The 72,089-nt window shown below is 42.4% G+C and overlaps 1 protein-coding gene and 1 pseudogene across 1 annotated transcript; one reads left to right on the top strand and one right to left on the bottom strand.

The window, feature by feature from the left end:
* Positions 1–19,825: 19,825 nt before the first annotated feature.
* Positions 19,826–63,775, top strand: CACUL1 (CDK2 associated cullin domain 1). The gene is made up of 9 exons (XM_090279569.1): positions 19,826–20,411; positions 35,757–35,883; positions 36,698–36,800; positions 47,440–47,535; positions 49,731–49,833; positions 52,620–52,709; positions 55,915–56,053; positions 62,962–63,005; positions 63,431–63,775. The coding sequence occupies exons 1-9, from the start codon at positions 20,039–20,041 to the stop codon at positions 63,469–63,471; spliced, it is 1,116 nt and encodes a 371-aa protein (XP_090135695.1). The 5' UTR covers positions 19,826–20,038; the 3' UTR covers positions 63,472–63,775.
* LOC150010702 (nascent polypeptide-associated complex subunit alpha pseudogene) lies at positions 38,138–40,180 on the bottom strand (annotated as a pseudogene).
* Positions 63,776–72,089: the final 8,314 nt, after the last annotated feature.

Genomic DNA, 72,089 nt, shown 5'->3' with positions numbered 1-72,089 from the left:
GTGAGGATGGGCTCATCACACAGGCTTTTTGGAAGGAAAGAAGGAAGAGAGGTCAAGTCATAGGTTGGGTGGACAGACAAAATGCAGGATACTCAGTTAAATTTGAATTTCAGATAAACAATGAATAATTAAAAAATATATAAGTATGTTCCAATTGCTGCACTGCATTTTAAGTAGATTTAAAAATCTTGCATGGGACGTACGTATACTAAAACACTTCTCGTGTATCTGAAATACAAATTCACCTGGGTAGCCTGCATTCTTATTGGCTAAATACAGCAATCCAGATCAGAGGACAAACACACGGTTAAACTTGAAAGAGGTTTGACTCAGGCCAAGAAGAAATCTCCGGCATCCACTCCTCCCTTCCCTGTTAGGCAAGAACTCTGCCCCGGGGGCTGGCCCAGCTTTGCTGCTATTGCACCCACTGATAAAAGTCGCAGAAGGCTGGCTCCTTCCCCTGAGATCAGAAACCTAAAGAATGCTTTGAAGAGTCCTGGAGAAGAAATGCATGGGAATGATAGTGGAAAACAGGAGAAAAGAGCCTTCATGGTCCTCAAAGGGCACGAAGTTGCTTTTCTAAGTTGCAGGCATCTCCTTCACACGGGAAACCATGAGTTAACTGTGGAAGACACCGAGGAAGCGCTTCTTTGCCGGGAGAAGCCTTCGGTAATGAAGCATGGTGTTCAGAGAACCTGGTCCACGCTGCACCCCGACTCTCCTTCTGGGCCCCACCTCATCCATTAAAATTGTGGGGGAGGGGTGAGTGGTGGGTACAATGCTGACCCTCAATACCTGCACATGTGAAGTAATTTGGAAATGGGGTCTTTGCAGGTGTGATTAAGTTATGGGTTTTGAGATGAGAACATCATCCTGAGTTACCTGGGTGGGTCCTAAGTCCAATGACAAACATCCAGGTAAAGGACACAGAGGAGAAGACAGGGACACGGAGGAAGAGGCGATGTGAAGACATTGCAGAGTGACACAAGCCAAGGGACACTGACGGCACCAGAAGTTTGTCAAGGAAGGAGCCTCCCCGAGAGACTCCAGGAGGCATGTGGTCCTGCTGACATCTTGACATTGGACTTGTAGCCCCCAGACCCGTGAGCAATTAAATTTCTCTTGTTTGAGGCCACCAGGTTGGTGGTGATTTGCTGCAGGAAACTAGTGCAACATAGGAATTGAGTCCAGAAGCCCAGTGCACGGTCTGGGGGCAGGAACACTTGAGAATGTCTTCCTCGAGGGCCACACATTAATGTAAATAGGAAGCCTTTCACAGTTGCCTATGAGCAGATGGCTCACAATCCCACAGACTTCCAATATTATGTATATTTTATATTAGCTCTTCGGTTCTTACTAACACTGGGCATAAGGCATTGTTTTGCATGTTAACATCATGTGTTAATATCATGTGCAAAACCTCCTATTTGTCCCTGACAAAGCGAATCAATAGTCCCCGAGCGGGGTGCCTAACCCAGTCTTCTGGGTTGTGAGAAAAATAGTGGTGCTTGGGGGGGTCCCCAAATAAGAAAGCAATTATACTTTCCTAGTCTTTTAAGATTCAGATCAGCACTAGTAGTTTCCTGCCATGGCAGAGGGTCCCAGGCCACCCATGGCCCAGGTGGGTCCTCCAGAGCTCCACAAAGTCAGGGTCGACAGTGTTAACCTCACCTGTGCATCAACGCTCTGGGGAATTGGAGTGTTACGTGTGCTTGGTTAAGTGGATTTACAAATTACATGATATAGTTTTAGCTAAACCCTTACAAAATGGAAAAATGGTTTTAATAGACTATTGTGGAGAGACTGAGGATTAAAGACAATACTAAGAGTACAAGTTCTGGTACACACACACACACACACACACACACACACTGGTACACACACACACACACACACACACACACACACACACACACACACTGGTACACACACACACACACACACACACACACACACACTGGTACACACACACACACACACACACACACACACACACACACACACACACACACACACCCCCGGCCAGGTACATCAGTTGGTTGGAGCATTATCCATACACCAAAAGGCTGTGGATTCAGTCCCTGGTCAGGGCACATATTAAGGTTGCAGTTTCGATCCCTGGTCGTGGTGCATACAGGGGACAACCAATCGATGTTCCTTACATTGATGTTTTGTCTTTCTCTCCTTTCCTCCTTCTTTAAACTCAATAAAAACATATGCTTGGGTGAGGATTAAAAAGATACCACCAGAATGAGCAGAGCTGATGCGGCTAGTATGAACTCGATATTAGCACATTACAAGGTAAAAATGAAATCTGACAAGAAACCAGTCCCCTTGCTCCTCAAATTAAACTTATTACAAAGGTCTCTTCAATGATGGATTCACATTCACTGTCATTAACAACAAAATTCACTCTATGTATATATTGTGCCTTGGAATATTAGTTATTAATAGTAAAGAGTCATTAGAATTAACATGTAAGATATTACTTTTCACCTTAACTCATCTACTTAAAATTTCTATTTAATGGAACATGTATATAATGTATACATGTATATGCATATGTTAGAGGTGCAAAATTTAAAAAAATCAGGAATTCTATGGGCTGAATTGTGCCTCCTGCCCCCAGCCAAATTCATATGTTGAAGCCTCAAACATCAATATGATTATATTTATATTTAGGGCTTTTAGGAGGTAATTGAGGTTAAGTGGGGTCCTAATCCAGTAGGATTGGTGGCCTTCTAAGAAGAGCTCCTTCCTGTGCACTAAGAAAGGTCATGTGAGCCCACATGGAGAAGGTGACCATCTGCAAGGCAGGAAGAGGGCGCTCGCTAGAACCCAATCATGCTGGTCGCAAGACCGTGATCATGCTGGACCCCAGACTGCGGACTTCCAGCCTCTGTGAGGAACAAACGTCTGTTGTTTAAGCTCCCCAGTCCGTGGTATTCTGTGATGGCAGCCCGAGCTGACTCATGCAGAGATATGTGATTAAAAGCGTTTGGGGATCACTGAAGGGCATGCTATGTGCTTCCCATATATTCCTTCTCTGATTCTTTATTATTACATTATTTATCCTCTGGAAAGCAGAAATGGTTCAGCATGGTTGACTGTGGCAGCGATGGTCCCCCTTTGCTCTTGTATCCCTTGTTCCATGCCCTTGGGAAGTCCATTCCCATACAGATTCTGGCCTTGGCCTTGTGACTTGCTTCAGCCAATGGAGTGATAGCTTATGGTCACGGACAGAGGCTTGGAAAGTGCTTGTGAGTTGGAGCTTGTTTTCTTTTACTGTGGGACCACCCGGTGCCTCATGAACCAGCCCACCCTAGCTCCTGGGTCTGAGACCCATGGGAGAGTAGCTGCAGGCATCCCAGCTGAGGCCTGGCTCCCGGGCATGGGGCTGTCCTGGCCCACCCAGCTCTGGCCTGGCTGTCCCAGACCAGAAGAACTGCCCAGATAACCCACAGAGTCATGAGAAAGTAGAAACATTTTATTGCTGGAAGTCCCTAAGTTGGGGGGTGGTTTGTTACATGGCCGAAGCTAAGTGCTACAACAGAGTAGGGAGATCATGCTGCCGTCTACAAATTGGGTGCTCACCACGGGAGATGACTTTTGACAGGCCTCCTAGCTTTGTGTATGTCTTTGCACTTCTAGAGTCTAGAATATGTCCTCCCACATGCGAGATGTTCATTGACTTTTGCTGAGTGAAGAAGATGGGTCATAGCAAACATGCATTGAACATTTCCTAAATCTCTTTACGTGGATTCTTTTACTTACTTTTTCTCCAACACCTGAGGTAGATACTATGATTACTATGTCCATTAAAGGTCTGGGTAACCAAGACATAGGGAGGTTAAGTAGCTTGCCCAAGACCAGGCAATTGGAAACAGCCAAGGGAGCTAGCTCCCGTACATCGGCTTCCATGGTACCCACTTAGGGACTGCGCAGTACCGATCAATTCTAGACCGTGTCTTTTTCTACAGTGAGTGAAATTCTAAGGATGGAAGCTAGAAACAGGGTTTTCAGAGTCCCTCTGTCGCTTGCCTTGTCTGCAGTGCGCACATCTGGCCCCTCCAGGCACACAGTGGTGGAACCCGGTTTCTCACTGTGGGCCCGCGGGATTGGGAAGTGATCACCAGTGCAGGTCATTAGGAGTAAAAGCTACACAGCTCCCGATGCTACTACCTGGGAGGGGAGCCAGGGTGCCGCTCCAGCTTGGGCTCAGTGAGAACCAATTGACGACAATTGCCTTCTCTGGGACCCAGGTGGTGCCCATTATGTTAAGGGACAATGCCAGCTTAGGGGAGGGTCCGTGCCAGGCAGGGTCTGCAGCCCATCGCTTTCCCTGCTGGCAGTCTGTGTGAGGCTTTCTGTCCGTCCAGCCTCCCTCCCTCCAACCTCAGATGGACAGAAAAGGCACAGATGGGTCACCCTGGTAGGCGCTGTACCCAATCTGCATGGGGTGAGGGGTGTGGGGAGGCGGGCACTTGGGCTTTGTTAATGGCAGGCTCCCCCCTGATGAAGCAGGTCTGGCAGCTTCTCTGGGAGAGGCGTGTGCTCAGAGGTTTACATGAGGTATTCTTTTCGTGTTCGGAGGGGATGATCTTCCGGTTCCCAGACCCCATTACAGAAACCTGTTTACTGTGATTACTTGGTTTGCTTGTTTACTTGCTTTTCTTATTACCGCTCCACCACTGGACTTCAAGCCCTTGAAGGTCAAGGCCTCTCTGTTTTTTCCTTCTCCATGTCTCTAGCAAAATGTCATGTGGGTAGCAGACGCACAATAAAAATCTGCCAAGGGGCAACTCCTCAAGACAGACGTTATTACTGTACTCTTATTTAACCAAACAGAAGAATAAAGTTCAGAAATGCTGGGTAACTTGCTCAAGGATACAAGCTTGTGACTCTTAGAAACCAGATCCTTAGCCAGGTTCCCCTGACTTTGAAATCTCTGAGTTCTTGCTAAAGCATGAGGCAGACACCACCTCTGCAGGAGAGACCATTTTAGGATCGCACTAACACGGCTGAAGAATATCAAGTCACAAAGAAAAGTCATTTCCTTTCCAGACATCTTTCTATCCTGAGTATCTCAAGAAAATAATTTTTCCAAAGAAAAGCGGGCCCTCAAGCTGACAAAGTGAGGTGCATTTCTCATGGAATGAACCAGAGGCCAATACCCCAGGGCTGGAGAGGAGGTTCTGTGATGGTCAGGAGCCCAGAGTCCTTCTAGTTTGTTGCTCTGGCACCTACATCGTGGAGAGTCTACTCTATAGCCCATGATGGTTGCTGCAGCTTCAGTGGTCAAGTCCATTGTGTCTGCCTTAGCCATCAGGAGGGAAGATCCTGCCCCTTTCTTTAAGGGCCACTTCCTGGAAGTCGGTTTATATTCTTCCAGCCCCTGGAGAAGTAAAAGAAGGAAGGTGGGGATGGAGGAACTGATGCTTTTATTTTTGTTGCTCTGTTGGGAGCCAGGGCTCATTGGCCTTGGCAGAGCCTGCAGGCCTGGAAGCTTTGATCAGATCGCAAAGGGCTTGGTTATTGGACTGGCTGTGAAGCGGGACTTGCCCCCTGGCCCGAGGCTGATGAGGATGAGGGGTCCCTCTGTACTGTGTGCAGGGGCTGTGAGGGGCGATTTCTCTTCTTTCCCAGGGTGTATACGTCAGAGAGAGGGGCTGTTTCTTCGTGCCACTAAGCTTAGTTACCAGGAAAGAATGCCCAAAACGCCGCTGTAGGGAGGGATTGGGTGCCTGCAGGAGGGGAGCCGGGGACCCTGGCACCCCATCCTGATCAGGTAGCGCTCACCCCTGGACTGCTGATCTCCAGATGAGCCCCAGCAAGCAGGGAGTGGGGGTCTGGAGAGAAAAGGCAGGGTTAGGGCAGGCACCTGTGTATTCACATGTGCCCTGAACACCCATGTGTGTGACTTTCTCAGGCCTTCAAGGGGACATGGGTGGAGGTGGCTGCCTCCTGGCAAAAGGACCTCTGAGGTAACTGCCAATGGGGGCACCTTAGGTGTGTGGTGGTGTGGAATCAGGCTGTGGCTCTGTGGACCCAGGGAACTCATGTCTGCACCCACAAGGCACGAGCCTCTAGAAGCCTCCCTCAGGAAGGATCAGCCAGGCAGGTCGCACCTACCAACTAGAGAGGACTGCCATGCACCAGCCGCCCCAGGAGACCTCTGCCCCCCCCCCCACTGTCCCCCAGAATTGCTGACTCCCTGCCCCCAACCCCTGACAAGCTGAAGAAGGGGAGGAGGTTCTCAAAGGCAGACCGAGCGCCTCTTCACTCACAGGCGCAGGTTGGGGCAGGGAGGTGGAAAGCAGACTGACTGCCTGTCCCCACTCAAGCCCCCAGAGCCACAGGCCCAACTGGGAAGGGGCAGCAGTGACCTTGGAATCAGAGAAGAGATTAGAGTTCCACATCAGACTGGGCCGAGTTTTTACAAGGAAAGGGATCCGAGAGCTCTGGAATCTGCCCACGATCTTGTTAAGGGATGGGAAAGGGAGACCGAACAGAGGCTGCCTCATCCTTTTATTCTCCCCTGTACTTACCACCTACTCCGCGCAAGGCACTGCCAGGGCATCGAGGAGCGGGCGAGACGGATGATGAAAGATGCACACACTCCAGAGGCGGGTCGTGAGAAGCATTATGAGGGACCAGGAAGCAGATGGAGGGAGACAGCTGCCAGTCCGTGGAGGGGATCTTGAGCAAGGGCTTAAATGAGAAGGAGCAGGACTCTTGTGACTCTTGTGATCGGCATTTTCTCCCTATTTCCTGCTGGACGTGGCCTAGCTAGGCTGGGGGGTTTCCCTGAGGGTGTCAAATCCAGCCTGAGATTCTGACCCAGTTGCATAGGGGGAGGGGCCAGGGACCTTTCCCAAAGCTCCTCATCTCAGCCTGATCCTCTGAGCGCTTGAGGACCGGACTTACCGACCGCAACGGCTACTCCTCAGGCACCTGGTGGGCCAAGGAGGGAGTTAGATTCAGAAGAATGAGAGCTCTCACTGTGTAGCAGGCTCCCTACTACGCACTTTGCTTGCATTATTTATATATTTGTGTGTATGTGTGTGTGTGTGTGTGTGTGTGTGTGTGTGTGTGTGTGTGTGTATATATATACAGTGTCGCTGGTTCAATCTTCCAGTCAGGGCACATCAGAGAAGGAAAACTCTGATTCCAAAAAACCTCCGCTGCCTTGCGGCATACCTCTTCAGGGGAAAGGCTAAGGGAGTAAACCCCGACAGAAAATCTGGAGCTGGAGTCCCTAAGGCGGTTTGACGTTGCAGTCAACACCGGCAACTCCTGCGGCGCACCTGAAGCCAAGCTGTATTGACTCCGTCTTTCCCTTGGATCCTTCAGCTGCGAAGAGAGGGGGGGTCTGCTGCATGGGCAACAGCAGACCCTCCATATCACCCTGCCCAGGCTCTGTAGCTTCAGCTTCACTGGAGAGGACACTCCAGCATCATCGTAAGATGTCGATTCAACACGGGAGGGGACAGATACCGTGTCACTCCCGAGTCGGACTGCGCAGCCATTCTCGGCGGTGCAGATAGACTCTTAAGAAGCTACACCATCGTCTCTCGAGACGGACGGCTGCCGACGATATATATGATATTTGTGAGAACATAGAGGTAGATACTATCATTCTACCGATTTTGTAGATGAGGAAATCGAGGCTCAGAGATATTAAATCACTTGCTTGATATCACAAAATGATACGTTGGGGAGCCAGGTACTGTCCTGGCTGTGACACTCTGGCCCTGCCTTCTCCCTGCAGAGATGGGGTCAACACTTCCTAAAAAGGGAACTAGCCACACAAGGCAATCATTCCAGGTAGCATATAGGGGTGGAGCATGGGCAACCGTGGATTTCAGAGGCAGCAAAGAAGCCAGTGAGGTCTGGATATTCAGGAAGAAGGCTGGGCCGTCTCCAGGGGGTACCCACGCCCGAGAGAGGAGAAGCAAGCAGGAGACAGCCATCTGCAGTGCAGAGCGTGGCACAGTTGTCCACAGAAGGGCAGAGACCGAGACCACAGGGGCCTGGATGGGAGTGGTGATAATACTTGCCGTGGCTCCTTGTGGTGATCTGGACCTTCATCCCAGCACAGAGGGGCATCAGTGGAGCCTGGAGGCTGGAGTTTGACTAGAAACAAATATCAAACACAGCAAGACTAGAGGTTTTGTGTTCACCATTCCTAAAAATAGTGACTCAGTGCAAAACTGAAAAAGAAAAAATCCTCTCCATGCACCTTTCTTATGTCCCCACTGACTGGGTCTCAGAGGTTCCTAAGCCTCTCCTCATTTTCTTCAATTCTTGTTTCTTCATTCTGAACTGTTTGACTGTTTATTTGTTCCTTATATTCCAGATCATTGATTTGAACCCTGGCTCCCTTCCCTTCACTATTGGTTTTGTGTGGATTTTTCTTTATTTCACTTAGAGTAGCCTTCACTTCTTCCCTTTTGCATTTGCTGTACTCAATCATTTCTGTGAGCATTGTTATCACCAGTGTTTTGAACTCTGTGTCTGTTAGGTTGGTTATCTCCTCCTCACTTAGTTCTCCCTCTGGAGCCTTGCTCTGCTCCCTATTTTGGGCCATACTTCTCTGTCTCTTCAAGTTGACCACCTCCCATGTTTGCCTTTGTGTATTAGGTAGAGCTGTTGCACCTGTTACGTTGTAAGGGGTGGAGCCTTAGGTATTAGTACAGGGTGACCCATTTCACCACCTTGTGGCACTGTATGTGAGGGAGGGGTTAAAGAGGGAACAATGCCACTTGTTTGGCATTTGCCCCTTTTTGAGTCACTTCACCCACTTCACATATGGGACTGGCGCCCCTTTAGCTGTTGCCCTGGTGATGGTTCCAGAGTGGGTGGGTTTGCGTATGTACTAGGACTGTGGGGGCCCTCTAAACAGACTTTCCTGAGAGACTGGCAGTTTCTTCTGCTGCCCCAACCCCCACTGGTTTTCACAGCCAGAAGCAATGAGGCTTTATTTTCCCTGGCTCTGGAACCACCTGGCCTGGGACTGGGATTGCTCCCCAGGTGTCCTTCCCAGCTTTTATTATGTGTGACTGCTCCTTCTGCCAGCCAGCCACAGCCACTGCCTTGCTGCTGCTGCCACCACACCATGTCCTCTCCATATCAGCTGCCATCTTTGCCCCTCCTGCCCATCTGGATGAGTATTACTTCTTTATATCTTTGTTTGTTGGCCTTCCATGCAGTTCGATTTTCTGATGGTTCTGGCTGTTTTTTGTTGTGAGGTAGTTGTAATCCTTCTTATGGTTGTGCAAGGAGGTGAAGCTTGTCTACCAATGCCTTCATCTTGGTTGGAAGTTGGGTTTCCTAGTTTGAGTGGTTTCTTATCCCTGCAGCCAGCATATCTCTGTCTAGAATAGAATTGATGAATCTAGTTTCTGATACAGGTCAGTTGAGATGTGGGGATGCATTATACAGGCTGAACTCTACTAGGAAGCTGGAAATTTGAGATGGAGCTTGGTTGATGTTTTCATTAAGATAATGACAGCCATTGTGACAGACAAACCCTGAAATCCTAGTGGCTTAACACAACAGAAGTTTATTTCTTATTTACACCATGGTATATGGGTGTTTCTGGTCAGGCAGCTTTCAATCAGGGACCCAGATCCTTCCATCTTGTGGCTCTTCCCTCCCATACAATCCTGGGGTCCCTTGTGCTCAGCTACAAGTGGGCTGGGACTGTGGGAAAAGCACTCCTGCCCAGACGTGACAAAGGTTTCTTCCACTCACTTGCTATTGGTGAGAACAAGTTTCAGTCACCAAAATGCAAGGGGGCTGATTGTTCTTTATGGACATATGGAAAACAATATGGTGGTTCCTCAATAAATTAGACACAGAAGTAGCATATGACTCAGCAATTCCACTCTCAGGTGTATACCCAAAAGAACTGAAAACAAGTATTCAAATAAATACTTGTACAAAAATGTTCATAGCAGCGTTATTTCAAATAGCCAGAAAATGGAAATAGCCCAAACCTCCATCAACAGATGAATGGATAAACAAATTGTGGTATATCCATACCATGAATATTATATAGCTATAAAAAGGAATGAAGTGATACTGACATATGTTACAACATGAGTGAACTTGGGAAACATTATATTAAGTGAAAGAAGCCAAACACAAAAGGCCACATATGGAACTATGCCTTTTATAAAAAAATATCCAGAATTGGTAAATTTCTAGAGGCAGGAAGCAGATTGGTGGTTGCCAGAGACTAGGGAGAATGAGGAATAAGTAGTAATTGCTTAATAGGTACAGAATTTTCTTTTGAGTAATAAAAGTGTTTTGGAACTTGATATAGGGAAGGTTGTACAACATTATGAATGTACTAAATGCCACTGAAAGGTACGCTTTAAAATGTCACTTTTATGTTATGTGAGTTTCACCTCAATTAAAAAAATGCAAGTGGCCTGGGAAATGTGGTCCCAGCTGCTACTCCCTAGTGACATCTGCACACCCCAGGAGGGGGTCATAAGTCCTTGGTGACAAGCTAAATATCTGTGTGTACCTTTCCTCCCTTCTTACAGAACACACTCATCTCCACAAGGGAGATGGTCCAAAGGCCTCTCAGGTCATTGTACCCAGCTCAGGGCTGAGGACATGCAGTCTTCTCCCAAGTTTGGATATGGCTTCTCTTGCTTTGGTGACATATAACTAAAAGGACATGTTTTCTAAATACCCCCACCTCCAAACTCAACACACAGAGGTGAAGCAGAACAGTCTGAGTACAATACGTATTTATACTCAGAAAGGGGAAGAAGGACAGACAGAACTGTCTCTGGCCAATTGTCAGCTCCTGCTAGGTGGACACTGAGGAAGTGGGACTTCATTAGGCCCCATCCTAACTTCTGGAAGAGGGTCCCTGACCCATTGTGCTTTATGGTCCTGACTGCACCCTCTGGGAGAATTCTCCTTGACCGTGATCTCCTGGGCTTCACCTCCAGTGAATGTTGGGAAGTTTGCACTACTTGCAGGCTGTACATCTTGCACAAGCCAACTTCCTGCCTCTGCAATCTTGGGGCCGCAAGCGTTGTTTAATGCTTGAACAGTGAAAATCTTTGCTAGTTATGGCTCATCATTTCTTTGGCAATAAAATGCCCTAAAATTGTAGTAGGCACACAAAAAATGCGCTGTGTATGATTTTAGCTATATATGACACTTCGTGCTTGATTGGATTGCTACAGATGAGAAGAGAGAGACTCAGAGGGGCTGAGTGACTTGCCTGAAGTCACACGGCCAGTTTGAGAAGAGGCAGGACAAAAACCCAGGTTTCCAAACTTAGGGCCCAGGGAGATGCCTTTCATCCTTGGCTCTCATAGGTTGTGAACAGACACAGCAGTTTCCAAACGCAGCTTTTTTCTTTCGGTGCTTTTGATGAGCATATATGAAATATGCTGCCAATCTAATTTAATTATGATTAGGTAACCAGAAGGCTGATTATGCTGTAAATTTAGATTAAAGAGCTGTTCTTTTCAATTAGGTTTGATTGTAGAGTGCTTTGACACTTTTTCCAGCCTCAAGGAAAGTTCATTACAAAACTTTTCCACTTATTCACTTGTACTTTGCTCACAGGTCTGGGGTGTTAGTGGCTAAAGTTCTTAGGGCACCCCCAGTCTGGTGCAGGTGGGGATATCATCATATGCATCCCATTGGTGGCAAGGGCCACCAGATGCTGCTGGGATGATGTAGCAGGGCGCTTTCAGCGGCATGTAATAGAGGGTACAACTGAAAAAGACTGGGACTTCAAAGGGACTTCAAGTCCTACACAATAAGAAATATGGAGATAAGGCAGTTTCAGGGTTGGGTAACTTAACTTTCAAAACATCCTTCAGGACCCTGGCTCACTTCATGTCCCTGCTCTACCAATCTGAGCATGTTGGCTTCTGACCTCACACTTCTGGCTAGGTGGATGTGGGATGGTTGCTGCAGCCCCAAGTTTTCCTATGTCCCCAGAAGAGGACATTCTGTCCCTGCACCCATGGGGCCACCAGTGGACTTCTTAGGACTCCTTAGCCCACCTTGCAGCACAGACCATTCCTAAGTCAACCAGTGTTCCTAAGGAATCTCCATTGCCTTGGAAAAGCATGATTCCCCCCATAGAACCTTTTCTAGAGCCCATGGTTGCCCGATGCCTGCCAGCAAATGAGTAGAGGCAGTGGGGACACAGAGTAGCTCTTGGTTAGTCTTCCAAGGGCCCAGGCCTGGAGCCCGCATGGACATGCCCCAGGCAGATCAGGCTGAACCCGGTCCCGTGTGCAGTGTCCTGACCAAAGGAACCCAGCTGCAAATGTTTGCTTTTAGACTCTCCATCAGATATCTGCTATCTCTGCATTCCTAAAGGCTAAGCTTTCGCAATGCTTGTAGGAATGCTGGCAGTGTAAGGCCCTGGTGAGCCGGGGAAAAGAATGGAGACATTGGAACATGATGAGGAGGCCGAGCTGCCTGGAAGATGAGCGAGAAGTGCACATGGCTCCAGGGGTGGCCGAGCTGCCCTGGTTGTGGGACAATATTGAGACACCTGCCTTGGAAAGGAAGAGGGAAGGGGATGGGCCCTCAGCATCTCAGGACTGCTTCTAACAGTCCCCTGAAATGGGTGTTATAGGACCCAAACTCTACTGCTCTGCTGTACCAGGCTGCCTCCCGAAGTGACCTCCTTCTCCCCACTGCTGCCACGTGTGACTCATTTCTAGACAATGGGCTGTGGTGCCCATGTGGACCACATTTCAATGCTTCTCATCCCTGACCTTGGCAATTTCTTTAAGCTCTTCCACCTCAGCTTCCTCATCTGTAAAACTAACTCATAGGGTTCTCGGGAGGATTAAAGGAGATAATCCATAGAAAATGCTTAGCACAGTGTCTAACACATAGTTACCAGGCAATGAATATTTGCTATTTTTTCACTATTACTAGTAACCTTATTATTAATATTATTATTACTTATGAGATTCTTGGCTGCATGGGAAAGCTGGCGAAGGCTGTGGCTGTCACAAGCCCTAGACTCCTTCTCATGATGGGTTTGAAGGGTCTTTCTGAGCCCAGAGGAAAGGCAGCACATGCTAAATGAGAAAAGCTCTTGGGATGAGCCGAGCTCATAGTAAATGCATGGCCGCTGATAGTTGCCTCCCCTGCCCTAGAATTATCAACCAGCTCAGTGGCCTTCCCATTTTCTCTCCTGTCACCTTGGGGACCTTGTGCTCCAGGAGAGAGGGTTCCATTTTGAATCTCTGCACAGGTGGCCTCTGCTTCCTTACAAAACACGCTCCTCAAAACGTTGGGACAACTGAATGCGTGGAAGTTGAACAATGGAGCCATGTAGTTATAAAAGGCTGTTCCCATCTCAGAAAGCTAAAAATATTATAAAGTCCTTGATCACAATTGTTCTTTTTGACAGTCCTTGATAGTAGTATTTTGAACTTAATTTTGTACTGTTATTTTGCAATTAAATACAGGAAACTGATGAAAGTCCAGTGAACGTCTGATGGAGATGAGAGTCTTTGTTTTAATGGATTCCATCTGTGTCTAAGTGGGATTAACTTGACAGCTTTTTAAAATCACTGGTATCAGTTCATCAGTTTTCCATTTTCTATTCATCTTTACAAAACAATAAGGCAAAAACATGCAATTTTCATAAACATACACTATTGTCCAGGTAATGAAAGAGACCTGCCAAAATTGACCTGTTGGCTGGCAAGAGGTATCTCTGTGCCAAAGCTGAAAATGTTTGTGTTTGGGGTATGAAAGGCAGTTTGGGGTATAATGTATGAATATGTCGATTGCGCATGAAACATGGAGTTCGCTTCTGCCCCTTCTTAAATATGACAAGATAGATACCAGTTCCTACCAGATGATCGGTGTGGCCTTTAAAAGGCTCTGGCCTCTGCCCAGGGCTAATCCATGGAGAGCGTTGGCCTCAAGTTCATGAAGCATCACGGTCCAACCACCTGGCATGCCAATAAGAACTTCCTGGATTGATTGGCCATGAAGAACCAGGTGTTTTGTGCTCACTGCTGCCAACCGTGGACATGCCCATAGCACCTGGCAGTGCTGGCTGATGGCAGGGGGCCTGAATTTAAATCTCAGGGTGGTCTTCACTTTCAGCTGTGTTCGGCCCAGCTGTTCCCCTCCCCTATAGCTCCATTGGGATTGGATGTACTGGATTGTTCAATGCTGTTTTATCACCCAAAATGCAAACCATTACTTTTAACAAACTGAATTCTCATCTCCAAAATTCTCTGTAATCTCCCCTGGCACAATCCTTGGCCCCTTAATACCTGTATAATCCCTTTCACAGTACCTCCTAGAATACTTGCTCTGTGGGCAGCACACTCTTATTTGTGTTGTTTCTTCAACTATGTATTCCCTCCAAGTCTCTGCCTTAACCCAGACTTAGCTGTCCCCCTGTGTGCAGCTTCCCTGCGACCTCTCAAGGAGACTCAGGTCTCAGACTCCGTCTTCCTACGATGGGGAGGTGGTCTTGCTATCCTCCTTGTTCCATTCTGTTCCTTCCTTTCTCCCATGTGACCTCTGTTGGGGCTCACTCCATTGGATTTTTCCAGTCCACCCACTCATAGTGACCATCTCCTGGTTGTTACTACCTTCTCGCTTTCACTTCTGGGTAGCCTTTCTCTTCACGTCAACTCTCGCCATTGCGCCCACGAGGAAAAGTTCAGCCTCCACATGGACGGACCTCAGTCCTCTGAACTTTCAGATTCCTGTCTCCTTACCCAATTCTCATATTTCTAGCAAGATGCAAAGGGAGGTTCATCTGTATGTCCAAATATTTAAATGCTATACACCCAGCTAAGAAACTATTAAATAATGCATATCCTCTTCTACTTTCTTGATAAATATACCTTTATATGATGAGAAAAACTATGTCAAGTTAGGATAACACATCAAAGATGACTGAATTTAACTGTGTGTGTGTGTGTCTGTGTGCTCTTTCCATGGGCATATTATTATGCTAGGTAATAAAATGAAGTTATACATAATTCATAAGTTATATGTATTCTAAAAAGTTAATTTAAAAAGATTTAAGTAAATTGTTAATTGTGTTGTTATAATCAAGAATTCACATAATTTGTGTCCTTTTGAGTAATGACTAATTAGAGAAACTTCTGGGGACATTGTAGTTCTTAGGGTGTTTTTCATTAATTTTAAAATGGAGAAACCATGTTTGGTTGAGGTTGAAGCAATTGAAATTGCCAATTAAATTCCTAAAACAATACTTAAATTGGAAGTGAACCATGAATTTAATATATCATGTTCATGTGATCATGATATATTATGAGTTTAATGTCATGTTTATTATATAACATTTTGATGGGGATACGTTGTATATGATCAATTATTGTCACAGACAGTTGCATAAAATATTTTTATTTCATTATATGAATTGCTATTCCAATATCATGAGTTTAACTGTCTCTTAAATGCAATATTAAGATCCATACTGTATTTTAAAGCATTTTCTTTTCAAATCCTTCAATGCTGGGATACAATAAGAAAATTGACAACAGCAACATGCTTTTAATTTGTTATATCTTCCTCCAGATTACATTTTTATCTATGCTGGCCAAAAATAGGCTCTAAAGAAATTAGTTTGGAGAGATTTTGTATGAGTCTTCTTCATAGTCATGCGAACATTTTTGTTTCCTTTAAAATTTTCTTTAAATATTAAAAAGTAATGCTTTATAAAGGGAAATAGAAGAACTTAACCCTACATGGTTTTATTTTGGAAGCAACAGTTCACACCAAATAGCTATGGATAGTGCAAATATAAAAGTAATTCCATTTTCCACTAATGACTACAATTCACTATATCTGAGGATCTCCTAATGTTTCACTTAACTCTTCAAGCGCATTTCATCTATTTTGCTTAAAATAAATCAGATTGCTTTAACAGAAAATAGCTCCAGGACCATGAATCAGAACATGCAAATGGACACTTGGTACAACTGGGAAATGAGACTTTGTTATGCAAGAATCTATTGCATTAATGCCAAGTGGAAAGGATTTCAGAAGTTAATTAATTTGTTTTCTCCTTCAGTTAAGTGCTTCTGTTGCCCAAATCCGCCCTGCACTTTGATATGCCACTGCCTTGTGTGTGGGTGGTGGATACCACCCTAAAACCTTGATGGCATCCAGAAGGGCTCCCTTGTGGTTTAAGGATGTGGGACGTAGAGAAGCGATCCCGATTGCTAGTTCAGACATTCTACCTTTTGGTGATGGCCTATCCTGCTGGTTTCTTTGCGTAGCTCTTCAACCCCATGGAGGCTTCTGACGCATGAACAACTCGACCTTTTCCTTAGCTATCTGCCCCATCTGTCTTTATTTTCTGATCCAGCTTAGAACTCAGGGCTGATTCACCTTTTCCATCCCTCATCCACCTCTCTTTCCATTGCACTATCTGATAAAACTCCGGCCTTGTAGGAACACCAGCATCTGTCCAGGTCTCTATCCGGGCAGGAGAGTCATCCTTTAAACCTCTCTTTCCCTCCCCTTCAGTGGTTAGTACATCAAGTCCTGTCCATTCTCACTCCCAAATAACTCGGCAGTCTGCTCCTTCTAGCCCCACTATCACCCCACGAGCCCACACCCTGGCGTCTCCAGACTGCAGTATCGCCATCACTCTCAAACTGGCCTCTCTTGTTACTCTTTTCTTTCTTCCAGGTCACTTTCCGTCGGGCAGTTAGTTGCCCTTGTAAATTTTAAGTCACATCTTCCCTAGCTCTTTTCCACTTAAACAGAAACACAAAATCCTCGACTGGACTTGCAAGGACATGCACAGCCCGGTTGTCCTACCTGGCTTCCCACAGGCCACATCCCGTTGCCTGTCCTTCGCCACATTCCAGTCTCATTACCTTCAGTGCCTAGATGACGTCAAATGCCTCCTTTCATGTTTCTCCTGCCTGGTTCTGACTTCTTGACTGACTAACTTACGTCTGAAAAGTTCTCTAACTTGTGGACTCGCTAACTTACACCCATCCTTTCATCTTAGCAGAAATATCCTTTTTCAGAAAGTTTCTCCTTGATCACCCAAAGTCAAATAATTTTCTCTGTTATCCCCTCTCAGGGCACCGAGGTATTTTCTTCACAGTGCTTGTCACGGTCTGGCTAATGTGGTTTACTGCTTAATTAATACGTGGCACCTCAGTGGAAGGTAAACTCTACTAGGGCCAGAAGACCTTTTTGTCAGTTTACCCTGTTAATCCCAGCACAGTGCCTTGAACACAGAGATATCTGTGAATGACTGAGTGAAATGGACAGGCCTGCTGCTAGGAAAAGCTTTTGTCTTACAGCCTCCTTCAACCTAAGGTCATTTCCTTCAGCTCCTAAATGCATCAGATTTATGGAGAAAATCTGCGTCATTATCTCTGTTCCCCAGCTAGGATGGACGTTGGGATTTGGATGCTAAGATGTAAAAGGAAGGAACAAAATCCAACATGGAAGGAAATCCCTAATAGCGAATACTCCCCGAGTGGCTTACACATCTTCACTGTAAACAGCAATCTCGGTGTTCAACTATTGAGACTTGAGCGATTGACATGTTTCTAATCCTCTTACCTTCTAATCGAGATCATTCCAATAGCATTGCATTTCAACTTTTCATGGCATTATGCATTCACAAGTCATTTATTTGTCAGATGCTGTATTGGCACCATTATAATCTCCTAGGGATTTAAAAAGTATTCATTCTTCTTCATTCTAATATAGTTCAGCTCTATCAAAGCTATGTTTTTCTGTTTCCCATGCTTAGGCCTTCACGAAATAGTAAATTTAAAATGAAATAGCAATTAAATTATCTGTATGTCTGAATGTTGTCTAACACAATCTTCTCTGGTTCAATTAATTCTTACTTGACCACTTAGAAGAGGCATGTACAGTTCTTGGATTTTTTCACAGCATTTTTCTTTTCCTCTTTCCTCTTCCTCCTCGCCTCTTAGCGATTTCAGCTAAGAATTATGCGAGATAGGAGAGCTGAAAAGATATAAAAATGGCAATAATAAACTGCTTTTTCTTAGGGTAAATGTAGCTCATAGTACAGGCTATGTTTTAAGAGTTGATGAAAGAAAAAAGGACTGCTGTAGAATAAGACTTAAGGTAGATTTAAGTTAGTCATGCATTTATTCATTTCAAAATACTGAACAATTCCAGCGAGGTATTCTTTGGGAAAGGTGACATTAAGGTATTTAAAGCCATACAAAGGCTAATTCTTAGTGACATAGTCTCTGTGACCCCACCCCTCACCCCAAGTTTGAACTATTTTTAGACAATTAACCACATATGTATTTTGTCGTTAAATCACCTGCTCCGATGGTGGATTTCTCTTTCATCTTGTACTTGGCAAGTTTTGCTTTATGTATTTGTGACAGTGTTATTAGAGACACATTTATGACTTTTACCTTCCTCATGTATTGAATCTTCTATTATGTGAAACCTATCTTTACCTCCAGTCTCACACACGCATCTACCTACCTAGAAAGGCTATTAATTGACAAACTCAGCTGTTTATCTGAAAAAGACTAATTCTTCCTTCTTCTATCCTCTTGTGTTGTTGTTGCTGGGCAGAGAATTGTACATTTCCGCCCTCAGCATTTCACTCACGTGTCTTTTTTTCCCCTTATTTTGTATTCCCAAAACAAAATGCTCTGAGAATTAAAAACATGTGCTGATTCAAAACTGTGTCTTTAATTAACATAAGGGAGCACTGTCTGAAATTAAATCACTCTAACTTATTGGTAAAAATGTTCCATTAGGCGTAATGTAGAATATATTGGGAAAATGTATGTCAAGAAGCTGAAACAAATGTGGATACTGAAGTACATCAATTTCCTCGTGGATGAAGTGATTCTTTACACTCATTGCATGTTTTTGGAAATATTCGTTATCTGCTAACTTAAATATGTACAGGTTTTTCTCGACATTCCTTAGCACCAGTAGTCAGAACAAGCTCCAGAATAGACAATTATAACATATATTCTGATATTACTGCTATTGCTATAGTTTGAGAAGGCAGAGGAATGAATATTATAATAGTTACATAATCTCTCTTCTTTGTCCCTCAAGACTCACACAATCTCAAACTTGTCAGATTTGTGAAACGGTGCACGGAGCTTGGTATTCTAAGTTAAAAATTTCTGGCCTCAGTGTATGGAGGAGTTAGGAACTTAAGAAGAAATCCGTGATCATCATCATTATTATGGTTATTAGCCACCCTGCTGAGTTTCCGTTTTTATTCTCGATTTTGAGCGTTGCGTGGTGTGGGGTTAAGGCCCGCGACGAGTCTCTCATAAAGAGCCGTCCAAGGCGGGTCCACACGTTTTCAAGGCGCTACTCGGGGGCTGCGGTGGCTCTCTAGCTCCTCTCCCAAGCCAAGGCCAGGCTGCGCGGACCCCGCGGCGCGAAGGCCCGGTAAACCGGGAGAACGCAAGAAAAACACCTCGGAAAGCGTGGCCGAGTTTGTGTTCCGAGTTAGGCGCCGGCCGGATTCCCGGTCGTCCGGGCAACCGGACTGCGAACGCGCATGCGCAGCCAGGCTCTCTGCGTGTGTGAGGCCAGGGCGCGGGCGGGGTCGGCAACGGAGGCTCACCCGACCCTTTGGCCCCTCGGGCTGGCCGAGGCGGGGCGAACCCGGGCCCTGTGGCATCGGGGTGGCTCCCAGCTCCCGCCCCTTTTCGCTTGGCTCTCTCGCAGCTCGTTCCTCGTACCACGTGCTTTCCAGGCCGCTCCCCCAGCTGCCCTTTCCAACTGCCTATTGGAAGCAGCTGTAAAATGTCGTGAGGGGCGTTGCCGCTTTACGGTCGCCTCTCCCACACTATAACCGGGAGCGCCCACCGCGGTCCGCTCTGTCTCCCGGAGTCAGCTCGACCCAGCGCAACGCTCACCTGCCTGCTGCGCTCTTTCGGCCCCGGCGATGTGATCGCGAGGCGGCTGCGGTGCCCCGTGGCCCGTGGTTGAGACGGGCGGCTGGTGCTTGCGATTCCGGCGGCTGCTGGGGGCCAGCAGGATGGAGGAAAGCATGGAAGAAGAGGGGGGCAGCTACGAGGCGATGATGGACGACCAGAACCACAACAACTGGGAGAACGCAGCGGACGGCTTCCGGCAGCCCCCGCCGCCTCCGTCGTCGATCCCAGCCCCGGTCCGAGAGCCTCCGCGGGGGCAGCTGCTGGCGGTGCCAGCCGTCTTGGTGGATAGGAAAGGCCCTAAGGAGGGGCTCCCGTTGGGGCCACCACCGCCGCCGCCGCCGCCGCCGCCGCCGGAGCCCAATGGGGTGATCATGATGTTGAAGAGCTGCGACGCGGCAGCCTCCGTGGCCAAGGCGGTCCCCGCCCCCACCCCCAGCTCCACCATCAACATCAACACGTCCACCTCCAAGTTCTGTGAGTCCAGCCTTTCCCCAGCAGCCTTGGCTTCCCTTCTCCCCGCCCGCACTCCTCATCCGCCCCTTTTGGAGCAACCCCGCTTCCTTTGTTCCAGGCCCGGGTCTCCCCTTCCCTCCCGTCCCCCCGCCCGCATTGGGTGTCAGCGGCCAGCGCGAGAGTGGCCCCGTCTTCTTGTATTACCTGGCCTGGAGACGCAGCCCGGTGCGCGCACAGCCCCAAGTTCCCCTACGGGCGCGATCCTTATCTCCGCTGGCTGTTACTCAACGTTAGGAAGCTCTTTTCTTCTCCCCCTTCAAGTTTCCCCCTCAAACGTGAGAGGGAAAGAAGGCGGCTTGAGTTTCCATAGAGAGAGGCCTTCAGTCCTTTCTTGCAACGAGAAAGAGAGAAATCAGGCAGCGTCCGTTTCTTGCGCTTTTAGCTAGTCTACGTTCAACACGCCAGGAATGAGAAAGTTGACCTGTATCTACACTCGTTCTTTCTCTTCTCCAGTGTCCACCTTCTGCATCCTGGTAGGAAATTATGTGAGTTGCTTCTTGAGTGAACCAGTGCATTGGGAGTTGTAGCATCCGTTTTGAAGATAGTAACCTAAAAATTATTTTCAAAGCCGCCTGCACCGGCGTGAATAAGCCGTTCAGCATGTGTCCAAATCCAAAATTCTGTTACCCGTTGAACTTTTATTCTAGTGATTTGCCTTAACGCTCAATTGCAAACAGAACAATGTAAGACCAAAATCTGTTTTGTATTCCGAAACTGCCCCCAGCCAGGATGTATGCTTCCATCGCTAGGAAGAGAAAATCTGCTTTTGTTTTGAGTGGGTTTTCTTGGGGTAGGGGTGGGGGTGAAAAGTGACTGTCGTCGCAGGCAGGTTTTTCTCTCCTATTAATAACTGCAAGTTTTGAGTGGCATCTGGCGAGGCAACTGGAGATTTCATTTCTAGTTACTAATTCTACCAACAGCACCAGCAATTGTCCAAGTAGCATTGCAGAAAAATGCCTTGATTCAGTCATATAATCACAGCCTTATCCATTTCTTTTTCTTTCTTTCTTTCTGTGAGAACAGCACACAACCTTACTTACTTGTCTTCAAGATACTGCTTTAATCAAAGACATTCATATGTAGGTAGGGTTGGTAAAATTTGTATTTGATTTTTTTCCTATGTTATGCATACATGGGAATGATATTTATATTGTATAGTTCGTGTGTCGAAGTCTATGAGGTGAAACCAGACCTTGGACAGAGTAGCAGGGTGTCTTACCTAAATGCTGAAGGAATCTTGCTGTAGTGCTTAAACAGTTCATTTTGACAAAAAACAAAACAAAACAAAAAACAAAACATAAAGCAGAAATCAGTGAAATTAAGGAACAAAAGATTTGCCAAACCAAAAGATTGCTCTTTGAAGATAAACAAGCTAGACAGACCTGTGTTTAATAAGATAGAAAAAAAGATGCAAATAAAATAAATAGAAAATTGGAAATAACCAGAAACATGAGATTTAAAAAATAATTCTATGAATTTCTGTAGGTTAATAAATTTGAAACCCTAGATGAAATGAATAAGTTCTTAGAAAACTCGTCGTCGTCGGCGGCAGCCGTCCGTCTCGAGAGACGATGGTGTAGCTTCTTAAGAGTCTATCTGCACCGCCGAGAATGGCTGTGCAGTCCGACTCGGGAGTGACATCGCATCTGTCTCCTCCCGTGTTAAATCGACATCCCGCGATGACGCTGAAGCTACAGAGCCTGGGCAGGGTGATATGGAGGGTCTGCTGTTGCCCATGCAGCAGACCCCCCCTCTCTTCGCAGCTGAAGGGTCCAAGGGAAAGACGGAGTCAATACAGCTTGGCTTCAGGTGCGCCGCAGGAGTTGCCGGTGTTGACTACAACGTCAAACCGCCTTAGGGACTCCGGCTCCGGATTTTCTGTCGGGGTTTACTCCCTTAGCCTTTCCCCTGAAGAGGTATGCCGCAAGGCAGCGGAGGTTTTTTTTGGAGTCAGTTTTAGAAAACTATAAACTGTGTAAGTTGGTAGTTGGGATAACAAGAAAAAGATAGTTTGAATGCCTAATAAATATTTAATAAATTGAAATGGTAAAGACCTTCCCATTAAAAAACTCTGGACCCAGGTAATCTTTAAGCAAGTTACATTGAACTTCTAATTTATTTTTTGTTTTTTTAAAGATTCTATTTATTAACTATTTTTAGAGAGAGAAAGGAGGCAGAAAGAGAGGGAGAGAAACATTGATGTGTGAGCGAAACATTGAGTGGTTGCCTCTCGCCCACTCCCCAACTGGGGGACCGGCCTGCAACCCAGGCATGTGCCCTGACCTGGAATCAGAGCCGGTGACCCTTCACTTTGCGGGATGATGCCCGGCCAACTGAGCCACACCAGTCAGGGCAGTTGCATTGAACTTTTTAGATAACACTTAATTTCTTTTTACAAGTTGTTCTGGGAAATAGGAAAAAAAGAGAGAGAGAGAGAGATGCCAAGGTCATTTTATGAAGTTTGTGAAATTATAGATGTTTCTCTTATTAGCAAAGATATGACAGTCTTAAACCAGTATGCTAGCTCATCAGATCCAGTGATGTGTTAAAAGAATTATGATTCATAGTGTTTGTTTTAGGAATGTAAGCATGGTTTAACATTTACTTAATAATGTAATTTACCTCATTAATAGGCTTAAGGAGAAAAATCATGATTATCTTGATACCATAAAATTATTTAATAAGATCCAGCTTAAAATACAAGATAACTAGATGAAGGTTATTACTGAAATCGACAGCAAATAATAATACTTAATGGAGAAATTTTAGATACATTCTCTTTCACATCAGTGATAAGATAAGGATGCCCCCGTCATTATTACTGTTTACCATGATAAGGTCCTGACTAACACTATAAAGGGAAAAAATAAGTATAAGGCTAGGAAGGGAAACAAACTCATTATTTGCAGATAATATCACTTACCTTAGAAGAACCATTAGAATCAAAAGAGAAACTATTAGGACTAGTAAGAGTTTAGCAGGGTTGCTGGATTAAAGATCAACCTACAAAAGTTAATAGCATTTACTACACTAACAATAATCAACAAAGGTAGATATTGTATAAAATAATAGCAAAACTAGTCTCTAAGAATTAACCCAAGAATACATAAAACTTAAAAACTTTAATCAGGAACTAGAAATGGACCTAAATAAATGGAAGGAAAGACTTTTCATGTCTTGGGATAAGATTATTATAAGAATGTCAGCCCTGGTTGGTGTGGCTCAGTGGATCAAGCGCCACCCTGCGAACCAAAGAGTTACCAGTTTGATTCCCACTCAGGGCACATGCCTGGGTTGTGGGCTTGGTTCCCAGTTGAGGGCGCGTGAGAGGCAACCACACAGTGATGCTTCTCTCCCTCCCTTTCTCCCTCCCTCCTCTCTAAAAATAATTTAAAAAAAAATTTTTTTTAAAGAATGCCAGTTTTCTCCACTTTAATCTATAAATTTAATTAAAGTGCCGTCAAAATTCCAGTTGGTTTGTCTGACAAACTCAGTCACCTAAATCTAAAATTTACAGTATTCCCTCACTTATTGCAGGTATTACGTTCTAGACCGCCCCGCAATAGGTGAAAATCCGTGAAGTAGGAATCTTACATTTATTTTAGTATTTATATATATTTTAAGGCTTTATAAACCCTTCCCACACACTTATAAACCATTCCCAGTCCCTTATTAACCTTTCCCATTCCCTTACTAACCTTTTCCACACTTTTAAAAACACTACTTATATTCTTAAACATATTCTACACTCTTAAACCTACATAACTTTAACAACATACGTATACGGTACCGCAAAGTCCTGCGATATAGCGAAAAATTCGCGATAAATAATTAAATATAATATTTTTAAAAATCCTGCAATACAATGAGGCCACGATAAGTGAACCGCGATATGGAGAGGGACTGCTGTATGTGGCAAGCAGGACAAAGCCTGTGAACAGCTAAATCAGCCTTAGGGGTTTGCTTTGACAGGGCTTGCCTTATCAGAAGTTAAATCAGGAGTTACAATGTTTCAGGGCTGTAGCAATAAAAACTAGTGTAAGTGCAAGAACAACAACAACAAAAATAGACCGGGAACAAATTAGAGAGCAGAGGCTACCTGTACACATTCAGAACTTAGAGGTGGCATCAGAAATCGCCGGAGAAAGGAGGCATGTTTTAGGGAGAGTGGGCCACTGTGTGGAGAACAAACCAACCTAACAGCATAAACAGGATGGACTCTGGGTAAAGATCGGAATGTGAAAGGAAAAACTAAATTTAAAGAAGATGGTGCTGGAGAAGGCCTTTACCTATGGACAAAGAAGGACTTCTTAGATCTTCACAAACTTACAAAAGTGAAAAAGTAATGACTTTGATTATATAAAAATTAAGAATTTTTGCCCTGGTGGGTGTGGCTCAGTGGATTGAGAACAGGCCTATGAACCCAAAGGTCGCTGGTTTGATTCCCTGTCAGGGTACATGCCTGGGTCGCAGGCCAGGCCCCCAGTTGGGGCGTGCAAAAGGGGGAGCAACATCGAGGATGCCTCTCGCACATCAGTGTTGCTCTCCCTTTCTCCCTCCCTTCCCCTCTCTAAAAATAAGTAAAAATAAAATTAAAAATCAAGGGTTTGCTTTAAGCAAAGGACAGATGAAAGAAGAAGAGAATCTATTAGCAGAGCCTAAAATTAACGAGGGAATCAATAAAAAGAGGGACTTGACCCCTGTGGAAAAAATAGGCAAAGGGTATTAATAAGCAGATTACAGAATAGGAAATCCTAACATGCATAGAGACGTTTGAGACTATTAAGTAATTAGGCATTCACATTAAAACAGTAGCGCAGTGTCTTTTCTCATCTATCAGGCTGGCAACAATGAGAAAGCTGCAGAGTGAGTGCCGATTGTAGGTGGGGGTGGGGTTAGAGGAGTGGCCATAGAACTGCCAGGGCAGGGGGCCTGGGCAGTGTTGGGATGGCCACTCGCTGTGGCCCAGATACTGAAGGGTTGCCGGAGTGTGGTGTGGCCGTGGGCCGTGACGGTGAGAGTGTATTTCTGGACTGTTAGAAAAAAGCAGCTTCTGGTGTTCTGTTTTGGAATAGATTGGGGGGGAATAAAAGGGGGAGGCGCTTGATGGATGCATTTTAGGTGCTAGATACTGTGTTGATTTGTCCCTGTGAAGAGACCATGTCTGCAACAGCAACTACAATTGTAGTCCCCACTTGATTTGATTTACTGTAAGTGACATTCTTCAAGACCTGTCTTCTCTACTGGCCAAAGAGGCTGGTGGAATCGGTGCCGTAACAGTCACCATCTCTCTGTCTTGCAGGTCTTTGTAAGACAGTGCCTCTGCAGCTGCCACAGGTGTGTGCTTTGGGTTATTATTTTGGTAGGAAGGGCCACACCCAGGGGGTTTACTTGGCACTTCCGACGCTGCTAGCCCTTACTCCAGAGTTCGGGGAGCCTTTCCGTGTGCATTCAGGAGTCAGAAATGACAGGATGGGCCCATGGCTCTACCGGGCCCACTAGGAGACGGACTGAGGCACCATTTATCCGTGTGACATTCACAGCTGATCATTCTGGTCCCTGAGGGTTACTGTTAGAGCCAGTGTGGAGTAGCTGCTGAAAAGCCAGAGTGAATCTGTTCCCCAGATGTGCTGTCTACTTGAATAGCTGCGTGTTCTGCTGGAAGAGGCTGGGCGGAAGACTACGTGTGCTCTTGGTGCGATCTGTAGGGTCTTTCCTTGGGGGAGCCCACCTTCTCCTGTACTCTGGGGCCTCTGGATGTGTAAACAGGCTCAGTCCAGGCATTGAGTGAGGGCCCGTAACGCTGCATTGTGGTCATTTGAGTCAGGCTTCTGTTAGAGATTCCTAGAGTGTTTTTCTTTTTTCTACCCACTGTACGCATCCAGTAATTCCTCAGTGTCCGCTGTCCATTTCTTAACTAAGGACGCCATGGCTTGCCACCACCAGCGATCTAAGCCATTCTGATAGGCAGCCTGGTCCTGCTGCCTGTTAACCATAATTATGCCCGTTTTATGTCTGAGGATTAAGTGTTTCTACTTATTCTTTATCACTCTGGGAGTCTCATTATCCCATTGAAATCAGGGATCCCCTTCAATGGCAGCATTGCCCATCTTTAACCCAGAACTGCGAGGGGCAGCCACACGGCATTTTCCAAGGATGTTGGTGTATCCTTCACCGGTACATTTTTTGGTTCTTCCTTAGAAGATTGAAGAGTGTGTGTGTGAGTGGGTTGGGTATGGTAACACGAATAGTCCTTCCTCCTGTCATAAGTCTGGGTTCATTCCTCTTCTAAGAACTTTCTGGTGTCCTGACTCTGCTGTCTTTCTTCCTCATCCACCTTCCCTTCCTCCTTCTCTTCCTCCTTGCCCATCTTCTTTCTCCTATACCTTTTCTCTTCTCCCTCCTCCATTTTTATCCAATAAAGTGTGCTTATTTTAGGCATGTAGTTTGATGAATTTTGACCTCTCGCCGTTTGATCTGGGATTTGGGCAAGCTACTAAAAGCTAGCCCCATTACTGTTTATTAGTGGGTGCTGGCGGAAGCTGGGGTACTTCTGGGTCAGAGGATGAAATATATTATCCATGGCTTATTAGCAAATAGCCCGAGAAACCAGCATATTTGCTGAGGTTCCTCTTCTTCTCAAGTCCACCAGGGGTAACAGTATGGCCTAGGTGGGTGCCCCCTCAATGGATGTGAGTTGCAGCTGAAGAACGTTGAACTTGGGGGTCCCTTGCTTTTATAGAAGGCAGTAAGCAAGCCTGTTCTTTGTCCAGAAGACATTACCTCAACTTTAAAGGTTACTGGCTGTAGAGGGGCCCAGGTTCAAGAGCATTTGGTCGGGGTCTTGCACTCTTGGCACACTCAAGAAGACATGTAGGAGGGTAAGAGGCCAGAGGAGGACTGTCTCACCAACAGGAATCACTGCAACAATCAAGAGATGGAACATTTCCATCGCTAAACTACTCCTAAGCTGCTTTGTAGTTACTACTCCTGTCCCTAGGCACAGGTATCCACAGATTTCTGTCGCTAGATTTTCATAAGATGGACTCATACAGTGTATTATTTCATGATGACTTCTGTCCTTCACTCTGATTTTGAGATTCGTTCTTGTTCTTGCATTTATCAGTTGTTACTTTTTAAGGATGATTACTATTTTGGGGGGAATATACCGCAAATTGTTTATGTACTCCTGTGTTGATAGTCATTTGGGTTGTCTCCACTTTGGGTGCAGGTTTTGTGTGGACACGGGTTTTCATACAAATACATACAAGTTAAATTGCTTGGTCATATTTTAACTATATGTTTAACTGTAGAGAAACTGCTAAGCTGTTTTCCAGAGTGGTCGAACCATTTACGTTCCCACGAACAATGTATGAGACTTCCAGTTGCTCTTCATCTTAATCAGTATTTGTATTGCCTAGGCTTCACACCTGGGTAGTGTCAGGCTTTTTAATTTTAGCCTTTCTAGAAGCTGAATAGTTTGTATCTCCCTGTTTTTGTTTTTTGTTTTGCATTTCCCTTTTACATGTGCTATTGGCTTTTTCAACCCCGTGCCTATAAGAATTAAGAGATTATGGCAGTCATGGATGCTTTTTGGTCATGAAGCTAATAATTTCCTCAAAGCAGTCATCTATTGTCAGAATCAGACAGCCCACTCCACAGTCCTTGTACTTCTCATTTCCATCATAACCTTCAAAGCAGTCCACCAGACTTTTCTTCAAGAACTTGATTCCAGCTGCCTACAGGTGATAATTTAAATTACTCTTTGCTGCTACATGCTGTGTACTATTAGTATTATGTTATCTAATGGTGGCAATATTATTATTTCCTTGAATTCCAGCATGATTAGATGACCAAAACCAGCTTCCTAGCTTTTTTTTTTTTAAAAAATCCTCACTGGAGGATATGTTTATTGATTGATTTTAGAGAGAAAGGAAGAGAGAGATCGATCTATTGGTTGCCTCCCATATGTATCCCGACCAGGGATTGAACCCTCACCTAGGTATGTATCTTGACCAGGAATTGAACCTGCAGCCTTATGGTGCGCAGGGTGGCACTCCAACCAACTGAACCATCCAGCCTGGGCAAACATTTTTGTAATATGTCTTGGCAGGCAAGCTGGCCTTTCATTTTTCTTCTTACTTTTTTGTACATTTGGCTCTTAACCTCTATAGATGGAGTTGCAGAGATCTTAATTTGCTGACTAGACATTCGAATGGCGTTTTATGCAGCAAATACTTATTCTGGTTGCCAGGGTAATAGTTTAGCCTCTGGTGATGTATGAGGTAGTTTAGTAGTGTGCAAAATGAGGGACAGATAATCAGGATTAAGTGGTCAAGTTATAAATGTACGTGGCAGCTTAGAGGAAACAGAACCTTTGAGAAGCAAACAGAAGTTTGTCAGGAGAATTGAGGACGACTCAGGGAGACTTCTTGCAGAGGTAGGCTGTGCTTAAGCCCAGAGTTGAAATTATTGTTGGAACATAGGGTGTGGGGCAGGCAGGGAGTCGCACATTTAAGCCTGGATAGATAGAAAGGTCTAGAGAGTGGACGGTACGCGCTTGCTCCATGTTAGAGGCAGGGTTTTCTTCTGCAGGAGCCACTGTTGGGTGTTACGGGAGTTGCCTTGGTGAGGTTTGTGTTACTGTGTTAGTTTGGATGAGAAAGGAGAGAGAATGGGGGCTTAAAGACCAGTTCCAGGGTTATAATTATTACAGTCTAGACGAGAGATGAAGGCTTGAGCCCAGCATGGTGTCGAAAGAGAGGTGGTTTAAGGTTTTGGAAATATTTGGGGACTAGATTCTACAAAATTCGGGGGTCAAGGAGGGAGGATGAAGACTCAAGATTGCTAGTTTGGGGGACTGGGAGCTGCCTCTGCCTTTGACCTAGATGTGGGGGGAGTATAGGTAGATGTGGTGTCTCTTTGAAAGGTGCCTTTTCAGGTAGCGAGGTCTAGGGGGCCATGCGTCAGTCGGAGCTTTCTCGTCCCTGTGCCTTAGAACATTGGACATACTGAAATGAAAGTTTAATTTCACGAGATTTTTCATTTCTGAGGATTTAGGATTCAGCAAACTCCTTGGCCTTAAAACGAAACCTTACTCTTATTAAAATACAGATTTGTAATTTAGAAATTCAAACTGAAAAGAACATATAATGAAAATCAGCGGTTCCCACCCCCGCCCCTTTCCATTCCTGGACTGTTACCCAGAGTCAATACTTTTAATGCCTTTCACCGTTTCTTTTGGTATTTATCCACGTATTTCAGTGTGTTAGTATTGTTACTGCTTAATTTATCACTTTTATGTAGCTACTGACTTCACATCGAGGTGAGAATTTAGTTGTCTTCTATCTCCACACCTCATCTCTTCAGGTCTCTTAATACCACAGTTTTTGGTTCAATCAATAAACCACATTTACGTTATGACTATGTGAATTCTCAAGAGCCAGGAGTATGCTCAGACAACATTTTCTTTCACATAGAAAGGACTTTGTCCTGTTTATACTTGCATAATTTTTGTTAAGCCTAAAAAGTTTGCAACAGCTTTATCAGGCTCCCTATATACCTGTCACTGGTGTTTTTACAATGCTCAGTTAATCAGTATTTTTTTCTCATCTGCTCGTGAAGCAGTGGGTCTTCCTGTTCCTACTTATTCCTTAGGGTCTCTGCACAGTTGCCATTCAGGGACTTCCCAAATAGTTACTTGATATCTTCCTTTTTCTTGGTGGGGGGAGGGGGGTATATATATAGAGAGAGTTTTGTTTAGAACATACCTAGGAGCCTCCTGAGGAAATGTGTGTGGATAATAGTTTGCATATATAAAAATGCTGATTTCACACTTGATTGACAGTTTGGGTATAGAATTCTTAACTGAAAATTTTTGTCCTTGGAATTTTTAAAGTGTTGCTTTATTGACTTTTAAGTATGTAGTATTAGAAAGGAGAATTCAGGTGCCAATTTAATTTTTGTTTTTTTGTATGTGACTTTTTTTTCCTTGAACATTTCTGGTTTTTTATTTTTAATGTCAATATTTTTCTCCTTTTACATTTTCTCTATTTTCCCTTTTCTCTGGAATTATTATTAGTCAAATGTTGAATTTTCTGTTTTGATTTTCTAAACCTGTTAACTCGTTTTTGCTCTCTTCTGGGAGAGTTTTTTTATGTATCCTTTTTTCTGTTGGATTTTTAACAGTGACTAGTTTTAATTTTAAGAGTATTTGGATTGCTTTTACGTGGCAGTGTTTTAATTGTTATCATACGTCTATGAGAGTAATTACAAGGTTTAAAAAAGTTTTCTTTTATTCTCTTAATTATCTTTGCTTTTATCTTATCAATTTTTGTTTGTTTTGATCTCTCACACTGAGACTCTGCAAATCTTGGTGCTTTTTAGCTCTCTTCATATTTAAAAGTGTAACAGGCTAACTGGTAGTGCTGTGCTTGCAAGGGGCCTTTACGTGTGTAAGCATGGGCTTCTCTTCAGGCTTCTTGGGTGTAGAACCGCTATTTGTGGAGGAAGTGCCATAAATTAGTGTGAATGTCTTTTCTCTGGGACTTTCAGTTTTACTAGGGAAGGACCCCCCAGTGGAAGGGAGGAGGGTGGGAGGGGGCAGGTGAGGCAGGGAGAAACGTACGTTTCTCCTGGCAGACGGCATTCTGGAATTAAAGAGAAGAGCGTGGTTAGATCGTTGAGCATTTCGGATATTGGCTGTTGACTTTACACACGCACACTCCCGAGCGCGCACACTCCTGCACCTACACCCACCCTGAGTCTGAGTCTTAGAGCCCTAAGCCTTTATCTTTCAGTCTTTGTTCTGAACAGCACTTCTCTTTCTTACTGCTCAGTCTTCTGGCCGGCCTTCACCTCCCGCCCCACGGAATCTTCGCCTCGGCCCGCACCCTCGTGTCCTGTCCCCTCGGGTCCCGTCCCCGAGTCCTGGACGGCTCCCAGAGGCCCACAGGGCACCCAGAGTAGCGCCCTGACTGGGGTTCCCACCCAGCACACACTGCCTTCGCTGCTGCGTCAGCCTTTCCTGGTCATAATGCCATGGAAAGATTAACTTGCGTTTAAATTTTGCAGGAAATCACGGAATTTTAAAACTATGGCAGACCTGCAGTTAGCGTGGCTTACACCTGCGCAATCTCAACTGAGCAGATACTTCCTGTTTGAATATTGGGAAATTTTGGATTGGTCAGAGTTGGAGCCATTTGGACGCCTTGATAGCTGTTGACCTTTTCCTATACGTATTGTCATGTTAGTCTTAGAAGCTATTCACAGGCTCAAGGGTGACATTGTAACGGTAATGGTTGTGCATTGACTGTTCTCAAGAGTGTAAGTTTCACTGTTGCCGGGAGGCTGCTGCAGCGAGATTTCCATTTTTGAAGATAGTGGTGATGAAGGAAGTTTCTGCTGTTCTGTGTGTGGATTTTTAAGCAGTAAAATAGACACCTGAAGTGTACACCTTTCCCAGAGGTTTCAGCTTCCTTTGAAGCAAACGGGCTTCATTAGGACTTAACACTGGCTACTCTCTTCTAACGGCAAATCAAAATATACCTGAGTAGGTGGTGCAGGTTGGTTTGTTTCTTTTGGTCTCCTTGGGAGGAAAAGGATAAGTAAAAGTATTTGGATAAATGTTTTATTTTTACTTTTTTTTTTTTTTTTTTAAACTGGGCACTTCTCTTAGGACAAGTATTACTGTCTCCTTTGCCAGTATCCAGTTATTTTAATTTTGAGAGAAATAATTAACTGGGACTTTCTTTTTTCTTTTTTTTTAAGTAAAAATTAAAATCCCACTTATTTATTTACACTACCTTGTTCTGATTCTGATCTTCCTCTTTCACTCTGACTACTCCTTGTCTTTATTCCAAAAGGCAGAGTTTTTAAAAATACCTTTCTGTGGGCTTTGTTTCTGGTCTTTGGCTTCTCTCTATCCATTACTGGGAAGATTTCAGTCACCCCCTTGTGTTTGAGGAAGCAGAACATTCTACCAGGCAGTAATGTTTTATACCACAGACACGCTGTTATTGATGGGTAGGCTTCCTGGCAGTACGACATCTTAGTTTTCCCTTGTATCACATTGGCAAGCCATAGGAAATGGAAAAGCCAGCGCTTTTTCCTCCTACTCCATTCTGTCAGATTCTCTGGCTGTTAATTATATTTACTCTAAAAAGTGACTATGTTGAAGACATGATTTAGCCTGCTAAATTTCACCTAATCATTTATTTTGTAATGCCACTATTGTATTCTTAAGGAGTCAATTCTGAATGAAGGTGGCTTTTTTGGTGGGGAGAAGGGATTTGGAAGAGAAGAACTTTAATAGTCTTAGACATACAAACCAGAGCCTTAAAAAAAGTGCCACATGAAAGACACCTGAGAGGCACTAGCAATCACTGTTCCTGTCATGGGGCATCGTGCTGTAGCTGCAGCTGCAGGATTTCACGTTTTAGGTTCTTTTTCCTCCTCCTTACCTTTGACTTGGTGATCTGCTAAAGTGGGAAGCTCCTGCTTGAGAAGCAGAAGTGGTCCCCACCTACATTCAGAGGTGTAGTTTGTGGAATTAAGCAGTTGAGGAGCCCATGGAATTGGTATGTTAGTTCTCGCCTTTTTTGGACTTGACGTTTTCTGAGCATGTCACTTTCTTTAAGCCTCAACTTTTGGTGTAGAGCAGGTATTAGGATGTGGTTTAGGTGGTACACTGATTATGGGCTTCAATAACCTAGAATTACATAGTGGGAAAGTAATTTGTTTTAGTTTTTTTTAATTTTTTAATTTTCTTTGAATCACTCTAAGAGCAGAAAGCTAGTATTTTGGAGCTACTGTGTAGTCCCTCTCAACATCTGCCAGTCTTCCTTTTTCACAGGGAAAGCAAGCTTCAGGCTCAGACCCTTTAACAGGCAGTAGCGTGTAGCTAGAAGTTAATAACATTGTATATTTATTTCTATATTGCCTTCTCTGTAATGGTAGATGACACTGCTTTTCCATTTGTGGTAGATTTTTTTTTTTTTAAGTACAAATAGTTTTAAGCACAAGGGGGTGATTCCAGCAAGCACCTGTCGGGGAGTGGAGACAGGAGAGGGACAGGGAAGGTAAAGAAGTCACCACAGTGAGCAGCCGAAGCCAATCCCAGTGCGGGGAACTCTGGGGGTCAGGGCAGCACAGACACCTCACCGAGAGTGAAGGAGATATTGGGGCGTTTGCACCACATTCTCATTCATTATCACTTGCAGGTGGCGCTTGGAGGGTTCATTCTTCAGGCAGAGCAGCTCTGGCGGCCACAGGGAACACTGAGGCAAACAATGGTAGATGTTGACAGTGGCCTTTGTGTCTGCAGTTTCCAAGGGGGACCCAGAAATAAAATGGAATTTATTTATAGAAAACTGTGTATTTATTCTCACATGTTTAAACTTCAGTCACCTCCAAAGTACTCTCCATTTGGTGCAGTACGCCTATCAAGACATTTTTTTCTACTGCTCAGAACAGTTTTTGAACTCGTTGATTTTGATGCCTTTTCATGCTTCTGCCATTTTTTGGTTCACCTCTTCCTCATGGGCAAAACATTTCCCTTTGAGGACTTTTTTTGGGGAGGAAACAAAAAAGTTGCTTGGGGTGAGATCAGGTGAATAGGGAAGGTGGAGCACAAGGGTCATGCTGTTTATGGTAAAAAAACTGCTGAACACTCAGTGTGGTGTGGGTAGGTGTGCTCATAAATCCCCCACCATGAAATGGGCAAATGCATTGAAAGAGTCTTAAAAAAAATCCACTGAAGTCGAACGCAGCCTCTCACAACAGCGCCAGCTGGTACGCCGAGCCAGATGGGTTCCTAGAACATAGCACTCACCTAGCAGGGGAAACTTGTAATACGGGGCCTGCCATCCAGAAGATAATCCCATTTGGGGGGGTCTCCCCTTGGCTGCTACACTCTCAGACATGCTAAGCTTCTCCTATATCCTCATCATGTTAATAAGCAGCAACTCTAACCTTGGGTGCTCAGGTCAGAAACATCGGAGCCATCATTGACCCTTCTCACATCCCACGTTCAAACCATCTGCAGATCTGGTTGGCTCTTCTCATCGCTCCCACTGCCACCATCTGGTCCAGCCCCCATCACCTCATAGCCTCCCGACTTCCTTTACTGCTGAAACCTTCCCTGGAACGATCCACAGCAAACCTAAGTCAGATCAGGTCCCTTCTCTCCTCAAAGCCCCTTTTATATGCACCCAGGAGTTAAAGCTCCTTTCTTCCCCCTGCCCTTCAGTCTGGGTATGTGATTTAGTAAATTTAGTTAAGCAAAAAAAACAGAGGTGGTACATAGAGATGGGAAACATCTCGAACCAGAATGACTAAGATTTGGAAATCATTAATGTGACAGAAAGATGCTAGGTAAAGGCTTTGTTTTACCTGGTACTTCCGCCAGTAATTAGCTGTGAACTCTTAGGGAAGTCAGCCCTCTGCTCCCCAGTGTCTGGTAAAATAAAATACTGCATCTGGTAGCTGTTGGCTCTGACCTCCTGAGGAAGTGGACGTTCAGAAGCCGTAAGGTGTCCTAGGTGCTTTGGGCAGTCCTTTTTAGCATTAGCTTCAGCTCATCGTTGTGAAGTAGCTGTCGCCCTTGGGTTTCCGAGTTGTTGGGAGCAGTTGTTATAAATGCTTTATTAAACCTGGGGTCAATGGGAACGAGGTTAGCCTTCAATGTAAGGCTGCGGTTCATTGATTTTTTTCTTTCCTGTTGGACTTACCCGAAGCGTAAGGTAGCAGGAGCCTCGTCAGAGCTGTAGTAACGACTTGGGGTCGCCGGTGGTGTGATGATAAATCTCGGTGGCTCTCTAGCAACCTCTCCTGCTGCTGTAGTCTTTGGACTTGAATTTTCATAGTCGTATACTTAGGTAGATTTTTCCCAGGGGAGTCCCAGAACCTCACTGTCGTTCCCAGTTAGGCCATCTTTTTGCACTGTTGACAATGTGTATTTGAAGGGCAGTGCATGTTTGAGCAGCTCCACTGATAGCAGAAGCTTACAGAAACCAGGAAGGGAAACCAATGATACTTGCTTGTTTTGTTTTTATTTTTAAAGATGGGCAGATTCATAGTCATTCCTTTTAAAATCATAATTAATGGCTCCTTAAAGTCCCTGACCAGGTTGCCTTTTTTTTTTTTCTCTCTCTCTTTATAGTTAGAAATGGGTTAGTAATTGACTTGTATTTAGGTGATAGAGCATCGATGTGCAATCAAAAAGGAATTTGAGGGTGCAAAATTGCTATGGTTTTTGTTTACTTTACATGTGACAATAGTAATATTTATTTTACTTTTTGTTTTTAGTAATGAATGTTATAACTGTTGAAGATTATAAGAGCACATACTGGCCAAAACTGGATGGTGCCATAGACCAGCTTTTGACCCAGAGTCCTGGTGACTATATCCCCATATCCTATGAGCAGATATACAGGTGAGTCACATTTCATTTGCCTGGGTTTGAGGGGGTGTATGGAGGTCCGTGGCAATTTGAATTATGACAGTATGTATGCATATCATACATGATACATAAGGTAAGGCTCTGTAAGTTATTTATATGGTACTCACTTATGGATTAGAAGTTTGGTTTATACTTTTTGCTTCAGAATTGGTTTTCAAATCAAGATGGGGTTAACCCCACTTGCCTAGACTTCTTCCACCTCTGTCATACATGATGCAGAAAGGTTGGAGGTGGGCAAAAACAGGTAGTTTTAGTCTCACAGGGAGACCCGAGCATAATCTCTTGATGTTTAGTGACACACAGGCCTAGCTCTCCGATTATTTTGTTACCCAGCTCTTGGCAAATGGAAATAGCAGATTGGTGAGGAACTGGGCTGGGCTGTGAGACCAGCCTGGTCACGAGAGGAGGAAGTGACAGCTGAGTTGTTCCCCACAGGAGATGCACAGAGAGGTTACGCGGCAGATGTTCTTGTGAGCTAGAAAGTTTCTGCCCGTTGTCGCTCTCTCTTCCTTATTCTGACTTGCATTACAATGAGAGAGAGGCTGGTTTTTAAGTGGTCGTCATGGCCAGCCTCTCAGATTATTTAGTGCCGAGGAAGTGGGTAACAGAGTACTCAAAAACTTGGTTTGTTACAGCATAACTTTTCATTTAAAAGTTGTGATTGGTCACTGCTTTTAGGCCTGAATTGATTATTTGGCCGGTGGCTGCATTTCCAGAGCATGCTTTACCTTGAGGCTGAAACAAGTGCTTCATCCTTAACGTGGTTTTTCTGTGTTTTCCCCCACAGTTGTGTGTATAAATGTGTATGCCAGCAGCACTCGGAACAGATGTATAGCGATCTGATTAAAAAGATAACTAATCACTTAGAGAGAGTCTCAAAGGAGCTGCAGGTAAAGAGCTGATTGTGTTGCTTTTTGCTTCCGTGGGGTTTTCTGACTGGTTGGAATTAGCCTGCGTAATATCTCTTTGGAAGCTTGTTAATTTGAGTATGATATAAATTTATAACTATTTTCTAGATGGACAGTGACCAAATCAGCTAACGTTTGTAATAGATTATTTAAAAAATTTGACATCAATTGTGGAAATTTTTAGATTGACTATATTTCACACTTTAACTGATTCGTTTATTACCATGTGAGTATTTCTTTTATTTAAAACCTTATTTTTTTTAAATGTTAACTTTAGTATTTGGTAGTATTTATAATATAAAGGTATATATTTTAGTTTTTTTCTGGGACTTTAAAACAATTATCTTTGAAGAGTAGTTCACCTACCAGTTTCTAAAAGTTGCTTATATGAACAAAGGAAGCCAGCATTTTGCTGAGAAACCCTCTATAGGTGACCATTATCCGGGCTGTAAAATCCAGGGCAAGTTAGAGAAAAGGTCCTGCTGAGGGAATCGCTGCCTCAGTCAGGTCCCCAGTGCTGGAAGGTCAGGCACTATTTTTACGCTGAGGCCAGATCACATTTTAGTTCTGGTGTATAAGTAACATGGGGAAGAGAAAAGCCACTCAGCATAGATTACAGGGCCCATCCCACAGCTGGGAAGCGCTCTGGCAATTCTGAAATTGCCACAAGTGCTCGGCAGTGTCGGGGCTTGGAGACTCTACCTCGCTTACCTCCGTGCTGAGGTGTCTTAGTCTTGCTTACTCCACACTGTTCTTGCACTAAGTAGCTTGTAAAAAAAAATTCTATCCAGACCATTGTTTATCATAGCCAAATATATACTTTTCCTGTTGTTAGTGTAAAATATTTTCATCTTTTTGCCACTAAATACAAAGTCTTTGTTCATTTAATTATATTTAGTGCCTAGGCATTGTACATAAATTGTAGATGAAACCCAAGATCTGTAAGTTATAGCTTTGAATGATTTACTTACTAAATTTTTTTTTTTATTTTTAAGTTACAGCTGACATACAATATTATGTTAGTTTCAGGTGTACATCCCGGTGATTAGACATGATATAACTTCCTGAGTGAGTGATCGCCCTGATAAATCTAGTGCGCATCTGACCCCATACATCGTTATTACAATACTGTTGACTATGTTCCCAGTGCTGTGTCCCACATCCCGGTGACTGTTCTGTAACTGCCAAGTTGTGCTACTTTTTTTCATCCTACAAGAAGCCATAACTTTATTAATGATTTGTAACAGTACAAATTTCAAACCCAGCTGCAGTAACTCTTGTAAAACCAACTACAAATAAAGGTTCTTCTTTTCAGATGGTTACACTGTTAACACCATACTAGCATTTACAGTACGATTACTGTTGTTCTTCAGGGTCGGACTGCCTCTGTTCGTGACACATTTGTTTCTGACATGACCAGCTCTCTGTCCTTACCTTCCACAGCGGTTTCATCAGCCTTTTCCTATTCGCTCTCCTCTGGTGCGGCTGGAGTCTGTATGTTTTCTTGAATGTTTGAGACAACTTCGCCTTGAACTTTGACTTTCTCAGTAGCTGCGAGAGAAATCCTCCATCTTAGCTCCCCCCAAAACTATGTAGGTATCTGAAGCTGGGCTCTTGTATACCTCTGGTTTTGTGATGACAAAGAGAATTTTCTTCGGTTTCTGGCTAGTGACCCTAGTAAACCCTGCGGCCTGCTGAAGGCCAGTTTGGACATGGCCTTTGGGGCCTCCTTTTCCCTCTGGCTCTGTTTTGCTGGTTCTTCATCGATAATAGCTGACGCCACCAGCTAGCTTATCGGGTGGCTGCCCGTATGGAATCTTGTCCCTCCAGCTCTGGGCCTGATCCATCCCTGTCAGCCTGGGGCAGTGGCAGCTTCTGTTCTGTAGCAGGGACGGTTTCTGTGGCCTCCCAGGGATTCTGTGCAGGGAACGTGGAACCGCGATGGTGGCAGAAAGAGAGCGTGACCCACCCCGTCTGCACTTCTTAATCCCCTCACTTTTTTCACCCACCCTCCCAACTTCCCTCCGTGGCTGGCCGTCGCCAGAATGTTCCCTGGATCTACGAGTCTCTGTCCTGCTTGTTCACTTATTGTTTTTTAGATCTATTTTGTCTGTAGGTATTGCTACCCTAGTTTTTTGGTTTATTTTCATTTTTATGAAATACTTTTTCCATTCTTTTACTTTCAGTCTGAATGTACCTTTTGACCTGAAGTGAGTCTCTGGTAGACAAAGCCCATTTAATTAAAAAGCAAAGCACTGTTACACTATCTTGCTCGGTTCAGAGTGTAAAAAGCCTTGAAATCCTTGTTACGAAGTGTGTATGGTCTCCTTTCCTGTCTCTGAACAAGTCCAGGAAGCACAGAGAGTCCTAAACAAGTAAAGTCAAAGAGGACCACACCAACGCACATCATATTTAAAATGCCAAAGGTTAAAGATAAAGAAAGAATCTTAAAAGCAGTAAGATAAAAGTAGTTATCTTCAAGGGAGCCCGCATACAACTGTCAGCTGATTTCTCAACAGAACCTTTGCAGGCAAGAAATATTCAAAGTGATAAAAAGCAAGGGCCTGCAACCAAAATTCCTCTACCCAGCAAAGCTATAATTTAGACTTGAAGGACAGATAAAGAGCTTCCCAGCCAAGAAGAAGGTAAAGGAGTTCATCATCACCAGAACAGTATTATAAGAAATGTTAAAGGGACTTCTTAAGAAGAAAAATAAATAAAAAATATGAATAATAAAATGGTAGTAAATACATACCTATGAACAATTACTTTAAATGCCAGTGGATTAAATGCTCCAATCAAAAGACATATGGAGGCTGAATGAATAACAGATCAAGACACTTCCATGCGTTGTCTTTTTTTTTTCCTGTATTTTCCCTTTGGGCTCCCTTTGCCGCTGCTTCTTTCCCTTCTTCCCTTTCCGTAGAGGGGCATGCGGCTGTCTGCTAGGGTTTGCCCGGCTTTTAACTTCATTATTTCTGCTGGGCTTAATTAATCACTTCATCTTTGCTTCTGTTTCACTGTATTTGTCTTGCTGCTGTGGTCCTTAGTGTAGCATTTGGCATACATTTAGTTACTACCAAGCAGGGTGCTGCAACACTCAGCTTCTTGAGGGCAACAGTGCTGGCTTACCATGCTGGTTTCCTTCGGTCTTTGTAGCCTTGAACCAGTAAGTGCTCATTTGGTAAGAGTGCGAGTCATGATGCTGTTGGTCATAGACTCCAATTCTCCTTTTCCAGTGTGCATGGTGGGAAGTTCTTCTCTATCCCATTGATGTTAGAATTGGCCAAGTGGCTTACTCTGTCTGTGAATTGTGACCCCCCAAATCTGAAGCCTTTGAGATCGGCTGTGCAATTCTCCATGTTTCCTTAACCTGCCTGCCAGCTGTTCCAGTTGGTGGAGGCTCCCTTAACTTGGGTCTCTGAGTAATTCCGATATGGAGCAGACCCTCATGATGGATAGATATGTAACATGAGTGAGAAAGAAAAAGCTTTGCTATAATTTCCCCTTGACTTAATTGACGTATAATTCACATGCCCCAATATCTACCTGTTTAAAGTGTATAATTCATGGTTTTTAATATAGTCACAAGGTTGTGAACCATCATTACTAATTTCAGAACATTTTAGTCACTCCCTGTTTTCCCTCCTCAGCTACTGACAGCCACAACTCTACTTTCTTTCTCTGTTGGATTTGCCTGTTCTGGGCATTTCATAGAAATGGAATCAGACAATACGTGGCCTTTGTGTCTGGCTTGATTAACTTAGCGTAATGTTTTCAAGGTTCATTTATGTTCATGACACGATTAATACTTGATTCCTTTTTATGGCTAAATAACAGTCTATTGTCTGGTTATACCACCTCTTGTTTATCCAAGCTTTGCTATTTTAAGTCACTGAGATTTGGGGGGTTGTTTTTGACTGATGCAATAAGTATTTGAATTGACAGTATTTAGATTATCTTGTTTTGCCCCACTGCCATTTGGATAATTGAATTTAATGAACATAAATAATATTAAAACTGTCTTAAGCGACACTTCCACATTTTGATTCTTTTTATATACTTCTGAATTTGGAATTCACTGGAGCAGTTGTGAGACCTTTTCTTCCTAAGTGATATTGATACATATATGTGTTAATTCATTTTATCAAATCGAGAGTATGTTTTTACTTTTACCAAATAGTTAGGAAACCAGTAGTAATACTTTCTTTGTCATTGGTTTGGAACTTTACACTCTATATGACCCCCAGTAAATAGTGTTCAGCCAGATTTGGTTCTCAGGCCAGGCGAGTAACGCTAAAGTGTTAGGAATTACACCCGTCATGCTACCCCGAGCTCAGGGTTCTGAGGAAGAGAGACCACAGAAACAGGTGGAAAAGGAAAGTGTTGCAATTTATATTCTCAAATAGGGCTGAATATAGAATAGGTTAAATGAGTATTTGTCAACCATTTTAATTAAAGGGAAGTTAACTAATTACATTTAAACCTTTCATTTCAATAAAATTAAGAATATTTTGTTATCTTTTAAGCTGAATACATCTTGATTGAGTTAAATGACTTGACTCTCAAACAGTTAATAATGGAAATTAAAAGAAAATAAACCACAATCAGTCAATATGACTTAAGTTTGAGTCACTCTTCAGAGGCTCTGCCAGATTGCCAGCAGACGGAGCCAGATTCCCTTGATGTTCAAAGTCAGAGCAAGGGTTGCTTTGCTGTTTGTGTTCTGTGCTGTGGGTGGCAGCATAACCCCACTTTTCTTGGTACGTGGTCGTTTGAAAGTTGTTATTTTTTTAAAGGCTGTTATATCTATACCTGTTGAACTACAGAGTTTTAAAGAAAGAAAACTTTCATTCTCCCAGATAAGGTATTTACTCCTTGTTAGAATGAGGGGGATTTTAGGTAATAAGGAAGTAGCCTATTACCCTTATTCCATAGATTTCAAGTAAAACAGATAATTGTTGTCAACTGGTAAGTAACTCTTCACATGTGTATTCTGAAATTTTTCCTAATAAGTTATTTGGAGATCTCTTTATTAGTCTACACTAGAACTTAAAGCAGTTGTTACAGCAGAGTCGTTCTTGTCTCGGAGAATTTGCCGGTGAGACAGACACCCTGTGAGTTCACTGTCGTCCGTTGAAGGCAGGGACGTTGTTTTCTCCTCAGAGGGCTTAGCATAGTGCCGGGTCCCCAAGAGAGGCTTGGCAGAAGTACTTCCCCGTTGACAAAGAGCGTTCGTTAGCTTTTTAGCTGAGATTACAGAACTGTCTCACTTGTTCAGGTCAGGCGACGTCCCGCGCTCAGAAAACAGAGCTTGCGATGCGCGGGAGAGGCAGATCACTTAAAGAAAGAGCAGTTATTGGCAGTTGTTTATTGCCACAGTGAACACAGTACAGTTGTAAGTTGTACTCTTTAAAAATAAACTTTTTGTTTTGAGACAGTTAAGTCCTTAAATTGGAAAAGGTAAGGAAAAAGTTTCCTTTAAAAAAAAAAAAGCAAGTGGGTTTAAGTGTTTAAGAGGTGAGGCATATGGGAAAGTGAGGAGTCACTTTTGTAGCTGCTCTCTGTCACCTGGCTAGTTAGTGGGAAACCCAGGATAAGTACCTAGGTTTGTCTCATTATTATGTGGGTAAGCTAAAGGAATCCAGGACCACAGAGGCTAGACTTTTCATTCAGGTTACTGTTTAAGCTGTTAGGAAACTGAAGAAAGTCTTATTTTAGGAATAAATCAAGAAGAAATATCCATATCATAGTTATAATTGTAGGAAGCAGTTCACTTTGAGAAGTTAATAGACCTAAGAGAGAAATGTCTTCTGGACTCTCTTTGACTTCTTTATTGTTACCTTTGATTAGAAACTCATTCTTACAATTTATAATAGGAGCATCTGATGTGTATACTACAGCTTAAGGCTCCTGTGGTTCATTTACCTTCTATATAACTTAGCATAGTCTACTATGGAAACACTGTCTTCACAGCAGCAGTGAGAATGAATGAGAATGGAATGTCAGGTGTGTTTGGGAGAGAATTCCACTTATATGTAACATCTTTGTCACCCTCAGATGTAACTGATGTTGCTTCTGGAGCCTCACATATCTGTCTGTTGGCAGTATGGTTATTGTTCTGGAAAGTCATGGAATAAGCTAGTTAGGCTAAAAGCATATTACACACTATTTGTTTTTGCTAAAGTTAGTTACGTAGAGGCAGATTTAAAAAAAGAAAGGAATTTCTAATCGGATTCAGAAAATAATACTGAGGATCCTTGAGAGAGCATCTAGGTCCATTTGTATGATATCCAAAATGCTAAAATCATACCTGGTAATACAGGAATAAATGTTAAAAGATAAATTAACATTGAGAATTTTTAGCATTTCCATCTGACTTTTAAAAAAGAAAACCTTCCATTTGTCTGCCGAAATTCTCCATCTTTTTATGCATGTTGCCCACCTTCTCTACATAGGCCATTACATATATTAATCATAGTTATTTTAAAGTCTGTATGACAGTTACACAATTTGTGGGCATCTTTGCATCTGGGGCTGTTGACTTTTTAAAAAGTATTTTATTTATTTATTTTTAGAGGGGAAGGGAGGGAGAAAGAGAGAGAGAGAGAAACAGCGATGCAAGAGAGAAACAGCGATTGGTGGCCTCTTGTACGTGCCCTGACTGAACCCGCATCATGTTGGCACGTGCCTGAGCGGAGGCCACCCAGCCACCTTCTGCTTTGTGGGCCAGCACCCAACCCGCTGAGCCACACCAGCCAGGGCAAGAGTAGAATTCTTCAGTTACGGCTCAAGGACTCCAAGGGTCCCTGAAGTTCCTTCAGGGGGTCTACAAACTCAGAACTGTTTTTCTGATGTTACTAGGATGCTGTTCGCCCTTTCCACTGGGTTGATACTTGCTCTGACGGCAGAGAAGCAACAGTGAGGGGAGCTGCCGGTGTCGCAGCCTGAGCCTTCGCAATGGAAGACAAAGGCAGAAAGAAGCCAGCATCACTGATGCGTGTCCTGGACGAGGCAGTGGAACTTTGCGTCCACTGTAAAACAATATGCGATCAAATGGGAAGCCGCATACCATAGGACAATGACTTGTTTTTGAGAAAAAGCCCTTGTGTGGTGATATAAGTTTTGGGCTAAGCTAGCTGCCCCGCCCCCTTCGCCCCCCCCCCCCCCCAATAAAACACTATTTTTATTTGAAAGAATGACTAACTGACAAACTATGGTTATGTAGACTTTGGTATTTGACAGACATTTTCTGAAAAATGTATTAAGTCTGCCTGTCACGTCGAGGAAAACTACTGGCGATATTTGTTGCCAATGATAACATTTGAGCTTTGAAGTGAGAATGAGAATTCTGAAAACCCTGTATCTACCACCATGACCTTGACTGATTCTCAGTACCTAACTAAAAGGACTCTTCTCATTAGATAGGTGATGATATTAACAAAAGCATTTTTTTTTTGATGTTGTATAGCGAAATGTGTCAACATTTGGAAGAGCTGCATAACTCAGCAAGTTAGTATTTCTGAATGACCAGTTTGGGGTGTTATAAAATGTATGTGTAAAAGATTCATTCAAAGTAGAGGATAGACCAGTGGGTTTTAATTGCTAGAGAACAAAGAATTCATTGATAGCTTCTGATTTTATATTGCAACTAATCTTTAAGAAACTACCACTTGTCAAGTTTCAAAGAGTGTTCACAATTACCTGAAAAGGCTATTAAAATATGCCTTCTTTTTCTGTCTGCATATCTTTGTGAGGGTAGATTTTCTTTTTACTTCAATCAAAACAACACGTCACAACTGGTTCAGTACAGAAGCTGATGTGAAGACTGAGCTGTCTTCCATGAAGCCAGGCTCTAAAGTGATTTGTAAAAATCTGAAAGCAATACAGTATTCCCTCACTTATCGCGGGTATTACGTTCTAGATCCCCCCGCGACAGGTGAAAATCCACGAAGTAGGAACCTTACATTTATTTTATTATTTATATATATTTTAAGGCTTTATAAACCCTTCCCACACACTTATAAACCGTTCCCAGTCCCTTATTAACCCTTCCCACGCCCTTATTAACCTTTCCACACTTTTATAAGCACTACTTATGTTCTTAAACATATTCTACACTCTTAAACCTATGGAACTTTAACAACATACGTATACAGTACTGCAAAATCCTGTGATATAGCGAAAAATCTGCGATAAATAATTAAATATAATATTTTTAAAAATCCCGCGATATAGCGAGGCCACGATAAGTGAACCATGATATAGAGAGGGACTACTGTACCACTCTTCTTCCTAATTTTTTTGAAGATATTTATTTACATTTAAAATATATAACTATTTAACATAAAATATGTTAAAGTGATAGTTTGATTATTTTAGAATGAATATATATTTTTAAAACCCAGTTTTAAATTTTAATATGGTAAATATTAACAGATATAACACAGATTTTGGAACCTTTGATTATTTTTAAGAGTTTAAAGGATTCCTGAGATCAAAATATGTGAGAACCACCAGAATAAATCAGTTCCTAAGCTATGTTTTTAGAACACTTGCAGATCAGTGTGCTTGTGTATTGATGTTTATGTGGAAAGGGGAATAAATGGGATACTTATTTTTTTGTATATATGTAAAATTATTTTGGAAGGTTATAAGTTAAGTATTGGTTCAGTGAGGAAGGAATGAAAGGTAAACTGTCAGCCATTTTAAACTCATTTAAATTTTAAACCAGATGAATACAATACTCATTAAAAAAAAGAAATTAAAACATCCCTCCTACCAGCCGTATGATAAATTTCAGGGTATCTAGGTCTGTTGTGAAAAGTTGGAGCAAGTTTGGAGTAACAGTTATTTTTCTGGCGGTTTCCTTTTCCTTGTTTGAGGAGAAAATGAAGCTTGCTTGTTTGAGGGGTAAAATATTTCACTTAATGTCCAAGCCAACTATATTCATGTTGAAATTATGTAAATCAAATAGATACCAGTGGGGCCCAAAGTATACTGAACTTAGGTTCTAAGGATGAGCAAGTTGATTAGTTTCTTTAAGTAGTTTTTTCTAGGTTCCAAGTAAGGAGATTGGGTTTATTTTAGAAGATTGTTATAATTTATAGTCCTGTCATTTAAGAGGTTTTGAGTAAGTGCTGCATGAAACGTGGGAATAAAAAGCTAGCAAGTATTCTGACATTTGATTCCGTACAAAAAGTACTTTTTATTACCCATAACCTTTGAGGTTTTGTGAATTCTTGAAAAGAATAACTAAGGAATTCAGTTTTATTTATTTGTCTGCTACTAAGTATGCCTTTTAATCTATGTTCATACTTTTAACTTTGAGATAGACTGTGTCCTTTTATGAAAAGAGACAGTTATTTTAATGCAGAACCTCTTCAGGTTTTTTTTTTCGTATAATACGTCTAAAATTTATTTCTCTGAATACTAAAGTACCACTTCTAGAATTCTTTGAAGCACTGGAGAGAAAGATATTACATGTGTTTCTGTTCATTAGTTATAGTTAAAAGTTTGCCCATAATGTAGAACCATTTCCGCCAATTTCTTTCATTAATAAGGAATGCTTTTAATAAAGTTAATGGGTTTTTATGAAGTATTAGACTAATGGGTAGTTAATTCAGAAAGTTTACTTACTAGTTGCATATGCATATATAATATTTGACATTTTCAAAGCACACACCATTTTCTTTGAATTTAAGTACATTTTAGAAATAGCACAATTAATATTTTTCTTGTTTTGTATGTTTGGAAATTGAAATTTAGAGGACTAAATGGATTGCATAATGTCATATAGCCTCATTAAATAGTAAAATCATTTAGCTTTAAAGAAGGCTAGGTTAGATTTAGATTTCAACACATTTAGATTTAAGTAAGACTCTGTCCTTGCAAGACATGCCTTTATGTGTACCTGCTATGTTCTAGGCTCTGTGGTCAGCACTAGAGATTTAAAGATCTTGCCCTTCAGGGACTTGAAGTTTAGTGACAGAGACCACCCAGTGGGAGAATTGAATAAGTGTGATGGTGGCTGATTGAAGGGTCACATATCCCAGATAGTTATGAGGAAATGACAGATCTTGAAGGATAAATAGAAGGTAGCCAGGTGCATCTGGTTAGGGGGTGGTGGTAAAGACACTGAGGTCAAGGAAGCTGGAAAAGGCACACTGGGACCATTTGGTGACTGCTCGCAGTTCCGTAAGTGTGCTGGGCTGGGCTGCACAGGAGAAGGAGCAGGCTACGAGTGCAGAGAGTTGAACAGTACGCCCTACATTGGAAATCGGAACTGTTTCTAAAGGGTTGAGGGGGCTAAAATAGGAATGTAAGTAGAAGGAAGGACTCAGACTGACCAAGGTTTATTAGCTGTGGAACCGTAGTCAAGTGACTTAAATATTTTAAGTCCTAATGGCTTCATATGTAAAATGGAAATAACATTCAGTTTGCAGGCACCTGGTGTGCACCAAACCTGTAAGTAGTCAAAAATGGAAGCTGAGTGAGTAGCCAGGAGAGTTCACTGTACACATTCTAGGCTTGTAAGTGGGGCTATTTGCATTTTAGATTGCGGCAGAAGGTCTTTAAATCTGTTTTCCCAGAATGATCCCATTTATGTTCTTTGTCATAGGCCAGCCCTCCGGACCTCTATATTGAAAGGTTTAATATAGCCCTTGGACAGTACATGGGAGCCTTGCAGAGCATCGTGCCTCTTTTCATATATATGGTAAGTTACAGCGCGGTTTATTGGTCTGAGCACAGAGTGCATGTTCTGTCTTTTATCTTTTAATACTATATATTATGGTAGAAATGGAGGTTAATCTATTTTAGGAATGTTTGATAGTGCTGACATAAAATTATTTACCCTTTTTCTGTTTTAAAATTAAATAATATTGCTGTGTAGACAATTAAGCATTAATATCAGTAATCACCCAATTAGGATTTATTTTACTTCTACCATATGGTAAATAAAGGTGTATAAGAAAGATGTTTTTGTCCTCAGAAGAAAAGAGAGTTAAGACATGTATCTAAAAACATGAAGTATGATAAATGCCAAGAAAGTCATTTCATAAAAAAAAAAAAAAAAAAGAACAATAAAATTTGCATTCATTCTGATGATTGCTTTCATTTGGAGAATTATGCCTTGAATATAATTTGTAGTCTGTTGACTTCGTTGATCAGTCCCTACCCCCTTTATATGTATAAAGTTGTAGAATCTCAGTGTTAGTGTTCCTGTTGAATGGAGAGGCTCATGATCCCAGTGGAGTGAAATCATTATCCCAGTTCCTCTTTATTAGATTAGGGAATGGGATGTTTAGCTTGACTCTATTCTAGCACAGAGATCGCTGTATGTTCCCTATCAGTCTTCAAAATGATTTCTTTCTTCTCCATAGATTACTGAGAAAACAAAACAACAACTAGAAAAAAAACTAACACTGGGAGAAATTTCTGTGATCAGCAGGGGACTATTATTTAAGTAATTTATGGAAGATACTTACAGTTGAAAATTATGCAGTTAAAAATAATGACACATCTATATTATTTTAGAGAAAAGTTTTCCCCAAGAGACATTAGGTGAAAAAGCAATATACGAGCAGTGTGAAATATTTCTCCATTAGCAGGTGTTTTCTTTTTTAAACGTTCTTTTTTGTGTGTTCTTCTTTATTAGGGAAAAAAGCATATTCATATATATGCAAGCTGTGTTTTAGAAAGAACATACAAAAATTTTCCCAGTGTAGAGTGGGACCTTTGGGAATGGGACAGAGGGTCGACTGTGGGACAGTTCTTTTATTGTATGTCTGTCTGCATGGTTTTAATTTTTAACCATGTGCGTGTTATATTTATAATTTTTTAAAGAGGAAAATAAAACTCGTGTTAAGAATTAAGAGAGAATCAGCGACTTGTTAACATTCCTCTTTGCATTTTCCATTCTTGTACATTGAGGTAACATTTAAATGTGAAAAAATTCAATTTTTTTGACCTGCCCGCTCTTCTAATCAGGATGCTTCTGGCTACCAGAAACAGAAAACCTGATTCAGGGTGATTTAAGTAATTAAGGGAAAGAATTAGCTCTTGTAATAGAACTTAGTCTGCAGGGTTTAACAGTGCCACTGAGGACTCAGGTCCTTTCTATTCTCTTGGCTGTATATAACACCTGTTTCATGTTGTTCTCCTCTTGGTGGTAAGATGACTGTGCACTCAAGCCTAGGCTTCTCTCGGTCCTATTGGGCTACCTCGAGTTACGGGTCTGCCTTTGCACCAGAGACCATCTCTAAGGAATGCATAAGCTGAATGACTTAGACGAAGCATTGAAACGGAATGTTATGTTGGGAGTCAACCAATGCGTGTTTACTCTCTGCTTTCAGCCTAGATTATTGATAGATGGGGGACCTTTCATTAGTAATTCCTCACGTTGCTTTTAGGTAATAAAGTGCCTGTCTGTCACACAGTGTGGTTCTGTGTGTTTGTACATCCCTGTCTAGGACATGTCAGGTATCTTCCCATGTTGTTTTGGAGGTGTGTGGTTCATACCATTTTACTTTTTTTTTTTTTAATTTAAATATGTTTTATTGATTATGCTTTTACAGTTGTCCCAATTTCTTTCCCCCCTGCTCCCTTCCACCCAGTGACCCTCTTCCCTCCAGTTGTCCCCCCCTTTTAGTCCATGTCCATTGACTGGTGCATATAGTTCTTCTCAGACTCTTCCTTTCCATAGCATTTTGCGTTTATATGCTTTTAACCCCATGCCAAAAAGATATATAAATAGGACATGGCTTTTTTGTTGTTTGATGTTGGTTTTTTATGTTTTAATTGATGCCTTTATGACTTGTTTTCTAAAATAATTTTTTTAGTGTTTCAGTTTATTAGGCTAATCGTTTCCCCTAATTAATGCATTGAAAAGTAATTTATTTTCTTTTTCAGAATAAGTTTTACATCGAAACCAAGCTTAACAGAGACTTAAAAGATGACCTTATAAAGCTGTTTACGGAACATGTTGCAGAAAAGCACATTTACAGCCTAATGCGTAAGTAATTCAGCTTGCTGGGGTGAGATGCCACTAGTAACGATAGACATATTCTTCCTGTCAGAGACACTGGCACGTGAATCCCAGTGTTGACATCTTCGGAATCATACAGCAGAAGGTGCTGAGGCCCAGTTCCGGAGCGAGAGGCATGAGGGAAAGAAGACTTGACGGTCACCCAGTGAGCTGGGAGCTGCTCAGCCACGTCACTGGACAGTGCCTTTATATCTGGCCCGAAACTTGCTGCCTTTTTGACCCCTTCTGACAGTGGGGGGCATATTATTAAGGGGTTCACCCCGAACTTGTTTACTGGTAACTAGAAACTGGAGTGTAGTGTGATGTCTTTGAAGTGGGAGCACAGAATCCTCTCTGATTTGTACTCTTCAGTGCAAAAACCATTCTTTCGTTTGGCTCGGCCATGTATTAGCTGCAATCGTAGGCAAGGTTCTTAGCTTCTGGTCCTGAGCTCTCTCTCCTGTGAATTGGGATTTGCGAAATGTCCAATGTGGTTATGTAGATTATTAAGGAAGCAGATCAAATTACCAAGTTCAGTTAGTTTTTCCTTCCCTCCTATTCACGGGCCCCCTGCCCCCTAGAGTGGGCGGCATCTTACTGTACCTTCCTGAAAGAATGCCCCTCTCCAAGTGGAGTTGAGGAATCCCCTGCAACCTAATGCATCCGCATTCTTTAAAAGCTCATATTTTGTTCAGTATATCATCAAGTCATGTTTTAGAATTTGGTACATTTTGGATTTTCAGTACTTTTGGCTTTCCTAATAGTCATAGTTTCTACCACAATGAACTTCTGCCAGAATTTACAAGAGAATTGTAAGCTTGGCCACAGACTCATTTTTGAGTGTAAATGAAGAGCAGGAATATTAAAGATTGGGTCAGTTTATTTTAGAAAGGCAGGGTTTTCAAATAATATTGTAGATGAAGATAATATATGTTTTATTATATTCCCCAGAAATTCCAGAATCATAATAGAGATCTAGAATCTTGGGAGTATGGCTCTTTTTTTTTTTTTTTTTAAAGGCTGGCTGGACATTTACAAATATCATTACACATTATCTCTTGAAATATTCCAGCTATTAATTACAGCCACTTAAGTATTATGTCTGAAGTGGACATTGTCTTTGTCTTCATTATAAAATAAAACACAGCACTTTGGAGTCATTCCTGTTAAAATTCTTTAGACAAGTGGCTATCATTTGGTAGAAAAGCTCATTTACTATGTTTACAATATCATGTTAGTTTCATGTATACAGCATGGTGGTTAGACACCAACGTAACTTACCGAGTGTTCCTCCTTGATAAGCCTAGTGCTTACCTGACACCACGCATAGTTATTAATGTCACTCTATTCCCTGTGCTGCAATTTACATCCTCATGACTTGTGTAACTGCCAATCTGTGTTTAATCCCTTTCCCTTCTTCACTCTCCAGTTGCCCTACTATCTGGCAGCCATAAGTTGGAACAAGACATATTGAAGGTCCAAACGATTTGTCACAAAGTAGGAAGATGGATTAACAGATAGAGTATGCCCTTCAAAATCACCACTGTCTCCTGATAATACCCGAAGGATAAACTTGAACAATGCACCTTTGGCCTTCATTGTATAAATTCAGGTGTAACACACTATATGTTTGAAACCGTAAAGTCATTGTTGGCCAAGTGAGATGGCATTTTCATTTTTAAAAAGCCATGGACAGAAGAAAACAGCTTGTCCAGTTTTACAAACCTGGCACACAGTAAACTTATGCCAAGTTCTATGAAGTATTTTGTTTGGTAAATTGCAGGTCTTTGAGGGATAAATTAAAATTGAACTCTTTTGAGTCACTAGTGTCTGTCGTGTCCCCTAAGTGATGGAATTTATTTGTATCTGTTGATGATGTTATCTAGAGAAATTATTTCTCTCCATTTAAAAATGTTCTAATAAGTCCTGACCCACAGTGTGGTTCAGCGTGAAAAGTCACTGGTTCAACTCCCAGTCAGGGCACAGGCCTGGGTTGCGGGCCAGGTCCCTGGTTGGGGGCACACGAGAGGCCACTGATCTGTGTTTCTGTTCCTCTTTCTCCCTCCCATCTTCTCTCTCTAAAAATAAACAAATAAAATCTTTGTAAAAAGTGCTTTAATAAAATTTTTGTCTGGCACCTAAAAGAAAACTGACTCTCACTGTCACGTTCAGTCAGAGTCCTGTGGTTACCAGAGTCACGGAAATGAGAGATGAGTGAGTGTGACCTCTCTTGCCATTACCTTTAGTAAGAAAAAAAGTACGTACAGTTGTAGCATTCGGAAAATCAAGTCGACTCGGAAAGGCAATCTGACTTTGCAGTTACTGAAATTACTAAGAACATGTCTTTCAGAAAAATTTCAAGAGCCTCAAATATGGTTATTCAAGGGAAGGACATTTGCTTGAGAGAATGAGAGAACATTTCATCCTCCAAATGTAACTCTTTTGAATCCTGAACATAATGGGAGGCACTTTCAGCTTCCGCGCTAAGTACCACGAACACCGTTGCTTTTAGAAAGCTTTACTTATTTTTGGAACCTTGATGAATTGAATCATTCCCATTAGTATTTCAGCAGACCTGTACATGGGTACTTGTTAGCCTGAGCTCTGTTGCATTGGATTAAAAAATAAATATTTAGTTTTGGTTTGTTCTCTTGGGCTGTTCTTCTCTTGCACGTGTTTGCCCGTCGGTCTTTAGGAGAAACGGTAATAGAAAGAGAGACCTTGACAGTAAGTGTTACAGCATGTTTATATTCTGTTCTTTCTTCTTGTTTCAGCTTTACTTCTAGAAGCCCAGTCAACACCGTTTCAGGTCACACCTTCCACCATGGCAAATATTGTGAAAGGCCTGTACACTCTCAGACCAGGTAACCTTGCACACTGCTGCTTTGGGGGTGCGTTTGTTTGTTCATGGTAGCTGCAGCCTTATCCAAGAGGACAGTGTTTCTCTGTGTGTCTTCTGAGGCCTAACGGTATTTGGATTTGTTATGGCAAAAAAATGGAGTGGATAACTCATCACTGTGAAACGTAAACTCGGGTCTCGGTTCGAATTTTCTTTATTCATTTAGGAAATACCAGAAATAATTTGTAGGAGACACTTTCGGTAGAATCGATCCTCATGTCTAGCATTAATCTTTGTCTTTTTCACTATGGAGTTTCTCCTTTACTTCACTCCCATTCTGCAAATATGGATATGTGTGCACATTCACTGCTCCGTCTTCTTAGGCCTTTGTGTAACCTGCAAGGAATCCACTGGGGGTCTGTCTTGAAATGTGTCCTCCTTGGTAAGGAGGGATTACTTTTAATTACCTTTTTGTGAAAACTTTTTTGTCATTTGAGGATTAAATGAAATAAAATCTGATCTGAATTGCTTAACACACAGTATCTGATACTATAATAAGCATGCTAACACTATCTGTGATTACTATCCAGTTGGGTCCATTGGTCATTTTATTTTAATTGGCAGCTTGATTGTTTGCTTAATTTAAAAGACATGTCAGAACTTAGCCTACTAAAACTGGAAACCAAGTCCAAGCATTGGTACTAGGGGCTGGAGTGTGATGTCAGGTACTTCTTTCTCAGGCCACTTTGAACAGGTAGTGACCTCTGCAGTATTCAAAGTTAATGTTACTTAAATTAATTAGGTCTTGCTTTATTTGTCATAATTTTTAAACAAATTATCTGCTTAAAGTAATTACTGGTACTTATATGAGGCAGCAAAAATATTTTATTACATGCGTCCAATAAGCTGATGTTTTTCTAGTTTCTCAGAATTTTGCATTTCATTTTACTACATGGGATGAAATGGCTCGTGGATTTTTTCTTTTAGTGCTAGGTTATGAATGGTTTACTTCATTTTATCCAAGTCCAACTTGACAAATTTCTAAATCCTGTCTTCCAAGTAGGCAGCTTTATCATGGAAACTCTGGCTTTTATCATAAGTAATAAATTGCAGAATAAAAATGATCACTAAGGGTAGAAACACTTACAGAGACATGTTCATCTAAATGCTATTTCATCTAAGTTTGAGCTCTTACAATAGGATTCATACTACTTGTGAGGGGAAGACTGCATCTGAGACTTGTCCTTTTGGAAAGGTGAAGTTTATCACAGACTAACCTTTTGTAACTCTGGGCGTTTTCTGCGATACTATTAAACGTATCTTGACATGTACATGTCTTACCCATTGTGTTCTTGGTTTAGTACAGCAGTTTTATTCACCTGACAGATTAAGGTTAAACTACTTTGAAAGTTGAATTTTAAGTGTCAAAGTTTCTTTCATTGTGGCGGTTCTCACGTGCAGAGCTCTGTGTAAGACATGCATCTGTGGCAGCCAGGAAAGGCTCTCACACTAGATTCCTGGGCCCTGGGCCTTGGAGATTCTGATGGTGACGACCATTGTAGGTACATTTTCTTTTGATCTTTAGAAGCACAGTTTAAAAATAGTTGCAGCCGTTCCCTCCTGCCCTTCATTTCATAGACGTGGGTTTTGTTTGTTTCTTCATCTGTATTTAATGACCGCCTGGAGCTCCCTCAACTGGCAGGTCTGACCGGCTCCTGTCAGCTCCCACTGATTGGCCAGTGGCCCCTGGAGCGCTGCGTTGAGACCCTTTCTAAACCATATCTGAGCCGAGCTGGATGGAGGGACACGATTGAGAACATTTTGCCATGAGTTTGTTTGTACAAGTGCAGAGTGGATCGGCCCTTGTGGCTTTTGCAGGCCTTATTATTTTTGGTGCCATCTCTGACTTAGCTGTTCTGTTGAAGAAAAATGTTTTAACATTTACCAGTGACCCAGCATTGCACAGCATTAGTGTAATTTTTTCAAATTTAGGATTATATTTACAGATGCTACAATTTTTAAATTGAGCTCACTGGAATAAATGGAGCGTTGACATTTTATGGTTTTTTTAATCTACATAGCTAAGATGTTTTCTAAGAGGGAAAATTTTAAAGGGCCGGATTAAAAGACCCCAAAAGGGTCACAGTGCTCAGTTAGGGCCACCAACATGGAAGGAGAATGCGCGTCTTTCGCACGCCTGCCACAGGTGGGCATTATGTATAGTTAGAGTTCAGGGCGTAGCGGGGAGAGATTGTGTTTATTTTAGCTCGAGTTTCTGTGAATATTGACAAGGCTTTTATTCTGTTTATCTTTTCGTTGTAAATTATTCAGTCTTTCACTTATCTGGTCTTAGTGATTTGTAAAAATGCTTTATAATAAAAATATTAATTCATCTTTAATGCAGATATTTTTCTTAGACTTCTCTTTGCCTATTTACTTTATTTCTGAATGTTTTTCTTTAGATTATTCTCTTGATCATTTATCTTTTTTAATAATTAAGTAACTTTAATTCTTCTACTGTTATGTATATCTAACTTGCTATCATTTAACACGGGTCAAAATAGGTTTTCATTTCAAAAGTACGTAACAGTTACCTCTAGCCCACTAGTTACATGTTTAATTTCCCCTCCGTTTTTGTAGAATTTCTTTTGTTATATGTCTGCTTATTACTGCCTGTACAGTTCTATGCGTGGGGTGGGTAGTATATTGTTTTTTAACTAACGCTTTGTAGGGCTGGGGTTCCCGCCCAGCTTCTTCCCTCCAGGCTGCCCCCCACTCGGAATTCTTTCGTTATCTCATTCAGGTTTTCTCTCATACTTAGAATTTTTAAGAGAGGTGGAAGGGGGTGTGGGGGATAAGTGGTGATGGAAAAAGACATGGCTTGTGGAGGTGAACCCCCAATACAGTACACATGATGTGTTATCGAATCGTACACCTGAAAGCTGTATAATTTTATTAACCAGTGTCACCCCAATAAATTCCATAAAAAATAAAACTAAAATTCTCTTACTGTGATTTTCATTAAATTTTGTTATATCAGTAAAATGGGAAAACATCTGCTTTCTTTACACTGTAAATTCTTTTTAGAAAGGAAATTTAACCTCTTATATGTTCTTTATCAGAATGGGGTTGTACCTAAGTTCGGTTTAATAAATATTGAACAAACAGAAGAAAATATTTCTTTTTTCCATTTGACTTAATTTGTCTTGACCCTTTTCCTTCCCTCACAGAGTGGGCTCACATGGCTCCAGCTCTGTTTTCTAAATTTATTCCGAACATCCTCCCTCCAGCAGTGGAATCTGAACTTTCTGAATATGCTGCTCAAGATCAAAAGCTTCAAAGAGAACTTATACAGAATGGTTTTATGAGGTAAGTTTCTCCTTTCATGACAAAGTAAGTCCATTTCCTTAGGCCAGTCTGGCTTGGCAGCGCAGGGATGCCAAGGTTCTTACAACATAACTGTACGAAGGTCAAGGTGCTGCTCCTGGGAGAGGGAGGTAGCTCCCTGTCTGCGCATGTTGGAGCTGGGTTTTGATTTTTATGGAAGCTGCTCTTCACTATGTGGCTTTTGAAGAAGGGATTTCTCGTTGGGTGGGCAGCTAGTCCGGGCAGCCGCCAAGAGCTTTGATCTTCTCATACGAGTTATGAACATTTGGAAAAGCATTGTAAAAATTTTATGATCAGTTATAAGGTACTTTTATGACTACACTAGTATAAAGAGGCTTTAGATTCTGTTTTTTTTATTTTTATTTTTATTTTAATCCTCACCTGAGGCCATTCTCATTGATTTGAGAGAGAGAACAAGGGGGAGAGAGAGAGAGAGAGAGAGAGACATCAATGTGAGAAACATTGATCAGTTGCCTCCCACATATGCCCTGACCGGGGATTGAACCCGCAATTTTTAGGTTGTGGGATGATGCTCCAGCCAACTGAGCCATGTGGTCAGGGCTAGATTCTGTTTTTCACATTTTCACTTTTGCCCGAAATTCTGGTTGTTTGTTCTTAAAAAGTACGGTATCTCTTTAATGTGGCCAGAAAGTTTGCCTCCCTGGGTTTTGATATGTGCACTTTGCTAATTTCTCTAAAATTTACAATTCGGTGTCATGGCTATAACCCAGAAAACCTTGCAGAGTACGTTACAGCTCTTCTGCTGAAGTAAATTAATAAATGTGGGAAAACACCCTGTTCTGTCACATCAGTGAAAGGTCACATAATACCTTATATGTCCATAATTCTTATTCTTTCCTTACATTCTTACGTATCTTCTCTTATTTGGATCCCTGGCGTTAAGGGGAGAAAGCTGTGGAAAGGAAGACCCCTGGGCTCCTCTCTTAGGCACAGTGGTGACCACCCGGAGTCGGCTGGTCATCGCCTCCGTCATCTCGCCAGGACTGGGGATAGACGTTCCCTTTCACAGGTTCTGAGGCCTCACGAACTCTCAGAATATTGGTCTTGACCAGGATCACTGTTCCCGGGCCTCTAGTTTCAGCACAGGCCAGGAAAGAAAGCAGATAATTTATTAGTCCATGGCGTGGCGCTTTTCCCCATGTTGTCCTGGCGGCCTCTGTTCCTGTGCTAGTGGGGGCGCCGAATAATGCACTGGTTACTGACCCCACTCGCTGGAAAGGCGCAGTGAGGCTGGGTGGGTGGACTGGCCTCTCAGCCCGGCTTTCTCGTAGCAGGTTCGGGAGGGGAAGGCCAGTGGGAAACGGTGGAGCATCAACAGCTGGTGTTTCTCTCCGATGTCCAGGGGTCACATGTTTCCTGACAACACCTGTAATATTTCTAACAGCGGTATTATTGTCATACGCAGAATGAGGCCATTTAATGCCATAGTAGTTGTACTGACTCACTTTCGAGGACAATCAGAAGTATACATGGAGAAGTTTTATTCTCACCTGTCACCCCATCTGCTCCGGCTCCATTAGGTGATCATTGTTTTTGGTTTATGATTCCTTCCCGTGTTTTTCTTAACATACAGATACAAGCAAATACAATTTATGTTCTTATTTTTATCCCTTTCTTACACATTCTTTGGGGTAGATCCACTGCGACTTATTTAACCAGTCCCCAGTCGGTGGCAACCTGGATTATTTCCAGTCTTTTGCCCTTACAGAGAGTGCTGGAATGGATAGCCTGCTTCCTGCATTTGCCTGACCTGTTGCAGGTGTGTCTGGAGGGTAACTTCCCATGAGTAGGAGAGCTGGGGCATGAGTAAATGCAGTTGTAATTTTGATTAATATTGCCAAACTGCCCTCCGTAGGGAGCTGTGCCATTTCGCGTGTACGCCAGCAGGGTTTGACAGTGCTTGGTCTTCATGGCCTTGCACGTGGAGTATGTCGCTAAACTTCGGGGGGGTTGCCAGTCTAGCAGGTGGAGTATAATTACTCAGCGTCGGTTTAATTTGCCTTTCTCATTATGAGTGAGGCTGAGCATATTTTCACCTTCGTTATTTTTCTGCAAACTGCCTGTTCATGTCCTTTACTTATTTTTTTCTTTGATTGTTGGTTTTTTTTCTTAGTTTCTGGGTGTTTTATCTGTAGTCAAGATATTGATTCTTTGCCTGTGATAAGATAGTTAATTTCTTTTCAGTTTGTCTTTTGACTTTGCTGTCCTTTCCTTTTTTTAAAGTATATTTTATTGATTATGTTGTCACAGTGGCCCCAATTTCTTTCCCCTTTGCTCCCCTCTGCCCAGTACCCACCTTCCCTCCAGCAATCCCACCCCCCTTAGTTCATGTCTATGGGTCGTGCATATAAGGTCTTTGGCTCCACCCTTTCCTATATTATTCTTAACTCCCCCTGTCTATTTTCTACCAACCATTATGCTCCTTGATCCCTGCACCATTTCTGCATTTCTCCCTCTTCTGCCTTCCAGCTGATAATAACCCTGCAAATAAATGATCCTCACAACTGTGATTCTGTTCCTGTTCTGGTTGTTGGTTTAGTTTGTTTTTGTTTTTATTTTTTTGATTCAGTTGTTGATAGTTGTGAGTTTGTTGCTTATGGTGTTGGTTTTTCTTTTTAATTTTAAGTCATGTAGAAGTTTTCTTATTTGTGTAACTATCAGGTTTTGTCTTTTTCTGGCTTATGTGTTTTGAATTATAGTTAAAAGTTTTTCCTTACCTATTTTAAAATAAATGCAGAATAATCTGTGTATACCTTTTAGATATTTCTTTCCTATAAATGTAGGGGGGAAATCACCATAATTTTGAACTCTTTTATGCTTTTATTCATGTTTTATTTGAATGTTTGCTTTTAATTTTAAAGGTGAACTTATTGGTGTCTTTAAAAAACAAACAGCCTTCTGAAAAGTTTTATCTCTGTGAAGCAGTTTAGGAAGTTAGCTCTTGTGGATTTCTCTGAGCATCTTGAATTCATCTTTCAAAGCAGTGTGGGCAACTGTTTAAACACATCCAGGGACATTTCCTAACCCTAATTTCAGAGCTGGAATAAAAAAACAGGGTGCAGGACTGCTTGGTGTATAGCAGCTCTTATGTAAGATCGGCTTTGGATGAGTAACTGACCCCATAAATAGCTTCCTGTCACTTTGCCCTTGTATGTGAAGGACTAACGTGGCGTTGTTCTGCCAAGGCCAAGTCGGTCATATTCAGGGAAGTGCCTTGGAGCTTGGGTGTAAATTGGATTTTTTGTTTCTCTTCGTGGAATTCTTTCTTACACCTTCTGCCTGAAATTTCAACATTAGTATTCTAGGAGATGATATGGTTAAAATGTTTTATTTTATAAACCGAATTGGGCCATTTCTAGAATTAAGTCAGCAGTTTCTTACACACTGACTGTGAGGATTAAGGTCTGCCTTATAAATGATCCTGATGGGTGCTTAGCACATAGGAGGTCCTGCCCAGGCTGACGTTCTCAGACCCACTGCCCCACTGCTGAGTCGGCCCGGCCCGGGCAGAGAGGATGTGCAACAGCAAACCCATTGCTGCCGGCAGAAGGTCTGCCTGCGCTTCCAGCTCTCGTTTCACGTTCTGCCCTGCCAGCTTTGGTGCCCTCCTGGGTTATTATTTAGCTAGAATTGTTTTAGAAGAAATGGTGTCCACTATTCTAAAAAAAAGAAAGAAAAGTGAGAATATAGTACAGGCTGTCTAACAAGAGTTCCGTTACTGGCTCTCCTGACATGAGCTGTTGTATTGTGGTTTATACCTAATCAACCACACAGTTCCTGTTTAGCTTTGCAAACTAGTTTTTCATTTATGATTACGTTCTGCTTACATGATGTATGGAGTCCTGATAGGCAGCATACAGCTTGAATGTGGATGGCACAGAGTGTTTGAAATATTTTGAAACAATGCGTGAGTGTTGTCCAGTATATCCTCTTGTGCATTTAGTGGACAGGTTCTTATTTGAGCTGGAGTTTATGCAGAAGACCTTTAGGTGTGTGAAAATTCAGTGTGGACTTACTGCAAAGCTAGGATTAACATATAAGCTAAGATTCACATGCTCTTTTTATATGTTACCTGAATTGATATTGTCAGTGCAGGCATGTTGGTGTCTTTGTCAAAGGTTGCATTATGGAAGATGGGCTCATCTGGGAGCTTCTAACATGTGTGCCCTGAGATGGAGCATCTCGTTCACATCAGCCTGTGGCCCTTTTCAAAGCAGGTACCAAATACCTTTCCAGGGCAAGTAAAACGTTCTTCCTGAGTAATTGGTACCGGGATTTCTGAAGCCAGATAGAACCTTGTAGGGCAGAGGCATTTTTGGTCATCTAGCTGGGAGGGCCACTCGAGACTGGGGCTTTGCCCTGTAGCAGCAGGGGTGTGGTTCGGAGCACAGCTTGTACCTTTCCCTGCTTGCCACGTTAGGCGGTGTCTTTGGCAGCTTCTTGCCCACGTCACATTCATATTCTACTTCCTTTCTCTTGTTCTCACCCTGTATTTTTCTCTCAGTTATTTTTTGCATGTTTAGTTTTTATTTAGCATGTGGGGGTTGGGGATGACAGCTGTCTGTAGAAGTTGAGGTTCCAGATATAAAATCCCACATTTTCTTTGTGATCGGCATTACCTTGCTTATTCCAGAATATTGGTGAATGCTGCTGTGAAGATTCTCGTGTACGTAGCAATCATGTAAGGCACTCAGCTGCCTTGCTCAGGTGCAGCGTTCACAACGGAGATGTTTAAGAAGGGACATTCGAAGGCCCGTCTTTAGGCCGCCCGAGGCTAGTTCATGCTGGACAGGAGCATGTTTCTCTCTCAACGCTCAGCCGAGAGGAAGAGGCCCCCAGAGGCCACCTGGCGTGCTCGCTTTCTGCCGGCCATCAGGACTCCTCACCCAGCCCGGCAAGAGCTTTCCCGCCTAGTCTCGAACGAAACTAGAGGACGGAAGTGGGAGGTTTTGGTAATCTGAAAGGTCATTCAAAAGCAGAAAGGAATTACCTGAGCTAGCAGTTAGGCCATTTCTGAATTATTCACTCGTTTGTTAATTCAGCGAAAACTTCTCTTCTGCTGTGCGCTGGACACTGTGCTAGGTATTGGTGAGCAAGGCAGGCAGAGTTCCTGTTCTTACGGAGCTTGTACTTGAATGTAGGGAGATAAATAATAAATATGTACACAGATTATTTCAGGTAAGTGGCGTGAGTATGGGATGGAGACTGAGTGACAAGGGCATGTATGAGGCGCTCTTCCAGGCTGACGTGGTAATGTCATGCCTTCTGAGGAGGCGACATCCCAGCTAGGGAATAGACGATAAGGAGACAGCCACTGGCCAGCTTGGGGGAAGAGGACTGCAGGCAGAGAAAATAGTAAGGACAGAAGTGCTACCATGTCCCAGCGATGGGAAGAAAGCCAGAGGGGCCGAAGTATAGTGAACAGAGGTAGATAAGGAGGGTGGAGAGGGAGACAGGAGCCAGATCTCATGGGGCTGGGAAAATGAATTTGAATGGATTTTTATCTGTAACGGAAACTCACTGAAGGGCTTTAATGGGAGGCGTGAAACAATCTTATTTATACTTTTACTTAGACCGCTCGGGCTCTTGTCTGGGCTAATAGGAAGGCTGCACAGTTGTGTTGGGGAGATGTGACAGTTTCTTGGGTTGGGGTGGTCACTGTGGGGTGGGTGAGATGGTTTATTTCGGATTTTGTTTGGGGATAAAATGCTCCCGAGGGAGGGGAAGAGAGAAAAGAAGGGTGAGCTGAGTAACTGGGGGACTGAGGAAGACTAGGGCAGCAGTGGGGCGGGGTGGCGTCAGTGTCCATTCCGGCCGTGGCCCGTGGGCAATATGTATACACCGTCCAGGTGGCGGTGGTGGGAGGCAGCTGGGTCTGCACCTGAAGCGCAGGGGAAATGTCGGCCGGTGGTAGGTGTCTGGGACCCACCAGCCTATGGCTGGTATTCCAAGTCACAGGACTGGTATCATTGTTCTAGACTCAGGAAAATGTACAAGGAGAAGGAAGGGGGCCGAGGACAAAGTGTTGGGCAGAGTCAGAAGCTAGGGAATTGATCATTATTACTCATTACTTTGGCATTTTAGTTGTATGTCTGAATTATTGTCTGAGAAACTAGGAAGACAAAAATAGGATGTATGGGTAGCATAGGACCTAATCAGAACCAGTTTTCTTAACTCTAAAGTGGAACTAGAACTTCTTTGGTGTTTGAGGATGGACTAGTCAATGTATGTACATGTTCTTCTACCTGCAAGAAGGGTACTCATATTCGTTCTTTTTTTAAAAAAATATTATTTGTTTGTTTATTTTATTTATTTATTTTTAGAGAGAGGGGAAAGGAGGAAGAGTGGGAGAGAAACATCACTGTGTGGTTGCCTCTCACTCGCGCCCCCAACTGGGGACCTGACGTGCAGCCTAATCATGTGCCCTGACTGGGAATCGAACCAGCAACACTTGGCTCACAGCTCATGTTCGTTCTTAATGAGATTCTGAGATTTTTTTTCAGTAGCTTTAAGCCCTAGTAGAAGGTCACTAGGGGTGTCGGTGGCAGAACCCAGGTTAGTTAGTCTTCAAAGACGTTTTTGTCTGAACATGTTTCTGGAAACAGTGTAAACCATCTTTGTCGATAATCCTTCCTTCACTGAACAGGTTTCTGTATTTATAAGGTAGCTCCCTTTAGCTAAGAGTATTCAGGATATAAATGACTTAGTTACTGTTGAAGTTTAATGTCTATTTTAAAATAGGTTGTTCAGCTAGAATGGCTGTATCTGCTGTACTTGCGTTACCGGTCGTATCAATTCATGTTTCCGGTTCTGGTAGGTGAAGAAGCCAGTCAGTTCTGTTGACTTCCTCTTCTTTTTTTAATCTCCAGAGGTGACCAGTCCCGGAAGAGAGCTGGGGATGAGTTGGCTTACAGTAAGTAATGATGTCCCTTACCATCTTTGATGGTTCCTTACCATCTTTGACGGTTTTGTGATGTAACAGGGCCCCTGCAGTGACCACACAGTGTTCTTGATGGTGGTCTCATTAGGCACCATTGTGATCAAGGACAGACCCTTCTGCAAGCTGTGGCCGCTCTGAAGTCCAGTTCGTGGTGGTGGGTCTCAGGCAGCTGTCAAGGGGCCACCAGATCCTGTAGTTGGCTAAAATGGGACAGTGACCCAGTCGCAGTTCCTGGTTACCTAGCCCCCTTTCACTCTACTTAAAACTACTTTTTTTTGAATTTCCTTTTGGGGGATAGGGAGAGGGGTGAGGAGTGTGCGTTAAACAGGCAGATTCCTGCCGTTATCAAATGCTGTCTGTTACTCATACTTTCTCCTGTTGCGATGATTTTTTTTCAGACAGCTCATCAGCCTGTGCGAGCTCCAGAGGGTACAGATAGTGAATGTATTGAACGTCCTTTCCTTCCTGAAACAAGGCCACACTGGAGCTGCAGAGACTGTGTTCAGAGCCCAGCGGGTCCCCCACACGGGAGCGCGCTCACCACGCTGTTCCTGAAAGGGGACGTTGGACTTCTCACTTGGATTTGTAACTTTAAAACACAGAAAACTAACAAACAAAAGAAAACTGTCAGTTGCTGCTAGACTTGGGGATGGTTTTGAAATGGGACAATCTTTTACTGAATCTGTCTGTAGATTCTGTGAGGAACAGGCATCTTGAAACGTGATCGTTTTTAAGTGAAACCCAGCAGCCCAACCCAGCAGCTTTCTCCAAAAATACAAGAGCAGCAGAATTGTTTCCAAGCACTGTTTTACTCACTGGGGGACTTGGCACTCGGCATGCTGGTTTCACACATCGAGGTTCCTCTTGCTTTAAAATCAAGCAGATCATTACAATAACAGTATTTTTCACCCATAACCAAACAAACCCCTTTAAAAGAGTTGGTCCTTGTTTAGCATTAGAAAGTCTTAGGAAAGGAAGATGCTAACCCTGCTTTTGTTATACCTTTTCCCCTATTAGTTCACAACTTTTTTCTACTCTGTGCCTTGAGCTTTGTGCACTTTGCAACTCTGTGACCCTGTTTTCCAACTCACAAATGCTTCCTGAAAACGTGAATGGTATCACGGACTAACCCACCAAGAGCCGTCAGGCGTGACTTCATAGCTGGATGCTGAGTGAGTGGGAAAACAGAGACCCGTCACACGTGGATCAGACTTCCCCCGCCTCACCGTGGTATGCTCATGTTAATGCTGGGGACCAACTCTCGTAGATCATTTCCATTCCCTCTGTCACTTAACATGACTCACCAGCTGCTGCAGGAGTGGCATCACGCTCGTTCAGGGGTGGCCAGCGCTCTAGCCCTTAAGCTCCCCTTTTAATGCAACAGTAAGAGCCGCCTCCTGTGATGCTCTAGGAAGCAGATAGGTCATAACATCCAAACAGAATCAACGGTGTGGGACTCTTGATCCATTTCATTTTAAATAAGATAAGTACTTAAAAAAAAAAAAGTCTGCCGTCTGCATCTTAATTTTTTTATTTTTAAAGTTGTTTATTTATTTGTTGTTTTTTTTTTTTTTTTTGAGTCTAATAGAGAAGAAGTAGCACTGCTGTTTTAAGGCCCCCTTCCAGCTGTGGCAAAGCTGTGTTTTGCTTTTCTGCACCCAGAGTGCTATTGAGTTCCTGTTTTGACTCAGACGCTTATTCTAGTTCTTGAAAGGCAAAGAAAAATAGATGTGGTAAACAAAAAAGATCTTTTTTCTTAATTCTGCTTGAGTCTAAATTGAGCATTATGTTTGAGTCTCTTAGGCCATGTCAGACTAATATCTAACCTCAGAGAACTTGGAGCAGAAAAAGAAGGTATTAGAGATACCGCCCCACTTTGGATGTGCAGGTTTTTCAGAAGAGTTGCCTCTGCCTGTTTGTTTGTCCTTTGGGGGTAGGGGGGGAGACTGGGAGAGTTAGAAGTGTGCTCTTGGGAGCAGGTCAGTGAACAGAAGTCCTCTGTTTGTAAAGTTACCATTCAGAGAAGTAAAAGCAAAGGTTGTTAGATTTATTTTTTAAAGTACTTATCAACCAGAGTTGGTGGCCTCTGTGGAGGACTTTAGTTAGAGTCCTTAACTCTGTATCTTGGATTGTACTGAGAAACACTGAATTACTATGAGCATATATACGGGCCCTGACTGTGCCCAGTAGAGTTTGATTTGCTGCACCAGTAACATTCTAGTATCAAGGGAAAATTCCATTTTATCATGAAGGCCAAATTATATTTTTCTTGATGGAATGCTTGCTGCAGGCTTATAAATAACACCTGCAACTAAAGTCTCTCCTGATTGGTTTTAATAACATTTCTGCAAGGAATAAAATTGGAATTTATAAAAAATGAGTTCTTCAGTATTTTAATAATTACCCACATGCTTTTTCTGGGTGAGACTGTTCTTTGGCCAGCAACAGAACTTTCTCTATAAAAGCATTGTATTAGAATATGAACTGACATTAAAATCTTGGGATGTTTTTGCATTTTTAAGTTAATGGAGAAATATTTTATATTGTCTTTTTTAATTATTATAATACATGTGTAAACAAAATGTGGGCAGAGTAAAGCCTGTAGAATTTAGTTTCTCTGAATTTTTGTGCAGCGGCTGCAGCCAGCTCTGGGTCAGGGCCCGAGGCTGCAAAGCCGTGATGGGAAGGCACCATCGGAGCCGACACATTCTCCCAGGGCATGCCACCGTGACTCCCTTTCACCCCCAAGGTCCACTGCAGTAAGAGGAACCTAGTTCTTTATTTCAAGCCAAAGCCAACCTCGCTTGTTTAATTGGGATTCTTAAGAAAAGTCTTACTTTTCAACATGAGAAGAAATAAGATCTGTCCTCCATTTTGTTTTGATGATGCGCTGTTGGCCAGAAAGTATTTTCTCATGTTTCCTTGTGTTCTCACCAGTTATAGTGTATAATTCCTCCACCCCAGTTACATACTGGGGCCCCAGTCAGAAAACGGTACATGCAGGTGCATTGCCTCGCTAGTCAGCACATGTTATATATACCTTTCCCCCTGTTAGTTCACAACTTTTTTAGCAGTTGATCTGGCTAAACTGACTAGTGTGTGGGCAGTTTGACTCTAGACCCTCCTTCAGTAACAGTGTCTTCTTATGTCCTCATTTGCCACAGCTGCACCCCAGCCCAACAAGTACTTTGTGTTCTTTGGGCAGAAAGCAAACCCTGCTAAAGTTCTTAGGTAGAGTCAGTGAGAAGAAACACAAACCTGGACGCAGGAGTTGTGCGTTAATATGCTTTGTGGAAAAGGAAAAGTTACATTTTTTTCTGTCCCTCTCACAAGCTCGAGGCAGCTCCCCTGTGTTTCTCTGGGGTATGGGATGAAAACCGATCTGTGAGGAAGAGATTGCAGAAGAATGGATGCCCCGTGTCCCCAGCGCTGCGGCCCTGTAGAGCTGCCAGTCCCCTTGCTGCAGGCTTTCCGTTGGGTTGCAAATTTGCACACATGAAGAATTCCTCAGGAAGAGCTCGCACATGCATCGCCTCGCAATGTTCTGTACTGACTGAGCAGGGATTTGAACGTCCCTTAGCACAAAGAGAACTTGAGCGGCCATCTGTGCCACGTGCCCGCAGAGGTCATGGCGACGGAGCAGACACGCCTGCCTTCTGCAGGTGTGACGTGAGCAGCAGCGCTCGTATCCGCGCCTTGAATGAGCCCGCTGACTCTTCCACAGTAACCTTCCAGGTCTGTCGTCGTCTCACGGAGGCTGGCTGTATCTTCTGTGTTTTCTCCGTTTTATCTCAATTATTTCCATCATCATCATGCAAGAGGGATTGCCCTTTAGCCAAAAGTCAGCTGTTTACTAAGCAGCTGTTAGGAAAATAACATTGTTTTGGGGATATACACTAATCTGAGATATTAAAAAACAACTAAAACCAACACAGAATAACCTATTTTTGCTATCCATTCGTTGTTTGGATGTTTTCAGTTGATTTTTCTTTCTTTCTTTTTTAATGTTCTCTCATTGAGCTTCAGAGTATATGTTTACTTTACTCCAGGTCTTGGTTCCTTAAGGGGACTTTGAAATTTAAGATCAGAATGTGAATTCCTTGACTGATAACTATAAAAGGTTTATAGGGCCTTTTTGTTTGTGATTACTGCTTTCAGTACGATTGCAGAAGATGAAGTTCATGTTTATTAGAAGTTAAAATAGAGGTTATAGTAGTTCATGGAGAAATGGCTTTCCGATTATCTTCATTACCTTTTTGAAATTTGCTCCAGTTTCTGGCCATTGGAATACAGGGTGAAGCAAAAGTAGGTTTACAGCTGTTCATATGGAAAATAATACAATAATTAAATAATACTACAAGAATAAACTCTGTGTTTCGTGTACTTGCCTCCTACTTTTGGCCCACCCTGTATCTGAAAGGACCCCTGTTCTTTTTCCAAAGGAAAAGAACCCTTTGCTGTCCCCACTGTTTATTAGCTATGTCTTTGACACTTCCTGCTCCGCTGGCCGAGACCCCATTTTGAACCTCTTTCCACAGCCGAGTGGCTGAAGTGCGTGCCCTTTCTGCTTGTGTTGATGGAGAGGCCGTGGGAGAACTAAAGCAAGTGCTCCTCAGAGGCATGTTCTGATAAGACCCTGGAATGTATCGTGCCCCTGCGGGCTGGAGATTATCTTCATTTCTGGTTGGACTGGATTGTGGAGAAAAATGTTCAGGGCTTACAATTCTGGGAGATTTATAGTGTGGCTCTGGGGTGAATTCTATGCTTTGAAAAGAATAAGTATTTGGTATTGATTCCCACCCATCATTTTAATGTTGTGACTTGTGTACTAAATTCAATAAGGCTGTGGATCTTCTCTTAGAAGGGTGTGTTTGGTTAAACAGATGGCGGTGTAATTGCCCTCATTAGGCCTGTTTGTCAGGATCACAGCCGTGCAGTTCAGGGGAAGTGACTCACGTGAAGTTGCGGGGAGCTGTGGCTAGAAATGGGAGCCCTCATGAGTAAACGGGAAGTCAAGGCAGACGAGAGGCTTTGCCACCCACCAGCAAGGACGAAGCAATGACATCCCGCCTCTGGTGGTGCTTGTTGTCGGAAAGCATGGTGGAGCTTAGATAGAACAGGGTGTTCTGTACATCAGCTCTTTTATAAAAGTAAGAAAAAAAAAAAGGTGGGTGAAACTTAACGGATCGGGGATTCAAAGCCACTGTCTTTGGTTCTGACCTTTAACTGGTGGTTTTTGAATCAATCCTTCTGTATTGGGCTGTAAACTATCACTCTAAAACATTGTGATTAATGAAATAAATCTTGTGCAGATGTCCCTGGCCTTGTTATCTTGATACCTGGTTCACTGGAACTTTGTTATAATAGAGAACATAATGATTTGCTTACAGCACATTGAAAATGCCTCCTAAATGGTAACCACACTCAGCCCTTGTATGTCCGACCATGGTTCGTTAGCCCGCAGCGTGAGTGTCCATCTTGAACTTTGTACCGGTGATGAAAAGCAATGTGTGTGTGTGTTTAACTGTATCCATATAGAGTCTATATACGTGTGTACATATCTTATGTCATTTTTTAAAAACACTGGATATATTGTGGACTTTTAATCAAAACTTCTGACTTGGGTTTTTTTTTTTTCTTCTTTTTGCATTGATTATACTGAGCTTTTAAAAAAAAATAAGCCTTTGTGTTTTCTTGCTATGACATGAGTTACATCCCCTAAGGTGCTGTGAAATCTTACTTTATAATTTTAGTTCCTCTCACTGTCTCTTTGCAAGTGTCCTTTCCTACAGAGCCCTCAGAGTGCCAATTCTCATCCTCGTTTTTTTTTTAAAAATAACCTAAGCTGTGTTGTAATGTACCTACTCTATGATTACCACACAGAAGCTGGATTCAGTGACTTTATATTTTCTTTTTCTCTGTATTTAAATCACCTGAAAATTTCCTTCAGGGTTTTTCCCCCAAAATAAGGCGCTGTTTAAGTCCTCTCGTCTATTAGCAATTTTTAAAAAATTGAGCATAAAAGGTTTCTGCTAGAGCCAGTTCTTAGTATGTTTGTATATGTTTATTTTCTCTATCTGCTTCTCAGTAATCCACAATTATAAAATATTTGAATTCCAAAAAACATAATATAGTAGAAAGAATATCATACACAGAATCTGAGAGCAAAAGTTTATTTTAATTTGTTGTTTATATTTTTGGGTAGGTTATTTTTCTGAAGCTAAGTTTCTTCATTTTAATATTAAGTGCACATTCACCCCCCCCCCCAATTGCTAGTGATTGGGCTTCTACATATGGTGATGGGCTTAATTTTCTAGAAGGATATAACAATCTAAACTTATTAATTATGCACCTAAGTTACTAACAACTTACCTCAAAATATATATAAAGAAACAAAAATGGCCACAACTACAAGGAGAATAATTAATGAATATAACAGGCATTTTTAACACACCTCCCTTATTAATTAATAGATCATGCAGAAGATAAAAATTAATGGTCATTAAGAGCATAGAAGGTTTAAATAGCACAGTAATAAATTTGATCTGATGGAGATATATGTGGTCTCCCTTTGCACCCTCCAATAATAAAAGAAGCATTTTTACTAACCAAATCTAACATCATATTTAAAGTATAACAAATGACCAAATTAGATTTATCTCAGGAATGAAAATTGGTTAATATTAGGAAATCAATTAATGTGACTCATTTATTAATGGTTTAACTTTGCATGATCAGATTGTTTGAAAATCCAAAGAACCTACAAGGCAAATTAGAAGACTTTAAGAGTTTATCATAGTTGCTGGAACAAAAGCAATATCCAAATGGCAATTACATTTTCATGCACCAGCTACAAGCAATAATGGCTCTTAAATTTTTTAACATAAATAAAATTTATAGTAAGAACAAAAATATAAAGTACCTAAGAATGAATTTTAATAAAAGATATAAGCCTTTTAATGAGAAAATGATTGTCTTTAAAAACCTTTACATACTTAAATATATGGAGAGACTGTACTGGATAAGAAGATCATGTAGGTTTCACCTCTGTATACAAATTGATTAATAAATTAATGCAATTCAATAAATAATCCCAACAGTTTTCAGTGTGTTACTTGACAAGCTGATCCTAAAATATAAATGGGAGAACAAAGGACCGAGGATATCCAAGATATTCCTGAAAAAGAATGAAGGGAAACCGGCACAACCAAACTGTAAAACTTAACATTAAACATAGTAATGAAAATAATGTGGAAATGGTACAGGAATTACAAGCAGATGAATGAACAAGAAGAAAGAGCTTGGAAACTGGTCCCCTCGAGCATGGGGACTTGATTTTTAAGAGGGCAGCCGGCACTGCAGATCCGTGTGGAGGAGGGTGGGTGATTCAGGAACGGGGCATCGGTCATTCTCACAAAGGAGAAGAATGAACTGCACTTCTACCTTCCACTGGGCACAAAAGTTAGTCCCTGGTGCGTCAAAGATTTACACAGGACACTAACTTACAAGACAATATAGAAGCATTTTTTTAGGACTTGGGGGAAGGCAAGGATTCTGTAAATAAGATGGAAAGTGCCTGTCGTTAACTAAAAGGTGATAACGTGGCTACATTGGTAGTAAGTACATTTGTTTACCGAGCATGCCATAGGGTGAAAAAGTAAGCCCAAACTGGAGTAGGATCCAGATAGTCAGAATATGAATGCAGCCAGCTGTTAAAGAGCACCTGAATGTGAATCTGTAACAAAAGCAATGTGGGAGAGAAGTGGGCAGAACACAAATATTTCAGAGGGGAAACAGAAACGGCCTATAAACACAAGAAGTTCAACTTCATTAGTTGCGCATTGGAATGCATATGGAAACCATAAATACCATTTCCTAACCACTGGATGTCAGGAAGTACCAACAACTGGGGAGATGATTACAGCAGGACCTGGCACCTGCTACTCTTGGCATGTAAGCTGGCACCACTACATTGGAAACGGTATGAGCTAGTGAAGTGGGACACGGGTGTGCCTTCCAGCCCAGGATTTATGCTCTTAGAGAAACTCTGGTGTGGGCGTATACACCCAGGACACGTCCAGGGGATGGTCACACCACCGTTATTTGTGATAACCAAAAAGGACGGGAGGAGAGAACCGAATGCCCATCTACCGTATAAGGAATAAGTGACGTGTCTGTGTGCAGTGGAAGCTATGGAGAGCTTTGCGCACCAGCATCAGGGGATCTCACATCCCATTGGGTAAAAGGAGCGTGTCAGAAAAATAGTCGCTGTGGGTCCCCTAAAGTCCAAAACCAGGAAAAACTTGTTTCAGGTTTCATAAACAGTAAAACTAAAAAAAAAAAAGAATGAACAACATTCAAGATCATGGTTTCCTCGGGGGTGGGGTGGAGATGAATTAACTGAGGAGCATGGGGGTTTATAAGGACTTCGTAATTGGAACATGATGACCTCTGTAAACATGGCTCCTCTTAAGTTAATATTGTGAATTCAGTGCAGAGCCGATTCAAATACCAGAGATTATTTTGATGTAAATTAAAAATCCACGATGTACCTTTGAAACTAATACATGTTCTGTGACAAACCTCAATGAGAAAACAAGTGTCCAATGATAGTGGATTAATTAAGTGATGGTATGCCCATGTAACGGGCATTAAAGATGGTCTGGTAGAAGATTGCATGATGGGAAAATGCAGTCAGTGAAAAGCAAAAATATATATGAACCCATTGGATAAATGTGTTAGTAAAGGGCTGCACAAAAATGGCTTTCGCCAAATAGATAATGGTTATTTTCTTTGTGTTCGTTTTAAAAACTGTGGCAGTATAAACATGGAAATAGGAAAATCTTCACTGAAAGAGGAAATAAAAGGAACTCGCTATACCAAAAAATGAATAACATTTTTAAAAGGTCAGTTAATTTTTATGCTGCTATGAAAATAGACAAGTTAATGGGAAATTGTTTTAAAAATAGACCCAAATACTTTTAATTAAGAGTTTAGAGTACATTAAAGGTGGCCTTTTGAAATAATTCCAGCCATGATGGATTCTTCAATAAAAAG

The sequence above is a fragment of the Furipterus horrens genome, unplaced genomic scaffold (assembly GCF_987537825.1).
Source record: "Furipterus horrens unplaced genomic scaffold, mFurHor1.1.pri manual_scaffold_5, whole genome shotgun sequence".
Classification (NCBI taxonomy): Eukaryota; Metazoa; Chordata; class Mammalia; order Chiroptera; family Furipteridae; genus Furipterus; species Furipterus horrens.
This window is presented reverse-complemented; position numbering and strand designations above follow the sequence as displayed.

What these genes read in the sequence shown, in the direction of transcription:
- CACUL1 (XM_090279569.1), top strand. Translation starts at nt 20,039, where the DNA reads ATGGAGGAAAGCATGGAAGAAGAGGGGGGCAGCTACGAGGCGATGATG. An exon ending in GAGTCTCAAAGGAGCTGCAG is followed by an intron (nt 36,801 to 47,439) that starts GTAAAGAGCTGA and finishes TCTTTGTCATAG; the next exon opens with GCCAGCCCTCCGGACCTCTA. An exon ending in ATACAGAATGGTTTTATGAG is followed by an intron (nt 56,054 to 62,961) that starts GTAAGTTTCTCC and finishes TTTAATCTCCAG; the next exon opens with AGGTGACCAGTCCCGGAAGA.